Source organism: Moschus berezovskii, chromosome 1, assembly GCF_049115385.1.
Source record: "Moschus berezovskii isolate FMDL1 chromosome 1, NW_MosBer_1.0, whole genome shotgun sequence".
In the NCBI taxonomy this organism is placed as follows: domain Eukaryota; kingdom Metazoa; phylum Chordata; class Mammalia; order Artiodactyla; family Moschidae; genus Moschus; species Moschus berezovskii.
In genome coordinates this window covers 136,902,091-136,974,179 of record NC_142460.1, presented here as the reverse complement: position 1 = coordinate 136,974,179, position 72,089 = coordinate 136,902,091, and the positions used below count along the sequence as shown (strand labels likewise).

At 39.9% G+C, this 72,089-nt stretch overlaps 1 protein-coding gene and 1 non-coding gene across 2 annotated transcripts; both read right to left on the bottom strand.

The window, feature by feature from the left end:
- Positions 1–27,020: 27,020 nt before the first annotated feature.
- Positions 27,021–27,319, bottom strand: LOC148778860 (signal recognition particle RNA). The gene has a single exon (XR_016038475.1).
- Positions 27,320–32,938: 5,619 nt separating this feature from the next.
- Positions 32,939–38,149, bottom strand: LOC129560772 (uncharacterized). Its single transcript, XM_088833565.1, is given in 1 exon segment — positions 32,939–38,149. A coding segment is annotated over 1 exon segment (5,211 nt).
- Positions 38,150–72,089: the final 33,940 nt, after the last annotated feature.

Below are 72,089 nucleotides of genomic sequence, written 5' to 3'. Positions count from 1 at the left end.
AAGGAAAAGTTGGGCGCAAAAACGAAAACCATTTTGATAATATAGTTTAGCTGTTAATAGTCAAAACAATGTAAACACAACATACTGATCTATCCCAAATTATAATGTGACAGTAGCTTGATAGTATATTAAAAAGCAGAGACATTACTTTGCCGACCAAGGTCCGTCTAGTCAAGGCAATGGTTTTTCCCGTGGTCATGTATGGATGTGAGAGTTGGACTGTGAAGAAAGCTGATCGCCGAAGAATCGATGCTTTTGAACTGTGGTGTTGGAGAAGACTCTTGAGAGTCCCTTATACTGCAAGGAGATCCAACCAGTCCATTCTAAAGGAGATCAATCCTGGATGTTCATTGGAGGGACTGATGCTAAAGCTGAAACTCCAATACTTTGGCCACCTCATGAGACGAGTTGACTCACTGGAAAAGACTCTGATGCTGGGAAAGGTTGGGGGCGGGAGGAGAAGGGGACGACGGAGAATGAGATGGCTGGATGGCATCACCGACTCTGTGGACATGAGTTTGAGTGTACTCCGGGAGTTGGTGATGGACAGGGAGGCCTGGCGTGCTGTGATTCATGGGGTCGCGGAGAGTCGGACACGACTGAGCGACTGAACTGAACTGAACTGAACTGAACTGAGAGTGGTTAATGAGAGTGATATCTGCTTATGGTATGGGAAGACCCTGATCAAAAATCTTGCTTTATATTAAAGGAAATCAAGTGGTAAAGCCTCAAACTGAGTCAGGAAGTAGCAATACAAGCATGAAAAGAAATTGCAAAATAATTATTTAAAAGGAGTGAAAGTGGTTGCCAGTGAGGAAAGGAGAATAGTGGAAATGCTTGTTTTATATGTGTATGTGTTTGTTGAATGGTTTTATAATAAAAGATATAGAAGATCTTTAGAAAGCCATAATTATGAGAAATGTCACATTAAAGCTAGTGGATTGGCAACATCATCCTAGGACCATGTTGTTGGTTATCAGACCTTCATATGACTTAAGTTTTTTTATCTCTATTTTACTTACTTATTTTTTCATTTTTATGTTATATTCAGTTCAGTTCAGTTCAGTCGCTCAGTCGTGTCCGACTCTCCACGACCCCATGAATCACAGCACGCCAGGCCTCCCTGCTGCTGCTGCTACTGCTGCTAAGTCACTTCAGTCGTGTCCGACTCTGTGTGACCCCATAGACGGAAGCCCACCAGGCTCCCCCATCCCTGGGATTCTCCAGGCAAGAACACTGGAGTGGGTTCCAGGCCTCCCTGTCCATCACCAACTCCCAGAATTCACTCAAACTCATGTCCACAGAGTCGGTGATGCCATCCGGCCATCTCATTCTCGGTCGTCCCCTTCTCCTCCCGCCCCCAACCTTTCCCAGCATCAGAATCTTTTCCAGTGAGTCAACTCGTCACATGAGGTGGCCAGAGTATTGCAGTTTCAGCTTTAGCATCAGTCCTTCCAATGAACACCCAGGATTGATCTCCTTTAGAATGGACTGGTTGGATCTCCTTGCAGTACAAGGGACGCTTAAGAGTCTTCTCCAACACCACAGTTCAAAAGCATCAATTCTTCGGCAATCAGCTTTCTTCACAGTCCAAATCTCACATTCATACATGACCACGAGAAAAACCATAGCCTTGACTAGACGGACCTTGGTTGGCAAAGTAATGTCTCTGCTTTTTAATGTACTATCAAGGTTGGTCATAACTTTCCTTCCAAGGAGTAAGCGTCTTTTAATTTCATGGCTGCAATCAGCATCCGCAGTGATTTTGGAGCCCCAAAAAATAAAGTCTGACACTGTTTCCACTGTTTTTCCATCTATTTCCCATGAAGTGATGGGACCAGATGCCATGATCTTTGTTTTCTGAATATTGAGCTTCAAGCCAACCTTTTCACTCTCCTCTTTCACTTTTATCAAGAGGCTTTTGAGTTCCTCTTCACTTTCTGCCATAAGGGTAGTGTCATCTGCATATCTGAGGTTATTGATATTAGAGGATAGTTAATTATCAGTGTTGTATTAGTTTCAGGTATAAAGCAAAGTGAATCAGTTATACATTTATCTATTCTTTTTCAAAATCTTTTTTTCATATAGGTTTTTACAGAATGTTGAGTAGAATTCCCTATGCTATTACAGTAGGTCCTTGTTTATTATTTTATATGTAGTATTGTGTATCCTGGAGGAGGGCATGGCAGCCCACTTCAGAATTCTTGCCTAGAGAATCCCATGGACAGCAGAGCCTGGTGGGCCACACTCCATGGGTCACAGAGTTGGACATGACTGAACAACTAAGCACAGCACACATTGTGTGCATGTTAACTACAACATCCTAATATATGCAGAGTACCTCATGAGAAAGGCTGGGCTGAGGAAGCACAAGCTGGAATCAAGATTGCCAGGAGAAATATCAATAACCTCAGATATACAGATGACACCACCCTTATGGCAGAAAGTGAAGAAAACCTAAAGAACTTCTTGATGAAAGTGAAAGAGGAGAGTGAAAAAGTTGGCTTAAAGGTCAATATTCAGAAAAATCAGATCATGGCATCCAGTCCCATCACTTCATGGCAAATAGATGGGGAAACAGTGTAAACAGTGGCTGACTTTTTTTTTCAGGGCTCCAAAATCACTGCAGATGGTGATTACAGCCATGAAATTAAAAGACGTTTACTCCTTGGAAGGAAAGTTATAGCCAACCTAGACAGCATATTAAAAAGCAGAGACATTACTTTGCCAACAAAGGTCCGTCTAGTCAAGGCTATGGTTTTTCCCGTGGTCACGTATGGATGTGAGAGTTGGACTGTAAAGAAAGCTGAGTGCCAAAGAATTGATGCTTTTGAACTGTGGTGTTGGAGAAGACTCTTGAGAGTCCCTTTTACTGCAAGGAGATCCAACCAGTCCATCATAAAGGAGATCAATCCTGGGTGTTCACTGGAAGGACTGATGTTGAAGATGCAACTCCAGTACTTTGCCACCTGATGCAACGAGCTGACTCATTTGAAAAAACCCTGATGCTGGGAAAGATTGAGGGTAGGAGGAGAAGGGGTTGATGGAGCATGAGATGGTTGGATGGCATCACTGACTCAATGGACATGGGTTTGGGTGGACTCCGGGAATTGGTGATGGACAGAGAGGCCTGGCATGCTGCAGTTCATGGGGTCGCAAAGAGTCGGACACGACTGAGTGACTGAACTGAACTGAACTGTATTTATCCATTCCCTCCCCCAACTTTTCACTTCTGGTGACCATAAATTTGTTTTCTAAGTCTGTGAGTCTGTGTTTTGTAAAGAAGTTCACTTGTATCATTTTTTATATTCGACATGTAAGTGACATACAATATTTGTCTTTCTCTGTCTGATTTAGTATGATAATCTCTAGGTCCATCCATGTTGCTGAAAATGGTGTTGTTTCATTCTAATTTATGACTGACTAATATTCCATTCTATATATGTACCACAGCTTCTTTATCCATCTCTCTGCTGATGGACCTTTAGCTTGCGTCCATGTCTTGGCTATTGTAAACAGTGCTGCAGTGATCATGGAGGTACATGTGTCTTTTTGAAATATGGTCTTCTCCAGATATATTCTCAGGAGTGGGATTAATGAATCATATGGTAACTGTTTTCAGTATTTTAAGGTGCCTCCCTACTGTTCTCCATAGTGGTTTATATTCTCACTAACAGTGTAAGAGGATTCTCTTTTCTCTATAGTTTCTCCAGAATTCATTGTAGCCTTTTATTTTTTTTTTTTTTGAATTTCACGTAATTTTATTTTATTTTTTTTGTGACTTTCTCAAAATTTATTTATTTATTTAATTTTTTTATAATTTTTTTTTCTTTACAGTTAAAAGTATTTTTATTAAAAAAGCACAAATGCAAAGAAATGAACAGAGGAAAATTTATGCGTCGAACCTGGACTGGTCACTTATGATAATATACATGCTACAATTCCATTCTCCCCAATCATTCCACCTTCACCCTCTCCCACAGAGTCCCAAAGACTGTTCTAAATGCCTATGTCTCTTTTATGCATAGAAATGAACGAAAATGAAAACACAACAACCCAAAACCTCTGGGACACTGTAAAAGCAGTGCTAAGGGGGAAGTTCATAGCAATACAGGCACACCTCAAGAAACAAGAAAAAAGTCAACTAAATAACCTAACTCTACATCTAAAGCAACTAGAAAAGGAAGAAATGAAGAACCCCAGGGTCAGTAGAAGGAAAGAAATCATAAAAATTAGGGCAGAGATAAATGCAAAAGAAACAAAAGAGACCATAGCAAAAATCAACAAAGCCAAAAGCTGGTTCTTTGAGAAGGTAAATAAAATTGACAAACCACTAGCCAGACTCATCAAGAAACAAAGGGAGAAGAACCAAATCAATAAAATTAGAAATGAAAATGGAGAGATCACAACTGACAACACAGAAATACAAAGGATTATTAGAGAATACTATCAGCAATTATATGGCAATAAAATGAATAACCTGGAAGAAATGGACAAATTCCTAGAAAAGTACAACTTTCCAAAACTGAACCAGGAAGAAATAGAAAATCTGAACAGACCCATCACAAGCACGGAAATTGAAACTGTAATCAAAAATCTCCCAGCAAACAAAAGCCCAGGTCCAGACGGCTTCACAGCTGAATTCTACCAAAAATTTAGAGAAGAGCTAACACCTATTCTACTCAAACTCTTCCAGAAAATAGCTGAGGAAGGGAAACTTCCAAACTCATTCTATGAGGCCACCATCACCCTAATCCCAAAACCTGGTAAAGACCCCACAAAAAAAGAAAACTATAGGCCAATATCACTGATGAACATAGATGCAAAAATCCTTAACAAAATTCTAGCAATCAGAATCCAACAACACATTAAGAAGATCATACATCATGACCAAGTGGGCTTTATCCCAGGAATGCAAGGATTCTTCAATATCCGCAAATCAATCAACGTAATACACCACATTAACAAACTGAAAAATAAAAATCATATGATTATCTCAATAGATGCAGAGAAAGCCTTCGAGAAAAATTCAACATCCATTTTTTATAAAATCCCTCCAGAAAGTGGGAATTGAAGGGACATACCTCAACATAATAAAAGCTATATATGACAAACCCACAGCAAACATTATCCTCAATGGTGAAAAACTGAAAGCATTTCCCCTAAAGTCAGGAACAAGACAAGGGTGCCCACTCTCACCACTACTATTCAACATAGTTCTGGAAGTTTTGGCCACAGCAATCAGAGCAGAAAAAGACATAAAAGGAATACAAATTGGAAAAGAAGAAGTAAAGCTTTCACTGTTCGCTGATGACATGATCCTCTACACAGAAAACCCTAAAGACTCTACCAGAAAACTACTAGAGCTAATCAATGATTACAGTAAAGTTGCAGGATATAAAATCAACACACAGAAATCCCTTGCATTCCTATACACTAATAATGAGAAAATAGAAAGAGAAATTAAGGAAACTATTCCATTCACTGTTGCAACGAAAACAATTAAATACTTAGGAATATATCTACCTAAGGAAACAAAAGACTTGTACATAGAAAACTATAAAACACTAGTGAAAGTAATCAAAGAGGACACTAATAGATGGAGAAATATACCGTGTTCGTGGATTGGAAGAATAAATATTGTAAAAATGAGTATACTACCCAAAGTAATTTATACATTCAATGCAATCCCTATCAAGCTACCAACAATATTTTTCACAGAACTAGAACAAATAATCTCACAATTTGTATGGAAATACAAAAAACCTCGAATAGCTAAAGCAATTTTGAGGAAGAAGAATGGAACTGGGGGAATTAACCTGCCAGACTTCAGGCTCTATTACAAAGCCACAGTCATCAAGACAGTATGGTACTGGCATAAAGACAGAAATATAGATCAATGGAACAAAATAGAAAGCCCAGAGATAAACCCACACTCCTATGGACACCTTATCTTCGACAAAGGAGGCAAGAATATAAAATGGAGAAAAGACAGTCTCTTTAACAAGTGGTGCTGGGAAAACTGGTCAGCCACTTGTAAAAGAATGAAACTAGAACACTTCCTAACACCATACACCAAAATAAACTCAAAATGGATTAAAGATCTAAATGTAAGACCAGAAACTATAAAACTCCTAGAGGAGAACGTAGGCAAAACACTCTCCGACATAAATCACAGCAGGATCCTCCAAGACCCACCTCCCAGAATATTGGAAATAAAAGCAAAAATAAACAAATGGGACCTAATGAAAATCAAAAGCTTCTGCACAGCAAAGGAAACTCTAAGCAAGGTGAAAAGACAGCCTTCAGAATGGGAGAAAATAATAGCAAATGAAGCAACTGATAAAGGATTAATCTCCAAATTATACAAGCAGCTCCTGCAGCTTAATTCCAGAAAACTAAGTGACCCAATCAAAAAATGGGCCAAAGAACTAAACAGACATTTCTCCAAAGAAGACATAAAGATGGCTAACAAACACATGAAAAAATGCTCAACATCCCTCATAATCAGAGAAATGCAAATCAAAACCACAATGAGATACCATTTCACACCAGTCAGAATGGCTGCTATCCAAAAGTCTACATGCAATAAATGCTGGAGAGGGTGTGGAGAGAAGGGAACCCTCTTACACTGTTGGTTGGAATGCAAACTAGTACAGCCACTATGGAGAACAGTGTGGAGATTCCTCAGAAAACTGGAAATAGAACTGCCATATGATCCAGCAATCGCACTCCTGGGCATACACACCGAGGAAACCAGAATTGAAAGAGACACATGTACTCCAATGTTCATTGCAGCACTGTTTATAATAGCCAGGACATGGAAGCAACCTAGATGTCCATCTGCAGATGAATGGATAAGAAAGCTTTGGTACATATACACAATGGAGTATTTCTCAGCCATCAAAAAGAATGCATTTGAATCAGTTTTAATGAGGTGGATGAAATTGGAGCCAATTATACAGAGTGAAGTAAGCCAGAAAGAAGAACATCAATACTGTATATTAACGCATATATATGGAATTTAGAAAAATGGTAACCTGAACATTGTAGCCTTTTAATTAGCACTGTTGAACATCTTTTCTTGTGCCTTTTAGCCATCCATACGTCTTATTTGGAAAAGTGTCTGTTTAGATCATTTTTTGATTGAGTTGTTTGTTTTTCTGACATTGAGCTGCATGAGCTATCTTGGAGATTAATCCCTTGTCAGTCACTTCATTTGCAAATATTTTCTCCCATTCTGTGGGTTGTCTTTTCATTTTGTTTATGGTTTCCTTTGCTGTGCCAAAACTTGGTCCTTAATGAGGACCAATTTGTTTACTTTTATTTTCATTAGTCTGGGAGACAGATCCAAAAAGATCTTGCTGTCTTTTGTGTCAGAGTGATCTGCTTCTGTTTTCATTTTAAGAGTTTCATAGTATCCAGTCTTATATTTAGGTCTTCAATCCATTTTAAGTTTATTCTTGTGTATGGTGTCAGGGAATGTTCTAATTTCATTCTTTTACAAGTAGCTGTCCAGTTTTCCCAGCACCACTCATTGAAGAGATTGTCTTTCCTCCATTGTGTTTCTTGCCCCCTTTGTTGTAGATACATTGGCCATTAGTGTGCGGGTTTATTTCTGGGCTTTCTATCCTATTCCACTGATCTATAAGTCTGTCCTTGTGCCAGTACTATACTTTCTTTGTTACCATAGGTTTATAATATCGTCTAAAGTCAGGGGGCCTCATTAACTGTTTTTGTCTTCTCAAGATTGCTTTCAGGATCTTCTGTGTTTTGATATAAATTTTGGTTTTTTTGTTCTAGGTCTAAAAAAAAAATGCTATTGGCAATTTGATAAGGTCTGCATTGCCTTGAGTAGTATAGACATTTTGACAATATTGATTCTTCCAATCCAAGAACATGGTATATCATTCCATCTGTCTGTGTCATCTTCTGTTTCTTTCATCAGCATCTTACAGTTTTCAGAGTACAGGTCTTTTGCCTCTTTCAGTTCAATTCAGTCGCCCAGTCGTGTCCGACTCCCTGCGACCCCATCAATCACAGCATGCCAGGCCTCCCTGTCCATCACCAACTCCCGGAGTTCACTCAAACTCATGTCCATCGAGTCAGTGATGCCATCCAGCCATCTCATTCTCTGTCATCCCCTTCTCCTCCTGCCCCCCATCCCTCCCAGCATCAGAATCTTTTCCAGTGAGTCAACTCTTTGCCTCCTTACGTTGGTTTATTCCTAGGTATATTATTATTTTTGATGCGATGGTAAATGGGATTGTTTCCTTAATTTCTCTTTCTGATCTTTCATTGTTAGTGTATAGAAATGCAACATATTTCTGTGTATGAGTTTTGTATCCTGCAACTATACTGAATATATTAATAAGCTCTAGTAGTTTTCTGGTAGCATCTTTACGTCCATCTTTCAGTGGATAGTATGTCATCCTCATAAATAGTGACAGTTTTACTTCTTTTCCAATTTGTGTTCCTTTTATTTCTTTTTCTTCTCAGATTGCTGTGGCTCAGCAATCCAAAACTATATTGAATAACAGTGGTGAGAGTGAACATCTTTGTCTTATTCCTGATCTTGGAGGAAATGCTTTCAGCTTTTCACTATTGAGTATGATATTAGCTACGGGTTTGTCATACACGGTTTTTGTTATGTTGAGGTATGTCCCCTCTGTGCCAGTTCTCTGAAGGGCTTTTATCATAAGTGAATGTGTGTTGAATTTTTGTCAAAAGCTTTTTGTACATCTATTGAGATGATTATATGATTTTTATTCTTCAATATGTTAATGTGGTGTATCACACTGGTTAATTTGCATACAGTCAAAAATCCTTGCATCCCTGGGATTAATCTCTCTTGATCATGGTATGTAAGATCCTTTTAATGTATTGTTGGATTTGGTTTGCTAGTATTTTGTTGAGAATTTTTATGTCTATGTTCATCAGCAATATTGGCCCATAATTTTATTTTTTGTGTGTCTTTGTCTGGTTTTGGTATCAGTATGATAGAGAGAGTGAGTTTGGGAGTGTTCCTTCCTCCAGTTTTTTTGAAGAATCCGAAGGATAGGTATTAACTCATCTCTAGATGTTTGACTGTGTGGATCACAATAAACTGTGGAAAATTATGAAAGAGATGGAAATAGCAGACCACCTGACCTGCCTCTTGAGAAACCTATATGCAGGTCAGGAAGCAACAGTTAGAACTGGTCATGGAACAACAGACTGGTTCCAAATAGGAAAAGGAGTACGTCAAGGCTGTATATTGTCACCCTGCTTATTTAACTTATATGCAGACTATATCATGAGAAACGCTGGGCTAGAAGAAGCAGAAGCTGGAATCAAGATTGCCAGGAGAAATATCAATAACCTCAGATATGCAGATGACACCACCCTTATGGCAGAAAATGAAGAAGAACTAAAAAGCCTCTTGGATGAAAGTGAAAGAGCAGAGTGAAAATGTTGGCTTAAAGCTCAACATTCAGAAAACAAAGATCATGGCATCTGGTCCCATCACTTCATGGGAAATAGATGAGGGAACAGTGGAAACAGTGGCTCACTTTATTGTTTTGGGCTCCAAAATCACTGCAGATGGTGACTGCAGCCATGAAATTAAAAGACGCTTACTCCTTGGAAGGAAAGTTATGACTAACCTAGACAGCATATTAAAAAGCAGAGACATTACTTTGCCAACAAAGGTCTGTCTAGTCAAGGCTATGGTTTTTCCCGTGGTCATGTATGGATGTGAGAGTTGGACTGTGAAGAAATCTGAGGGCTGAAGAATTGATGCTTTTGAACTGTGGTGTTGGAGAAGACTCTTGAGAGTCCCTTGGACTGCAGGGAGATCCAACCAGTCCATTCTAAAGGAGATCAGTCTTGGGTGTTCATTGGAAGGACTGATACTAAGGCTGAAAACTCCAATACTTTGGCCACCTCATGTAAAGAGTTGACTCACTGGAAAAGACTCTGATGCTGGGAAGGATTGGGGGCAGGAGGAGAAGGGGACGACAGAGGATGAGATGGCTGGATGGCATCACTGGCTCAATGGACATGCATTTGAGTGAACTCTGGGAGTTGGTGACGGACAGGGAGGCCTGGTGTGCTGTGATTCATGGGGTGGCAAAGAGTCGAACACAACTGAGCAACTGAACTCAACTGAACTGAAATGTTTGAAAGATTTCATCTGTGAAGCCATATGGTCCTGGACCTTTGCTTGCTGGCAGCTTTTCAATCACATTGTCAATTTGAGTACTTGTGACTGGTTTCTTCATATTTTCTGTTTCTTCCTGGTTAATTCTTGAATGATTATACCTTTCTACAAATTTGTCTTTCTTCTAGTTAGTCCATTTTATTGACATATAGTTGCTTGTAGTAATCTCTGTGATCCTTTGCATTTTGTGATGTCTGTTTAACTTCTCCTTTTTCATTTCTAATCTATCTGAACCCTCTCTCATTTTTTCTTGATGAGTCTGGCTGAAGTTTTATCAATTTTGTTCATCCTTTCAAAGAACCTGTTTTTAGTTTCATTAACCTTTTATATTGGTTTTTTAGTCTCTATTTCATTTATTTCTGCTCTTTATGATTTTTTTTCCTTCTAACTTTGGGTTTTGTTTCTTCTTCTTTCTCTAGTTCCTTTAGGTATAAGGTTAGATTGTTTATTTGAGATTTTTCTTATTTCCTGAGATAAGTTTGTATTGCTGTAAATGCTTTATAGAACTTCCTTTGCTGCATCTCATAGATTTTAGATCATTGTATTTTCATTTTCATTTTTTCTAGATTTTTTTAAAATATTCTCTTTGATATCTTCAGTAATCCATTGGTTGTTTGTTAGCATATTATTTAGCCTCCAGATGTTTGTGGTTTTTGCAGTTTTTTTATTGTAGTTGATTTCTAATATCATAGTGTTGTGGTTAGAAAAGATGTTTGATATGATTTCAGTTGTCTTAAAGTTACTGAGGCTTGTTTGTGGCCCAGCATGTATCTATCATGGAGAATGTTCCATGTCTACTTGAAAAGAAAGTGTAGTTTGCTTTTGGATGGAATGCTGTATAGGTATAAATTAAAACCTTCCCATGCCATCACATTGCACTTACGATATGTCCCTAAAGGACCATTCTGCCTCTTCTCGCATTGTTACTTTCCTCATCAGTCATTACTCTCCAGCCACATAGGTTTCTGTACTACTTCTCCAATAGCAGCATGTCTTGTTTGGGGGTACATTGTAAGAAATATCCCTGAAAGTCTCAATAACGTATCTAGTACAAGGATATTGTTAAATGCGTGAATTTAAGGGGCCAATAAATAACCTTCTTCTTCAGATCCAAAGTCTGACCAAATGCAAGAGAATCAGAGACACCTGATGGAAGAAGGTCAACATTTCAGCTCCTTGTTGAGAGGGCTGATGGAGGAAGCTCTGTCTTTGTGGCAAAATGGACCCCTTGAATCTTCACCCATGATTGAGAGAGATTTACCAGCTGAGTCACAGGCAAAGGTAAACAGTAACAATTTACCCCCACCTCTCTGAGGCTGAGCTGCACCCTGAAATTTGTCCTGGAGCTGCAGAATATTCAGACTCCCAGAAGATAGGTTGGTTTCAAATATTATTAGTGAGGAAGGAGCTAAGCTATACATTCTCTTTATTTCAAACTTCTCAGTCAGCTGTATCATTGCTCCTTATGTAGAGAGGGAGTGAAAGAGAAGCTTCTAGTGTAGGTCTCCGACCTTCCTTCCTGAAGAGGGGAGTGGACATTCCTTTCTCCTATAGAAACATGGAAGAAGGGAGGGAGAATCCCCTCCCACTAAAATGTAGGACGCTGTTCACTAGTTTCACACAGTGTCTTCTTTGCAGAGTCTCAAAAGCAAAAATATCTCTTAGATTTCATGCTGAAAATAGCTGTTTAATAGCTGCTGCTGCTGCTGCTGCTAAGTCACTACAGTCGTGTCCTACTCTGTGTGACCCCGTAGACGGCAGCCCACCAGGCTCCCCCATCCCTGGGATTCTCCAGGCAAGAACACTGGAGTGGGTTGCCATTTCCTCTCCAATGTGTGAAAGTGAAAAGTGAAAGTGAAGTCACTCAGTCATGTCTGACTCATAGCAACCCCATGGACTACAGCCTACCAGGCTCCTCTGTCCATGGGATTCTCTAGGCAAGAGTACTGGAGTGGCTTGCCATTGCCTTCTCCGGTTTAATAGCTAGTGTGTTGTTAAAGTTTTTTAGACAATGTGGATTTTATTTCAGATTAGCTGTCAGAAATCAGGGCTGTTGAGCATCTTTTCTTGTGCCAAATCAATGACCCACCTCTAATAACTCAAACAAGACAATGGGTAGGTATGTTGCGTACTAACCATGGCCCAGGATCTATTTTTTCCTACGTTAATTTTCACTTCACCTGAAACTCACATACATTTTTAACAGAATCTTATTCTTATAGTAGTATATGTATCTTTCTGTGTACCTGAAATTATAGGTACCTATATTTACCTAAAATTTGTAGGAACAAAGCTTGGTTATAAGGAATATCCTTTAAATTATCACCATAATTATGATTTTAGTGGATATATAATACTCATTTGACTAGGTTCCTAAACCATTTCTGTATTATTTATTTCTTAGGCTGTTTCCGCTGTGTCACTGTTATATATAAAACTGCAGTCTTCTTTACTCAGATAGCATTTTTTTCTCTTTAGTATTATTTCCCTAAGAAGAGTTCCTATATGTTAAGATGCCGGGGTCAAGGGATATAAACAGTTCTCCAACTTTTATATATTTTTCTGCATTACTATCATAAAGAGTTGTGACAAATTATTACTTCCAGTAATGGATTGTTTTAGCAGTTTCAACAAAACCTTTCCAGGCTTGGGTATAAATGTCAAAATTTTAAACTATTTTAATAAGTGTAAAATGACACTTTTTGTTGGGTAGGAAGATCATTACTGCAAAATTTTGCTCATTAATTATATTTCCAGTTATATCATTGCCTCTTGTTATCTGAGTTTATTACCTAACATAGTGTGTTAGCCAGGGTTCTCAAAAGAAGCAGAACCAATAGGATTTTTGTTTGTCTGTTTACTTATTAATTTATCATGAGGAATTGGCTCATGCAGTCAAAGAGGCTGACAAGTCCCAAGATCTGCAGTTGGCAAGTTGGAGATCCTGGAGAATCAGTGGTATGGTTCCCATCCCAAGATTTTTAGACTTGAGATGAAGGAAGAGCCAATGTTTCAGTTCAAGCCCAAAGGCAGAACAAACCTGATGTCCCAGCTTGAAGGCAGTCAGGTAGGAGGAATTCCCTCTTACTTGTGGGAGTATCAGTCTTTTGTCCCTACTTAGACTTTCAGCTGAAAGAATGGGGCTCACCCCCATTAGGGAGAGCAGTCTGCTTTACTCAGTCTACCAACTCAATTGTTAATCTCATCCAGTAAGAACCCCACAAACACCCAGAATAATGTTTAGTCAATGTCTGGTCACCTCATGATCTGGTCAGCTTGACACATAAAGTTGACTTTGACATAGATATCACACTCTTGATTACACTCTTGCCTTTTACACTTGCTAAAAATGAGAGTGTTTTTAATGAAATTTATTAATTTTTCTCTTCTAATAGTTCTTTTATGTCATAATATATTAAGATTTAATTCCTTACAATAATTGCCATTTAATCAATCATGTTTTGGCAGGTTTACAATTACACACACATTGTATGGCTATTTATATATGCATACATATATGTATAAATATATATATATATATTTATACACATACTTAACTTGTGGCTTAGTGGTAAAAACATCTTCCTGCTGATGTAGGTTACCCGGCTTCAATCCCTGTGTCAGGAAGATCCCCTGGAGAAGGAAATGGCAATGCCCTCCAGTATTCTTGCCTGGAGAATCCCATGGACAGAGGAGGCTGGTGGGCCACAGTCCATAGGGTCACAAAAGAGTTAGACACGACTTAGTGACTAAAACAAAATGAGCATCAATAGCATATGACTTCTTATTCTATGAATCTTGTTGGTACTAGAAACAAATACATTGGAATTAAGTATTTTCTAGATTCTGATTAGAGAAGTGAGAAAGGGCAAGACAGGAGATAGAAGGATAGGAATGTCCTAAAAGTCTTTTGTAAACAAACTGGGTCAACAGTTGTCACATCAAACCATTAGTGTTTAGGGTAGAGAATTTATCCACTTAGTGGGTTTTATGTGCATACAGTGACAGAATACCTATGTTTGTGTGTGAACTCTTGATTAACAGTTTTAAATAATAATTCATACCTGGGAGGAGTTAACGTGGCCATGCCATCAGCCTTCACTCACTCACTCACTCAAGAGTAATACTTTTTATACTAGGTGATTAAGAAAACATTGACTGTGTATATTTTATAGATGTATTTCTATAAAGATACAAAAGCTATTAGTGAATTGGTAGTTTTTTATACTTATTTGAAGATCTTTATTAAAAGAAAAATATCACTGACTTGTTGAATCTATTTTGGAATTGAGTGCTGTCCATTAACATTCCCTCAGGATTCACATTATCCTTGGGACAGTAAAGAAGAACTGAAGAAAGGGTTTATGAATTAAACTTTTGGGCCCTCTATAGCTCTAACTTTATACTCTGTACAGTTTCAGTATGTGCAGTTCATTTATTATGATGAAGCTTAACTTGCTGAATCTGGGACACATGGCTATAACATTAATAGCCATATCAGTCTTTTTATGTCATGAAGATCTCACAGGAGAATAATTTATGTGACTTCTCTCACTCATATTGAAATATCACAAGGTTCTTCAATCTATTACAAAATATTTATTGAATGATTTAGCTGTACTCAGAATTGACTTCAAAGAGTTTGAGTAACCTGAAGTTTAGTATCATTCCTTATCCCCCCCACCCACCCACCCATTACTGGAATTGGCAGTCTTCACTGGGGCTCACATTCTAAACTGAGGACTTAGCCATCCAGACACACCCGACTCCAAAGTGGGCTGGAAATGTAATCCTCCACTGGGCAACCATGTGCAGCTACAATTCTAAAATTGTGTAAGAACTGGGAGGGAAACAGATCTTGTGAACAATTGGCAGCTTCAGTGAGATCACCTAACATGCCAGACTTCATTTACAAAACAGGCAATGGGATAGATTTGGCTCATTGACCATAATTTACTGACCACTCTGAAGGTAGACTGTGGTAAGTTAAAAATCTATACCATAAACCCTAAAGCTACCACTGAAAAAAAGTTATAGCTAATACATAAATTAAAAGGTAAATATAATTATTAAAAATTCAGTTAATCCTAGATAAGACAGAAGAGGAAGTAACAAAGAAAACAGGGAAATGGGAGAACACAAATAAAAACAAAATAAGTATAAATGTAACCATATTAATAATCATATTAATGGAAATGATCTAAACACCCGAATCAAAAGGCATAGATTTTCATATTGAACATAAAAGAAAGAACCAAATATGCTTTTATAAGAAATGCACTTTTAATATAAACTCAAATGGACTAAAAGTAAAAGGATAAAATACAATGCTAAAACTAATATTTAGAAGAAGAGACTACAGCCCAAATAGTCATAAACAGGTGAATGAATACACAGACTGTGCTAAATCCATACAATTAAAAGGAACAAAGTATTCACACATGCTGCAACATAAAAATTTAGATGTCTTTTAAAAAGAATAAATACTTCATGACTCTATTTGAATAAAAATAAAGAATCTAAAACAAATGCAAACTAATTTAGAGTGACAGAAAGCAGATCAATGATCAGGGACACAGATGGAGGTAGTATGGGGGGACAAGAGAGAAAAGTTTCAACTGGAACAAGGATACTTTTGGAGGTGATCGATATGTTCACTGTTTGATTGTGGTGATTATTTCATGGTTGCATACATATGTCAAAAATTACCAAACTAGACAATTTAACTATGTGAAGTATATTGTACTGAAGTTATACCTTAATTAGGTTCTTTTAAAAAAACCCACAGAGAGAGTTCACAGCAGGAATGTAGTTTCCCACCACTGTCAATCTGTCTCACCAGTGTACTTTCATTTCAGCTTTCTTTTTCTTCTCACATCAACCACTGATTTATCTTAAAATATGGCTGAAGTCCAAATTCATCCAAAAATGTTTTATCACCCACTCATACTCCAAAACTGTGTTCTCAGGAAAATAAATATTCAGTAAGTTTGCCTTTCTTGTCTACAGCTTTGTCTTACTGAGGTCAGTCAGATTGTGCCTATATGCTCAAATTCATATCATACTTACATAAAAAATATGATCAGTCTTATTGGCCTTCTTTATTAAAATAGCTCATTAAATATGACAATCAGAATATAAGTACTTGGTTTGACCAAGGCAAGACAAACCAGCTAAATTGGACATTAACACATAATTCTCCTAAGGGCACAACTGTACAATTAAAATCACATTAAGTATTATTTTATGGGGCTAAACGGACCATTTTTTTGGCATTAACTTTATAAGATAATAATTTTCTAACCTATAGAAACTTTGTTTAACAACCAATATGTTATTGAGATCTCAGCAATAATGATAAAAGTAATCATCAGTTCAGTTCAGTCGCTCAGTCATGTCCGACTCTTTGCGACCCCATGAATCACAGCACACCAGGCCTCCCTGTCCATCACCAACTCCCGGAGTTCACTCAAACTCATGTCCATTGAGTCGGTGACACCATCCAGCCATCTCATTCTCTGTTGTCCCCTTCTCCCACCCCCAATCTTTCCCAGCATCAGAGTCTTTTCCAGTGAGTCAACTCGTCGCATGAGGTGGCCAAAGTATTGGAGTTTCAGCTTTAGCATCAGTCCTTCCAATGAATATCCAGGATTGATCTCCTTTAGAATGGACTGGTTGGATCTTCTTGCAGTCCAAGGGACTCTCAAGAGTCTTCTCTAGCACCACGGTTCAAAAGCATCAATTCTTTGGCGATCAGCCTTCTTCACAGTCCAACTCTCACATCCATACATGACCACGGGAAAAACCATAGCCTTGACTAGGCGGACCTTTGTTGGCAAAGTAATGTCTCTGCTTTTTAATATACTATCTAGGTTGGTCATAACTTTCCTTCCAAGGAGTAAGCGTCTTTTAATTTCATGGCTGCAGTCAGCATCCACAGTGATTTTGGAGCCCCCAAAAATAAAGTCTGACACTGTTTCCACTGTTTCCCCATCTATTTCCCAAGTAATACTAATTATAAGTGAAAGTGAAAGTCACACAGTCATGTCCAACTCTTTGTGACCCCATGGACTGTCCATGAATTCTCTAGGCCAGAATACTGGAGTAGGTAGTCTTTCCCTTCTCCAGGGGATCTTCCCAACCCAGGGATCAAACCCAGGTCTCCTGCATTGCAGACAGATTCTTTACCAGCTAAGCCACAAGGGAAGCCCAGTACTAATTATGGTATACATTTTATAGTCTGACAGTTTACAACACACTTTCATAAGTTTTATCACATTAGAAAGTGAATGATGACTCTAAAAATGCTTTGAGCTTTGTGGTAGGCGGCAGCATAATTATTTCTCTGTCAGATACTCATATAAACTGTCTCCATTAAGCAAGTCTTCTATTGTCTAGTTATTCTGAACTTTTTTTGCAAAAAGCCTTAATCAAATAGAAACTGCCAGTCAAAGCTTGCCACATACCTTGTGAATACCTTAGAGAACAAAATATCAAATTTCTTTGTTTTAAAATAAAATTTTTATTTTAGAATAGTTTTAGATTTACAGAATAGTTGCAAATATAATACGAATAGTTATTACATATCTCACACCCAGTTTCCCTGTTGTTAGTATATTAGCATCATACATTTGTCATAGCTAATAAACCAATACCATTATGTTAGTATTCACTCAACTCCATACTTAGTTCAGATTTCATTCATTCTCTGCATATAATCCTTTTCCTTTTTCTGTTACAGGATCCAATCCAGGGTACATAGTACATTTAGTTATCATGTCTTCTTAGTCTCCTCTGGTCTTAAAAGTTTCTCAGGCTTTTCTTGTTTTTTATCTTATTTTGATAGTTTTAAGGAATACTGGTCATGCATTTTGGAGAATGTCGCTTTGGGTGTGTATTATGTTTTCTTTTAGGTTGAGATTGCAGGTTTGTGGGAAGAAGACCGTAGAGGTGACATGCATTTCTTGTCACATCAAGAATGTATGCTATCAGTACATACTATCATTATCACTGATAATGTTGACATTGGTCATTTGACTGAGATAGCATTTGCTTCTCACTATAGTTTTTTTTGCTGTTGTTGTTTTTCTACCCTTTGCGAGTAAGTTGTTAAGCACAGCTCACATTTAAGGTACAGAGTTAAGATTCACCTTCTTGAGGGATTAGTAGCTACATAAATTATTGGACTGGTTCCAAATAGGAAAAGGAGTACGTCAAGGCTATATATTGTCACCCTGCTTATTTAACTTATATGCAGAGTACATCATGAGGAACGCTGGGCTGGAAGAAGCACAAGCTGGAATCAAGATTGCTGGGAGAAATATCAATAACCTCAGATATGCAGATGACACCACCCTTATGGCAGAAAGTGAAGAGGAACTAAGAGCTTCTTGATGAAAGTGAAAGAGGAGAGTGAAAAGGTTGACTTGAAGCTCAACATTCAGAAAACTAAGATCATGGCATCTGGTCCATCACTTCACTGGAAATAGATGGAGAAACAGTGGAAACAGTGTCTGGGGGGCTCCAAAATCACTGCAGATTCTGATTGAAGCCATGAAATTAAAAGATGCGTACTACTTGGAAGGAAAGTTATGACCAACCTAGATAGCTTATTAAAAAGCAGAGACATTACTTTGCCAACAAAGGTCTGTCTAGTCAAGGCTATGGTTTTTCCACTGGTCATGTATAGATGTGAGAGTTGGACTGTGAAGAAAGCTGAGCACTGAAGAACTGATGCTTTTGAACTCTGGTGTTGGAGAAGACTCTTGAGAATCCCTTAGACTGCAAGGAGATCCAACCAGTCCATTCTAAAGGAGATCAGTCCTGGGTGTTCATTGGAAGGACTGATGCTAAAGCTGAAACTCCAATACTTTGGCCACCTCATGCGAAGAGTTGACTCACTGGTAAAGACTCTGATTCTGGGAGGGATTGGGGGCAGGAGGAGAAGGGGACGACAGAGAATGAGATGGCTGGATGGATGTGAGTTTGAGTGAACTCTGGGAGTTGGTGATGGACAGGGAGGCCTGGCATGCTGTGATTCATGGGGTCACGGAGAGTGGGACATGACTGAGAGACTGAACTGAACTGAACTGAGATTACTTGAAATTCTTCTGTGCAAGAAATTCATCTCTTCCTCATTTACTTAATCACTTATTTATATTGGTGTATATTCATGGATGTTTTATACTTTGTGTTATAATCCAATATTGTTGTTTATTTTGTGGCTCAGATTGATCCAACTCTGCCCACTGGGAATTCTTTCAGTTTGGCTCCTATATCTTTTCAGTATACCCCACCCATCTGGTTTTCAGTTTTTGAGTTTTTTTTTTTTTCTTCCTAGATTTTATACTCTCCTTTCTCCAGCCCCAGAATCAGCCATTTTGACAAAACTTGAAGTGGATAATGACTTTCCTAAAATTTAATGATCGATTTTTACATAATTACTGACTAGTCTTTAGTAATCATTTGTCTTTACCCTTTGAAGTCCTTGAGTAGTTTACAATCAAATCAAAATGAATAACAGAAACACTTCTTAATAAATCAGTTGTTAGCTGTAAGTTTCTAAGCTCAGTTTTTTACTCAGCTTTATAACTGAAAGTTCTGTTAACCATGACTGTCCCTCTCGCTTTATTACCTGTCCTCTTGATGCTCTGATATTGGGATTGGTTTTAATCATGGCGTTTGAATATGAAAATATAGAGGCAAAAAGTCTGATGCAATCTCGATGAGAACAGTTTAATTTCAAATGCTTTTAAAAGTACATTGCACTCACAAAAAAAAATAAGTTTGAAAATTCTGCACAGATGTAAATAGTCTCAATGGCCTCTTATTTCATACACTTAAGTGTGAGTTACAGAAAAACTCTAATGGATAATGGGCCCATCAATAGTAGGTAGAAATTTCTGAACATTTATCTTGAGAATGATGTTCTAAAATATCTAGGTATAATTTGAAGTTATATAGCTATCTTAAACAAAAATGTAGCTTTAGCCAACACTGTAGAGTGATGGCTTTTTTAAATGAGCAAAAGTTAAATTACCTTGAGTTCTTTGATCACAGCTTCAAAAGTCAAGCTTCTTTGTGAACAGGGTACACTAGAACCATAATCTGCTGGAGTGGAGAAGGACCTTTTAGACTACATCGACCCATTTTACAAAAGAGGATATCATTGTCAAAACATACACCATTTTTAATTTGTTTAGAGAAAACAATTTGTGAAATGATTATGAAATTGATACCAAATTTTTTTGATGCATAGAGTGATTAGGTCAACTCACTAATTCAGCTAACAGGTAAAATCATATTAAAGAGGTATTCAACTTTTTCCTCAAAATATATATTGTATTTGTTAGAAATATATTGTTTTTAATCACGAAGTCCCGGGTTTGCTTACCTGTTGTACACCAAACAGTTTCTCAATCAATCATCATAAATTAATTATTTGAAATCATATTATCTTTAACTCTATAAACATATAATATACAGATTTTGCAGTAGCACTAGACTGGAAGTCAGTAGGCCTAAATAATAGACTCATTTCTGTCAATAACTCTCATGTGCTTTTGGACAGGTGGTTTAACACAGTTCTGCCTCAATTTCCTTTTCTGTAAAGCAATGGGGTGAGTCTGAAGAGCGCTGGGATCGCTTCCAGCTTTAACATTCTATGATTACATCATTTTTATATTTACTTTCAAGAAATCACTTCACATCATATGTGTTTGCCTATACGCATATTTCTAAATATCTTGTCATCCCTTTTTATGTTTTTCTTCCTGGAATTCTGCTGTTTCTATAGAGAGAGAAGCTGTCGTTTAAAGAAGGAAATGGTCCAAAGTAAAGAACTTACATTCCAGGATATATGATTTTTGTAATCATGCTCTTTGCTTGTTTTCACATTCACATTAAATGGCTGAAGAACAGCCAGCAACAATGCCAGGATAAGAAGAGGAATTTAAAGGAATTAAGGAAATGTACAATAAATTGCATGTCTTAACCTATCAAACTATTTTAAATCTTGAGAAAACTGCTATTTTAAAAAATTTCATGTTGCCTTGTTGCCATATGGTCTGTATCTGGTACTTTGTGATAGCAGGCAGCCCATCTCTTATCATTATTGTTGTGAACAGCAGGATGTAAATGGCACGACCTAAACCAGCTAGGCACGAAGGTGTTAACTCCCTCAGTACTTAACTAGAATGCACACCATATGCATGTATGTAATTAGCCTTATGCTTTTTATGTTCCAACCTTGAGTCTTTTTCTTTTCAAAAAGTTATTGTAATTTAATTTTCTGTTTTTGTAATGATACCATTTTTTTCAATTAAGAAATGTTAGTTACGATTTTTCCCCCCAGTAATCACCCTCTTATCTGAGTTCATCACTAGGAGAGAAAAATTGCTTTACATTATCTTGAGTAACATTTGGATGAGCTATCAGTCATCAGCGGAAATTAACCTGAACATGTCTCCAGTGAGATGAAGAACATTTAGGCATGCCAGCTGGAAGACATTTACAGTTTCATTTTTCCAACTTCCTCAGAAAAATCTTTCCCGTGCACATCTGTGAAGGTTTCATAATGATTCGAGTGATGTGAGCTTTGTGTGGCATTCGGGCACTCAGAGACATTTAAACCACCCTGCAGTATCAGAAATGCACCTAAAATTTAAGAGCAAGAAGCTTTTCAATTCTCACATTGCAGCTCTGCCCTCTGGTTCATGATTGATTAAAGGCTACTGCCAACTTTCTAAAAGGCAGCTCAGAGCACACAAAACCTCTTCAGCATAGTGTTTTTCCCCTCTGATCCCTTCATTCTGAGGATTATTAACCTTAAAACTGGAAGGAACCTGCAGATCATCTGGTCCAACCCAATAAATTTGATAACTGAAGAAACTGGCTCCAGAGAGACCAAGGCATTACCCAAACCTCTACACCCACCTTGTGACGATATGAGGACAAAGCCCAGGGCGATATTGTTTCTATTACATTAGGGTGATTCTCTTATTATTTTGGACTGATGCTAAAGCTGAAACTGCAATACTTTGGCCACCTCATGTGATGAGTTGACTCACTGGAAAAGACTCTGATGCTGGGAAAGATTGGGGGCAGGAAGAGAAGGGGATGATCGAGAATGAGATGGCTGGATGGCATCACCGACTCTGTGGACATGAGTTTGAGTGAACTCCGGGAGTTGGTGATGGACAGGGAGGCCTGGCGTGCTGTGATTCATGGGGTCGCGGAGAGTCAGACACGACTGAGCGACTGAACTGAACTGAACTTGTTATTTCAAAATTATAAGTATATTCATTATGTTTCTAGATTATAGTCACATGTCAAGCTTTCATGAATTATGATTATAAACCAAAGCTGATGTGCAAAGCAGTATAAATATATTTTTAACAATATAGGAAAATTACCCTCACTCATTATGAAAACTTCATTTATCCTTATGGTAGATAGACTTTATGGTTCACATATAGCAAGGTTATTGTAGCAATGATCCAAGATGTCTAATATCTTATAAAGAAAATAAGAAAACTACCTGATAGCTTTAATTATGTTAATATTCAAAATCAGGTTTTTTTTGAAGTTAGCTTCTGTTAGGAAAAAGAGGAGTTTTGTACCACCTGTTAAAATCAGATTGTGAAGATTTCAAAGAGCCTCAAAGACTTTCCCCTGCTTCTAGAAATTCCCGTGTTTAAACAATTTCAGATGTATAAAAGTCTACTGGTTTTAAAGAATTTACTAAGTAGATTTTTTTGGAACCTTTAAAATCTAATGAAACTTTATTACATGGTGGAACTGTCCCTGGATTCAAATCCAGCCTCTGTAATTTACTGGCCATGTGATTTGGGGAAAAGCTCTCTAAGCTTTAATTTTCCTCAGAAAATAGGAAAATATAAAGAGCCAACTCATTGAGTCATAACATGAATTAACTGATAATCCCCTAACTTAGACCCTGCCATACAGGAGGCACTCAAAGAACGGTTCCTCACTTTCCAAAACTTGTGAACCACTCCCTTAAACCTTGAAATATTCAAGGTTCCCATATGTCACCTCTAAGACAGTTCATCACAAGTGGAAGTAAAATCTTTATCGAGTCATAATTACTCACATTTGTTTGGAAAATATGATCACCCTACCTAGAAGAAGAGAGGCTTTTGACAGATTTTTTTAGAGCCTTTCAAAAGTGTTGTTTCCAAAAGTCACTAAAAACAAGAATAAATCAAAAGATGGGCAGTGATGATTTCCTAAAGACCCTGACCTTTGACTTACACCAACCTAGCATCTAATTTTATTTTTTTGGACCAGAGAATTGCCTAACATTTTTTTGTGTGCTAATACTGAAATAAACTATAAATATCTGTACACTCATGAACTCAGTGAAACAAAATGAAGTACACTTTTGAGGCAAGTCAAGCATAGAAAACTTGGCAGGTGGGGGGCAGTTTGGAGCTCATCTACAAGTTTAGGGGTTCTGTCACACAAACCAAGAAGAACAAAGAACAAGAGGACTTGAGCCCATGGGCAACCCCTTTCCTTATTTAAATATAAAGTATTTCTTACCTTCATAATCTAATTGTAGTGTGGGTTGTTCACAAATGAATATATACTTTCAGCCACAAAAGTATAATTTTTTTTTCTTACTTTTCTTTTTTTTTTTCTTCTTAAATTGTCTAATTCGTGTTAATTGTAGTAGTTTTTCCATACATTGACATGAATCCACCATGGGTGTACATGTGTTCCCCATCCTGAAACCCCCTCCCACCTCCCTCCCCATCCCATCCCTCTGGGTCATCCCAGTGCACCAGCCCTGAGCACCCTGTTTCACGCATCAAAACTGGACTGGCAATTCATTTCACATATGATAGTATACATGTTTCAATGCCATTCTCCCAAATCATCCCACCCTTGCCCTCTCCCAAGAGTCTAAAAGACTGTTCTATACATCTGTGTCTCTTTTGCTGTCTCGTATACAGGGTTATCATTACCATCTTTCTAAATTTCATATATATGCTTTGGTATACTATATTGGTGTTTTTCTTCCTGGCTTACTTCACTCTGTATAATAGGCTCCAGTTTTATCCACCTTATTAGAACTGATTCAAATGTATTCTTTTTAATGACTGAGTAATATTCCATTGTGTATATGTACCACAGCTTTCTTATCCATTCGTCTGCTGATGGACATCTAGGTTGCTTCCATGTCTGGCTATTATAAACAGTGCTGAGATGAACATTGGGGTACACGTGTCTCTTTCAATTCTGGTTTCCTTGGTGTGTATGTCCAGCAGTGGGATTGCTGGGTCATATGGCAGTTCTATTTCCAGTTTTGTAAGGAATCTCCACACTGTTCTCCATAGTGGCTGTAATAGTCTGCATTCCCACCAACAGTGTAAGAGGGTTCCCTTTTCTCCACACCCTCTCCAGCATTTATTGCTTGTAGACGTTTGGATGGCAGCCATTCTGACTGGCGTGAAATGGTACCTCATTGTGGTTTTGATTTGCATTACTCTGATAATGAGTGATGATGAGCATCTTTTCATGTGTTTGTTAGCCATATGTATGTCTTCTTTGGAGAAATGTCTGTTTAGTTCTTTGGCCCATTTTTTGATTGGGTCATTTATTTTTCTGGAATTGAGCTGCAGGAGTTGCTTGTGCATTTTTGAGATTAATTCTTTGTCAGTTGCTTCATTTGCTATTATTTTCTCCCACAAATGAATATACACTTTCAGCCACAAAAGTATAATTTTGTATTAGTATTTATAAGTATAGTTACAATGCAGACATCTAATGTGGCATATGGAATTGAAGTTATGAATCATACCTAAGGACATATGATTTTAAAGATACTAGTTCCCAAAAAGTAATATGGTAGAGTTTTTATGTTGTTTTTCTTTGTTTTGTTGTTACTGCATTTATGTGACTCTCTGAATAACAACCTTTGCTTCTATTGTGTGTGTGTGTGTGTGTGTGTGTGTGTATCACTTTAAGTAGGCTAGCAGTGCCATTAGTATTCACACTTACAAAACTCCTATAGCTTTGTCTTTTCAGCAAGTATTTTTCCTTACTATAATGGAGGAGATTTCATTGTGACTTCTGGGCACACATTACCCTTCCCAGACCTGGAAAGACCTGCTTTCTATATCAGTCAATATGGAAGATACAAATAAGTAATTAACACATGCTCAGTACAACTAGTACTCTGCTTAGCACTTTTCATGCGTTATCTAATTTAATGCCCACAGCCCTATGACACAAGTTTTATTCTCAGTGCCACTTTATAGATAAGGAAATTACAGTATAGAAAACTAAGTGTATAAAAGTTAAGTAGCATGTTCATGTGATAATTATCAGAGCCATCCAAGTGTAACCTGACTTCAAAGTCAGTGACAATTAAAATCTTTTATTACACATATTATGTTCCACAGATTTTTTTTAAAAAGTTCTTTTTGCACATGTTCTTCTAAAACAGGAAAAGGCGGGCATAACAGTATCTGAAGTGTGATGATTGCATTTTTGGCCATCTTAATAGCATAAAAATGGAGAAGGAAGTGGCAACCCACTCCAGTATTCCTGCCAGGATAGTCACATGGACAGATGAACCTGGTGGGCTACAGTGCACGAGGTCACAGAGAGTCAGACACAACTTAGCGACTGAACAACGTCTACAGAGAGCATGATGGTAAAATTCAGAGGCATGAAAGAACAGATACTACCAAAAATTTGTCAGAAGTTAAAAAAAAAGAAAATATGTATACTTCAGTAATAATGAGTGGGCAACAAGAAATAAAAGAGATCCATCAAGATGCAAGTTGTTAGGATATTTGGGAAGGTTCTCATGTGAAATGGTTCTTGTTTGGAAAGAAGGTTCATTGTCTTTGAAAATGCATTGTCAGAGAAGGGAGTAGAATGTGTGGATTGATCTACCAACCCTAAAGAGTTTACCATAATTCATAGCTTTTTCAGAGGAAAAATAGAAAAAGCATTTGTTTGCTACCACCTGAGACTCTTAGTGAAGATACAAAGGAGATTTGTCCAGCCTGCTTGAAGATAGGGATGCTCTGTAAGGAAGCCAAAAAGTGCTGCTGGCCCAAATACATCTGGAGAGTAATTAGCTTTAGCAAACCACCAACAGTATCAGCTTGATCACCAGCAAGACCCAGTCATGATAATGAAGCTATCTGTGTTTACTCTAGTATGATCATGACAGGCACAACGTCAGTATGTTTAAATCATTCCAGCAATTTAACATTCCTATAAATTAACTCAAGAGATCAACACCAAGTGTCAACAAAGTGAAAAATGAAATGGACCTGTGACCATGGGTGGGAATTTCTACCACTTACTCTAATGCCTTAGTCAGGGTCTTCATGTCCCAGGGCCTCAATTTTATCAGTAAAGTTAGAATCACTCAGAAAGTCTTTGTGGAACAACTACTAAGCACTTGGTTCTGCATTGTAGGATATTAAAAGTAAAGGAAGACAGAGTCCACCCCTCTCCCAGGATTTAGAATAATATATATTCCTACTCAAGGAAATAGAAACACTGGCTATCAGTAATGTTAGCACTTCACTCTTCTTTTCTTTTTTTTTAGGGAATATATGGAATTCCATATATTTTTAGGGAATGTATGGAACATTTAAGAGGTATGCATGCTCAGTTGCTCAGCTGACTCTGTGACCCCATGGACTGCAGCCTGCTAGGCTCCCAGGTTCAACCCAGGGATAGAACCCGAGTCTCCTGCATCTCCTGTATTGCAAGTGGATTCTTTACCGCTGAGCCACCTGGGAAGCCAGAGGATATGAGATTCCTTTAACAAAAGAGACAAGGTCTTACTATGTTGCCCAGGTTGGACTGCAGTGGCTCTTCACAGGCACCATCCCACTACTAATCAGCACAGGAGTTCTGAGCTGCTCTGTTTCTGACATGGACCAGTTCACCCTTCTTTAGGTAACTTGCTGGTCACCTGTGGCCAGGAGGTCACCATATGAATGCTGAACTTAATTTAGACACCCATCAGCATAACGCACCACAACCTAGAACTCCAGGACTCAATCCATCCTCCTGCCTCTGCCTCCCAAATAACTGGGACGATAGGCACCAGGCACCAAGCCCAGCAGCACTTTACTATTCCTAATCAAGATATCAGACCTCATCAGCTATGGTCACGTGAGTGGAAGAATCTCTATCTGTTCCTCTTATCTTTGTAAAGTTTTGTAAGAATTCAGTTCACTGGTCACATTGCTGCTGGGAAACCCATGGAAAGGCTCTGCTGCTGCTGCTGCTAAGTCACTTCAGTCGTGTCTGACTCTGTGTGACCCCATAGACGGCAGCCCTCCAGGCTCCCCCGTCGCTGGGATTCTCCAGGCAAGAACACTGGAGTGGGTTGCCATTTCCTTCTCCAATGTGTGAAATTGAAAAGTGAAAGTGAAGTCGCTCAGCCATGTCAGACTCGTAGCGACCCCATGGACTGCAGCCCACCAGGCTCTCCCGTCCATGGGATTTTCTAGGCAAGAGTACTGGAGTGGCTTGCCATTGCCTTTGCAGAATTAGAGTTGTATGGAATAATCTAAGTATCACTCCCATATTTCTATTTTCAGTGGTTATTAAGAACAACCCCTGGAATCAGACTACTTGTATGTTCATATTCTAGCTCTGCTACTTACTAACTTGCTCTGGGGTGAATAAGCCTTGGTTTTGTTATCTCTAAAATGAAATTGTGAACATTTTATTGTGAGAATTAAATAATATCCATACATGTAATACACTTTAGAAGCATGACTGACAGGAATTCGTTATTGTCAAAATGATCCTCTCCACACAGATCACTAAGGATGCAGGGTCCAGTAGGTGAAAATATAGCTGCAGGAAGCTGTGGATTTGTCTTTGCAACAAGTATCTAAACCCAGATTAGATTAAGTATTCAAGTTACAATTTATCATTGATGCCAAGCCATAAAAATATATTTCTGACGAGACAAAATGAAGAACAGAGGGCATCGTTATACATGGTTAAATGTTTATAATTAATAGAAATATATTTATGTGTGTGTGTGTCTTCAGGCAAAGACAGAAGGCACACATGCTTAAACCAGATATTAGTGTGTTCCTCTCAACAAAATGTACAGTCCTTTCCTTCAATACTTAGCATCAATAACTTCCAAACTAATGACACGATAATATCAAACATTAATTAAAAGCAATAATATTTACCTGAAATATATATATATACCTATATATATAATATATATATATATATATTATAAGTGCACAGAGAGAAACAAGTTGCAGTTCAGGAAGAAAAAGAAGCCAAGATTATTTGACACTTTTTGGCAGTTTCTCTTGGAATCATTAAATTCTATTTAACCTTTAGTTTTAGCTTCTCATTGAACTTGTCCAGAGAGCAGGAAGGAGTTCTGTTAGTATATTTTATGGGTTCTAAACCCTAACACATTATGTTTCTAATACATGAGCATTCAGAAGCTCAACTCTTTACTTCTAAATAAGAAATTTGTCCTCCAGTTAACGTCCTGACCTGAAGATTTGTACATTTGCTATTACTTTCAAAGAACTGTCTCCAGCGCATAATTAGTTGAATCCATAAAGGATATTAATTCATCCCCATTATAAATCATTTCATTATGTCATTCCTTTTTCCTAAGTTTTTAGAATGAAACTTATATCATGCTTAAGGTTTTTGCTTCTGTGTACAACTAAAACTATGAGTGATGACAAGATGTCAGAATGTGTCCAGTATGATTTTGTCCAAAAGAGATTATGTGTACAGATAAAATCAAAATATGCCACACAACACGTTAAACACCTGGCGCTTTATAATCCCTGTTAACATAATGAAAATTTCTTTAGAGGCAGCTTTAAATTTTTACAGGTTTAACTTTTTACGGGTTCACTGTCTCTCAAACTCTTCAACTATTAAAGCTTTTCTTGAGGCATCTATTAACATTTTATAGAAAACTTGTGTCCAGTAGAACACCCTTTGGAAATTAATGACAAACGTAGAGCAGCTCTTCACATATCCAAAAAAGGTCACCTGTCAGGAACAAAACTAGACCTCGAGGTGCAAGCAGGCCTCTGAAGTAGCTGCAAAAAAATCACAGCTGGCCCATAGCAAATGCGTGTGCTGTGTACTAAATCACTTCAGTCTTGTCCAACTCTTCGTGACCCCATGGACTGTAGCCCGTTAGGCTCCTCTATCCATGGGATAATTGCTGGAGTGGGTTACCATGTGTTCCTCCAGGGGATCTTCCCAACCTAGGGATTGAATCTGAGTCTCTTATGTCTCCTGCATAGGCAGGTGGATTCTTTACCACTAGCGCCACCTAGGAAGCCCCGAGTCTGTAAATGAGCTTTCCCTTGGTTCTTCATTCACACACCCATCTCCTGGAGATGGAGAGAGAGGAAAGCAAACAGCATCATGCAACCATAAAAGCACAGCAAAGTGAGACCATTTACAGACAGAAAAACAGTCCTCTATGTGCCTATAGACTGTGGGGTGTATTATTGTATTAAGGACTCAAAGAATTTATGTTAGTAATGATAACACTGATTTTTCCAGAGGAAGCCATGTTCAATAATCACCCCCAAGTAAAGAAAGCAGAGTGAAGTACCCCTCAGAAAAATTTCTAGGAAAAATTAAAATGTTTCGGTGTTTAAGAAAATTCATCTTTCTGGAACCCTTAATTACAAGTGATAGGAGGAAAGTTCCTGAAAATTGTTGCAGTGCTTATTTTAGCCTGGAAGAATGAATGGTGGGAATCATACTAAATATGTTTAGATTTAGAGCCTGAATGTAATGTAATGTAATTAATTTATAATATACAGTTTAAGAGAGAATTTTACATCCATCTGTACAAAAAATACTTTCGCTTCTAGTGTTATTAAACTAATCTACATTCAACAAGATGACTTGCTCAATGAAAAGTGGCTTGCCCCTCCCCTCATTTCTAATGAGTTAGCTGTAGAATACAGTTGCTAGATTTAGCATAGAAAAGTACTTGATGCCCACTTAAACTTGAATTTCTCTGAAATTCTCTGCAAGCTAAACTTAACTGGGTATCATGTGGTTTTTACCTGGTAACTCTACATATAGAATATAATATGGATTAAAAAAAAACATAGGGAAGTGAGTCTCCAAGTTCACAGGCCATCTGGGAAAGATGAACAACTAAGTGGTTGGACCTTTTAACACAGAAATAGAAGAAATAGATTCTAAAATTGCTAAACCTGAAAGACCTCCACGGAGAGTCTTCCTTCCAGGAGGACCCTTCCCAGGGAACAACGAGACCACTCACGTCCGGATGCAATCAGCAAGAGGTTTATTCGAATACCAGGTACCTGGGGCGACAAAGTCTGTCGGTAGGCTTTGCGCGCCCAACGGTTGGAGTGAGGGGTTTTTATAGGAGCGGCGAAGGCAGGAAGCGTGGGTACAGAAGCGAGAAGCTTGGTTACTGGGTCTCTATTGGCTGATTTAAAAGCGAGGTCCTAATAAGGCGGTTTTTCGGGTGAGGCGGCAGGTTACACAAGCACCTATTTCTGTTCAAAAGATCAAGCTGGCAGAAGCTCACTGGCCAGTTCATACATGCACGGAAGCTCATTGGCCAGCTTATACGCGCGCGGGGTTTTTCTGGGGGGGGTTTCCCTTTTTTTTACTCTGGGGGGGGTTTCCCTTTTTTTTTACTCTGATTGGCTCGACTTTTGGCGCCGGCGGGACTTTTCTTGGGAGGAGTTTCTTAATTCTTGGCGCCGGCGGGATCTTTTTAGGGAGGAGTCTGTGACTCAAGTTTGTGTGTCCCAATCCCCTCCTCCCTCTAGGGGCTTTTTGAGACCTGGCCCAAGATGGTTAAATTATGGATTTCTCATTCCCCCATTTCTCTTGTGAATAAGAATGGAATCTTTCATTCGAGGTTTTTAAGCCATTTCTATTCATATTCACCTTGTCTTACTTGGTGATATTGCTGAGTTAGGACCAAGGCTTGCACAACTGACAGTCTGTCTTTAATGAACTGCATTAGCCGGTTGAAAATGCATGGGCCAAACAATAGTATTAGCAGGATAATTATTAGAGGGCCCATGATGGAGGAGAGTAGGGTTGTGAGCCAGGGGGAGCGATTGAACCAACTTTCAAACCATCCCTGTTCAGTCTCGAATAATTTTTGCCTCTGTTTGAGTCTTTCTCTTAGCTTAGCCATATTGTCTCTCACTAGCCCGGTATGGTCCGCATAGAAGCAGCACTCCTCCTTTAGGGCTGCACAAAGCCCTCCTTCCTGCAAAAATAGGATATCTAGCCCTCTCCTGTTTTGCAGAACTACTTCGGAGAGGGAGGTAAGTGACTTTTCTAGAGCGCTCACAGATTCTTCTAATGCTTTGATGTCAGTGTGCATGGCGGCCTGGAGCTGTCTGAACTGACTAGTTTCTATGAGTGCTGCCGTCCCCGTGCCCAATCCTGCCGCTATTCCTCCCACCATAAATCCTCCAAGCAGCACGGCCAGGGTGATAGAAACAGGCTCTCTCTTATAACGAAACTTTTTTTCAAAATAGTTATAGACATACTCAGAACTATGGTAGGTTATTCTAGGCCATAACTCAACCAAGACACAGTAGTCAGTGGTTCTGTTAAGCACTGCGGCAGAGACACATGGGGTTAGCCCGGTGCTGCAAGCCCAATAGGTCCCAGTAGGGGCTTCTAGATAGTAGGTGCCCCCGGTTAGGGTTTTGGTGGTGTCACATAAGACCCGGTGGGTTTTGGGGATGGTTCCAAGGCAAAGTCCTTTTCCAGAAACCTGGGACAAGGTTAGTTTATGCTGAGTGCCAGAAGCACATCGGCTGGAGACCTGGGTATGATTGGAGTAGTTGCCCCCGACTGCTATACCCTCGTAATAAGGGGGACTAGACACTAGGCACAGCCAGCATTCTTGGGTCCTGTCAGGGTCAGAGGCGTTAAGGGCGAAGTAGGCTCCCTGTACCAGGTTGAATAATCGGTCCCTAGTTTCTGGTGTAGGGGCCTCTGATGGTCCTGGCAGAGGTGTCAACTGACTAGGTGAGGGGGTACTAATTTTGATTACGGGGCGTATCTTAGGGGCTTGAGGGCTCCGAGCCGTCAGGACGGTGTTGGGTCCGACAGCAGCAGTGGGGCCTGGGGTTTCTATGGTTTGGAGGATGGTTAAGATACCCCCGTAATAGGGGCCATGCCAATAGATGGGCCCCATAGTGGTCTGAATTCCCCAGCTGAGCCCTGAAGTCCATCGGAGTCCCTTTGCTGTTTCTTGGTTGAACATTATCTTAACTTGGGCATACCTATCTTTCCCGTCTGGGCCTGGGGAATATGCACCCCAGTCGGGGGCCTTTAGTGCAAACGAGAAGATAATTCCATCCCTGTTTCCAACGTCCCACTTATGTTTGCCATCATTTGAGGTCACGCAGGACCAAGAACTACACCAATAATGTTGTAGGCCCCCGCAAGTTTTCCAGTTTTTCATATACCCTGGGCATGCCCAAAACCCGTTGTCCTGCAGAAGTCCCCCGGCCCAAGTTACTTGTACGAGGTCTTTGAAGTTAAAATACAGAATTGGCCACCAAGTGTTGGGGGGGTGAATCTCGGTGGTCGAGTTGAGTACCTCGCCAGTTAGCCCATCTAGAAGTTTCCAGGTTATTTGTTTTGGGGTATGGGGGTTAGCAGGGGATACAGGTGACAGGGAACCCAAGATTATAAGGATTACAGCTATATAATTTTTGAAAGTCTTATCTTGAGTGGATTTTGAGAGCGCTGGAGCTTCCATCGAGGCGGTCCGTCCGGGCTGTCTTGGCTGATGTCGGCGGAGCTCGATGACGGGGCACGCTTAACGTGCGAAGAGTGGATCCAAGCAGCGATGCCGTCTACCTTCAGGGCGGTTGGGGTAGTCAAGAGGACTGTATAGGGTCCTTTCCACCGGGGCTCGAGGTTTTTAGTCTGATGTCTGCGGACCCAGACAGAGTCTCCAATCTGAAATGGGTGCGGGATCACGGGTTTGTTCAGCTGTTCCTGGTAGGCTGCGGCCAGTGGTCCCCAAACTTCCTTTTGTACGATCTGGAGCGCCTGCAGATGGGCTTTTAAAGAAGGGCTGTTAGCATGTTCAGCAATATGGGGATCGAGGAGAGTGGTGGCCGGCGGTAGGGCCCCATATAGTATTTCAAATGGGGTTAAGCCGTGGGGCCCTGGGGTATTCCGGGCTCGGTATAGGGCCAGGGGCAGTAGGAACACCCAGTCTCTGGAGCCAGTTGCAAGCGTTAATTTGGTTAAGGTCTCCTTGATGGTTCTATTCATTCGTTCTACCTGCCCTGAACTTTGGGGTCTGTAGGCGCAATGTAATTTCCAATTAATCCCCAACAGCTTAGCCACCAGCTGACTTACCTGGGAGACGAAGGCTGGCCCGTTATTGGTCCCTAGTGCCTGGGGCATTCCATACCTGGGAAAAATTTCTTCTAGCAGCTTCTTGGTGACTGTTCGGGCCGTCTCCTGTTTCGTGGGGAAGGCCTCTACCCAGCCAGAGAAAGTGTCCACAAACACCAAGAGATATTTATAGCCATAGTGTCCTGGTTTCACCTCAGTGAAGTCGATTTCCCAATGTATGCCTGGTCGGTGTCCCCGCACCCGGGTTCCGATCCCATATCGGGCTTTGTTTGCATTAACCTGGGCGCAGGCTCTGCAGCTGCCTGCCACTTGCTGTAAAAGACTGTCCCCCTCTAATAAATAATATGGGTTTTCCTTCTCTATGAGGGCCTTCATTTTTCGGGGGCTAAGGTGGGTTAATTTGTGTAGATGGTCAAAGAATTCCTGAGTCTGTTTCTTGGGCATTACTGGCTTTTGTTGATAAGTCCAGCATCCCTCTTCAGGTTTATAGGAGGCTCCCATCTTCCGTAGTAGGCCTATGTCTTCCTCAGTATACTGGAACGGCCAATTTGAGGCATAAGTATTGACAAGTCCCGAGGCCAGAGGGAGGATTTGCGAGGCATCAGGTGGCCCGCTTGAGGCCGCCTCTCGGGCCGCTCTGTCGGCCATCCGATTTCCTCGCGCCACGGGACTGTCTCCTTTTTGGTGTCCTGGGCAATGTACGATACTGAGTTTTCGGGGAAGGAACAGGGCCTTTAGTAAATCTAGAATCTCAGTCTTATTTTTGATGTCTTTTCCCTCAGAGGTAAGGAGCCCTCTGCGTCTATAAATTTCCCCGTGGATGTGGGCTGTGGCGAATGCGTACCGGCTGTCGGTGTACACATTCAACTTCTTACCTTCTGCCATCCGGAGGGCTGTGGTCAGGGCGATGAGTTCGGCTTTCTGGGCTGAGGTCCCCGGCGGAAGGGCTTCTGCCCAGATTACCTCGGTTTCCGTAGTCACAGCTGCCCCCGCCTTCCTTTGTCCGTTGTCCACCAAGCTGCTACCGTCAGTGTACCAGGTGAAGTCCGCGTCCGGCAGTGGTCGGTCTGTCAGGTCTGGCCTGGTCCCATGCGCCTCCGCAAGAATCAAGTGGCAGTCATGCCATTCGGGTTCTTCCGGGATCGGGAGCAGGGTGGCCGGGTTGAGTGCCACGATGGGACCGAAATGCACTCGGTCCGTGTCCAGGAGCATGGCTTGGTAGTGAGTCATCCGGGAATTGGATAGCCAGCGATCTGGTGGCTGTCTGATGAGGGCTTCTACCGCGTGGGGGGCGAAGATGGTCAGAGGTTGTCCCATAGTCAACTTGTGGGCGTCTTTGGTGAGAACTGCGATGGCGGCCACCATGCGTAAGCAGGGTGGCCATCCTGACGCCACAGGGTCTAGTTTCTTGGAGAGGTATGCCACAGGGCGCTTCCAGGGTCCTATGGTCTGGACTAAGACCCCCTTTGCATAACCTTGCTTTTCATCTACGTATAACCCGAAGGGTTTAGTCAGGTCCGGGAGCCCGAGGGCGGGAGAGGTCAATAGGGCCCTCTTAATATTTTCGAAGGCATTGGAATGCTCTTCCCGCCAGTCAAAGTATGCTCCCTGTTTTGTGAGAGGGTAGAGAGGTGCCGCCATTTCGGCAAAACCCGGTATCCAAAGGCGGCAAAACCCCGCTGTCCCCAAGAATTCTCGCAACTGGCGGGGGTTTTTAGGGACTGGAATGTTCATGATGGTCTGTTGGCGGGCTTTAGTCAGCCACCTCTGTCCTTCTTTTATCCGGTAGCCCAGATAGGTGACATGTTGTTGGCATATTTGGGCCTTTTTTGCCGATGCCCGGTATCCTAAAGTCCCCAAAGCCTCGAGGAGGGCAGACGTACCTTTTTTGCAGTCTTCTTCCGTTTTTGCCGCTAGTAGGAGGTCATCTACATATTGCAGCAGGATGAGGGTTGGGTGTTGGACTCTGAAGTCAGCCAAGTCTCGGTGCAGAGCCTCATCGAAAAGGGTCGGACTGTTTTTGAACCCTTGTGGGAGGCGGGTCCAAGTTAACTGTCCGGATATCCCCAGCTCTGGATCCTTCCATTCAAAGGCAAAAAGGGGTTGGCTATCTAGATGCAATCTCAGGCAGAAGAAGGCATCTTTAAGGTCTAGCACCGTATACCAGACATGGGTTGGCGGGAGCCCACTCAATAAATTGTACGGGTTGGGGACTGTAGGGTGTATGTCTTCTACCCTCTTGTTGACTTCTCTCAAATCTTGAACTGGCCTATAGTCTCCCGTGCCTGGCTTTTTTACAGGGAGGAGGGGGGTGTTCCAGGGCGACCGGCAGGGGATTAAGATTCCTTGGTCTAAGAGTCTCTTGATGTGCGGCCGGATTCCTTGGTAGGCTTCTCGGGACATGGGGTATTGCTTGATTGACACCGGGGAGGCGGTAGCTTTTAGAGATATTATTAAGGGCGGCTGTCTAACGGCCAGTCCTATCCCCCCGGTCTCGGCCCATGCTAGCGGGAATTTTTGTAGCCAGAGGTCGCCTTGAGCCTCATTAGGTCTTTCCTCTTCGTAGAGCTTATATTCATCTTCCAATTTTAGGGTCAAAACATGGAGGGGCTCCCCTTGGGGCCCCGTCACACAAGATCCCGCCTCTCTGAAATGCACTTGGGCCCTGAGCTTGGTGAGGAGGTCTCGTCCCAACAGGGGATAGGGGCAATCAGGCACATGTAGAAAGGAATGGATTACCTCTCCGGTGGCCAGGCGTACCCTTCGGTCCGTGGTCCACAGGTATCGCTTACCTCCCGTGGCGCCTTGGACCCACGCTGACTTGTTACTCAAGGGTCCCGCAGGACGAGTCAGCACGGAGTGTTGAGCGCCGGTGTCCACCAGGAAGGTGACAGGTTGCCCCCCAACGTCGAGAGTTACCCTGGGCTCAGGGGGGGGCTCCTGGCCCTGACTCTCCTAGTCTTCCAAAGTTAGCAGGGCCGTCTGGGGCCTCGGTCGGCGGGGCCCCTTTGGTCGCTTTGGGCAGTCTCTAATCCAGTGTCCTTTTTCTTTGCAGTATGCACATTGGTCTTTATCTATTCGGGGCCCCTTCCGTTCTCCCCCTAACTTATCCTGCCGCTGTCCTGAAACTACGGTGGCCAACAGTTTACTAAACTCTTTATTTCTCTTACGATCTCTTGCATTTTCCCTTTCTTCTGCCTCTTTCCTAAGCCTTTCCTCTCTTTCTTCTTGTGTCTCTCTCTTATTGAATATACGTTCTGCCTCCTTTACTAAGTCTTGTAAGGAACTCTCCTTGAGATTTTCTAATCGCTCTAGTTTCTTCCTAATATCTGGGGCGGACTGCCAGATAAAGGACATGGGGAGGTTGCACCCCGGGTCTTCAGGGTTATAAGGAGTGTACATGCGGTAGGCTTCTTTAAGCCGCTCTAGGAAGGCGGAGGGGGACTCCTCAGGACCCTGGATGACTTGTTTTACCTGGGCCAAATTGGTGGGGCGTCTTGCTGCCCCCTGGAGACCCGCTATGAGCAACTGGCGATAGAGACGTAGGTGGTTCCTACCTTCAACCGTGGAGAAATCCCAGTCGGGGCGCCCCAGGGGGAAAGCAGCGTCAATCTCATTAGGTAGTTGGGTGGAACGACCGTTTTCGCCCGGGACATTTTTCCGGGCCTCCAAAAAGACTCGCTGCTTCTCTTCAGTGGTTAGTAGTGCCTGCAGCAGCTGTTGGCAGTCGTCCCACGTGGGTTGGTGAGTAACTAAGATGGACTCAATTAAGGAGATTAGCCTGGAGGGGTCTTGGGAGAAAGAAGGATTGTTATTTTTCCAATTATAGAGATCGGAGGCAGAAAAGGGCCAGTATTGGGGTTGGCCATTTGGCCCCGTTCGCAAAGGAAGGGCCTGCGAGGTGGAGTCTGGGGGTTGCTCTCGGCGGCCCCGCAGTCGTCCGGCCACCGGGGAGGGCGCCGGAGCGGTCGGGGCGCTGGGAGCTGCTTCTGCTGGGGCAGCTTCTCTCCTTGGGGCAGGGCCTTGGTAAGGTGGGGGGTCGTCGGTTAGGAGATCTATGAGGTGGCCTTCCTCCGGCGGTAACACCGGAACTGTCATAGGTGGCCTCTTATCTTTCTGTTCGCTAGAGGCTTTAGTCAGGGTTGGATATAAAGAAGAGTGAGTAGAAAGTCGGGTTGGGGCGGGTGAAGGGAGGAGCGGAGGGGTTGGAGCTGATGGGAGAGAGGGGCCTTTGGGGGTGACGAAGGGTTTGACCCAAGGCGGGGGAATACAGGCCAGGGCTTCCCAAGTTACGATGTAAGCCACTTGGTCAGGATGGCCATGCGGTCCTGGATCCATGATTCTGGATTTCACCTGAGAAATAATGTCGAGGTTAAACGTCCCGTCCTGTGGCCAACCCACGTGGAAGGATGGCCATTCGGACGAGCAGAAGGTGATCCATCTTTTTTTCCGAATTTCCACCGACTGGTTGCGGGCAACGGTTAGGACATCTTTCCAATGCTGCAGAGTAAGACTTAGGGGGGTGGTTACGGATTGACCCATCTCTTCTAGAAGGACAAATCCCACTATGAAACAAACAAACAGTAAACAGACACCACAACACCAAAATCGCACAGTGCGGTCTTTGCGCAAAACCGAAAGCAAAAACTCGGATGGAGACGTAGATGAGGGTCCGGTTCCCTCGTCTCCCTGGAGTACCACGTACCCCTCGGACAGAGGCTGAGCCCCAAAAAGTCCAATTTGGTCCGTGGACTGAGACAGATGAGCACCGAAAAATCGGGCTCCAGGCAGCCGTGGAACGTCTTCCAGGCTTGCGGAAGGAAGTCCGAGCTCGTCAGCTCCTTCCCAGTTCTGCCAGATACAGATTGTTCAGCTGAACTCTAGAGCACATGTACAGTACAGAAGCGTAGAAGCAGAGAAACACAGAAGCATAGGAGCGTAAGAGCGCTGGCCAGCTTACCTCCCGGTGGTGGGTCGGTGGTCCCTGGGTGAGAAAGGGCCTCGATCCCGGACGAGCCCCCAAATGAAAGACCTCCACGGAGAGTCTTCCTTCCAGGAGGACCCTTCCCAGGGAACAACGAGACCACTCACGTCCGGATGCAATCAGCAAGAGGTTTATTCGAATACCAGGTACCTGGGGCGACAAAGTCTGTCGGTAGGCTTTGCGCGCCCAACGGTTGGAGTGAGGGGTTTTTATAGGAGCGGCGAAGGCGGGAAGCGTGGGTACAGAAGCGAGAAGCTTGGTTACTGGGTCTCTATTGGCTGATTTAAAAGCGAGGTCCTAATAAGGCGGTTTTTCGGGTGAGGCGGCAGGTTACACAAGCACCTATTTTCTGTTCAAAAGATCAAGCTGGCAGAAGCTCACTGGCCAGTTCATACATGCACGGAAGCTCATTGGCCAGCGGGGTTTTTCTGGGGGGGGTTTCCCTTTTTTTTACTCTGGGGGGGGTTTCCCTTTTTTTTTACTCTGATTGGCTCGACTTTTGGCGCCGGCGGGACTTTTCTTGGGAGGAGTTTCTTAATTCTTGGCGCCGGCGGGATCTTTTTAGGGAGGAGTCTGTGACTCAAGTTTGTGTGTCCCAATCCCCTCCTCCCTCTAGGGGCTTTTTGAGACCTGGCCCAAGATGGTTAAATTATGGATTTCTCAAACCCTGGTCACAAGCTAAGGCTAGGCAAAAATCTTTTCAGGTGATACCCTAAAGCCGAAATTCACTCTGTCATTTCCTTGCCAGAGATCCAGCATGGCCAAGCTGTGGTCCTGAAGGAATTACTACCCAGCTCCACTTTCCCTTGACAGTCGACTTGGGAGAAGGTATTTCGTTCGGAAAAATCCCTGTCCTGGGTCCTCAGGTGGGGACAAGATGCTGTTTCTTTCTTATTACAATAAATATCCTTCTGCTTTGAAAGACTGGGTGTGTGACCACTTAGTTTATCTACATAGGTGCGTGGAGTTGAGTGGAAACAGCTATATATTCCTGTGATCTTGCGTATATAGAGTCGATGTGAAAACAAGTGATGGTGGTAGATCCCTGTAATGCCCCAAACACCAGGATTCATGCCTAAAACTAGGGACTTGGATAGAATAGTATTCTTGGGCAAATTACCTCTTGTGCCCCAGAATCCTTATCTGTAAAATGGGTATAATAATGGCCTTTACTTCATAAAGTTGTCATGAAGGTTTAAAACGGTCATAGAACAGCACAAGTCCATAACTGGCTTTCAGTAAATGCCACTTGTCTTCACAAGATGATTTTCCTCTTATTCTCTATTCAGCCTGGAGATTTCCCTAGTAAGGAGGCCAAAGCCAAAGCTTCTTTCTTAAAGCAACTAAGTTATTTGTAGTATTGTCCTCACTGATAAGTTTTTTTATTCTCATGGCCTGACATATTTAGTAGCTTCAGAAGCATCTTCACAATGATTTAGGTTTTTCCAAATATTTGAAAAAACTCAGAGATTTATAATTCAGAGTCCTGAGTCAATGATGATTGGGTCTCACATTCAGGCTGGAAGGATCCCCAGTCCAGAAGAGAGTTGCCAAATTAGTCATCAAGTTAAAATCAGGAGGAGAATTACCTGATGAAAGGTTTCTGGCTTGGACTGCCCTGGACTGCCAGGTGACTGAGATGCACAGGCTATAGTGGAGTCAAAGGTGACTGTCTTTGGGTTGACGGTGGGCCTCTACTTCCCACCGTGCGTCACTCTCTGCACACCCACCTCCTCACCCACTGAGGAGCTGAGAAGGCTGAATTAACTCGGCCTGTGTCATGTCCTGAAGAAGATGGATGTTTTACATACTACTACTTAAAGTGGGGCATTTAGGAAGAGCCCTTATGAAGTATCTATTTTCACTTTGTATTTAGTTGGCACTCTTTGGGTTGAAGAAATCATACATACACACAGTGACCTTTATTCATTTCCTATTCCTGAAAAGCCTTTCATTAAACATTTCCAGCATTTTTTTTACAAACTGAGTTTTTACAAAGCTGAATGAGTTAATGGAGATCCCACTGTCTGTTTCTTTCCCTCCCATTTTCTCATTATTCCATAGTCATAGTTCCAAAATTGAGACTTCTGCATTGGAACTCCTCTTTGATGAGGAAGGTCAGGCCCTCACCTGTGCAGTTTCCAGTGCTCTATTATTCATTTGGATTGGCAGGTCTCTTAATTAACACCTTGTCTGTATTTACTGCAAAGGTTCAAAGTTTGGAGCTAAAGCCAAGAATGTTTAATGTGAATTTGCCACATTCAAAACAGAAATGATTTCATCTGAGACATCAGCCCAATAATGTCTTGAAAATGCACTGTAAACTTACATTTTCTGATTATTAATTATTGATCATCCATATTATACTAGGCAGAATGAGTTTATCATTTCTCATTTCTAGTAATTTAGATAAGAAAAAAAAAGGCAAATAAACTAATACACATTCTCTGTTGCTAAAATGAGGAGCTACAAAGGTAAAGTGGATGCTAGTATTGTTTACAGTTATAAGCTCCCTCAATGAATATTCATCAGAGCAGAAATTGTATTGACGTGTTCTTTCAGTTTTAAAGGATACCACTGAGTAATTGTATTATATGCATAGGTGCTTTATCTGAATAACACATTGTTTAAAAGAGATGCAAATAGCAGCCAGGGAGGAAACAATTGGAGAAGCATTTTCTTCTTTGCTGTTGGATTCTGCCCTTGGGATAGCCACACTTCAGTACAGCCTATTCAACTCTAGTATTCATGACATGCTGCTGGTCTCACAGGCATTAGGATATTAATTGCTGTCTGATCCTCCTAACTAGCCTGACTGATTTGTGGAGGCCAGAACAACATTAGAAACCTGACAAGGTTACTTGCAACCTGACATTTTATTTTTTTGTTTATTACCTATTAATTACTGTTAACTGCCATGTCACAGCAATCTATTTCAAGAAAGTAGAATTACCATTAGTACACTCTGCCTGTTAACACAATTTTTGTTTTCTTCTGTAATTTTTTTATTGACTCATATTTAACAAACAGATCTTCAAATCCAATGACAAGAATGTAGCATTCGAGGACATTTAAATATTGTAGAAGAAAAGTATTTCTGGTTTGCAAAAATACTGGTAATGTTGAGTCAAAACAAAATGATGAAAGTGCTACAGAATGGGCTTTGCTTGGTTCTATTTACAAGAAAAGAAAGTTTTTGTAAGTGATTCAAAGTGTGCTGTGTTTACAAACATTTAAATAGATGAGAGAAAGTGTCATCTTCATTCTTTCCAAGAACTAAGGAAAAGTCTTTTATGATTAAGTCTTTTTTACTGATTCATGATTTTACTGAATCAGAAATTGATTTCTACTCTATAATTCAGTTCAGTTCAGTTCAGTCACTCAGTCGTGTCCGACTCTCCGCGACCCCATGAATCACAGCACGCCAGGCCTCCCTGTCCATCACCAACTCCCGGAGTTCAATCAAACTCATGTCCATCGAGTCAGTGATGCCATCCAGCCATCTCATTCTCTGTCGTCCCTGTCTCCTCCCGCCCCCAACCTTTCCCAGCATCAGAGTCTTTTCCAGTGAGTCAACTCGTCGCATGAGGTGGCCAAAGTATTGCAGTTTCAGCTTTAGCATCAGTCCTTCCAATGAACACCCAGGATCGATCTCCTTTAGAATGGACTGGTTGGATCTCCTTGTAGTAAAAGGGACTCTCAAGAGTCTTCTCCAACACCACAGTTCAAAAGCATCAATTCTTCGGCGATCAGCTTTCTTTACAGTCCAACTCTCACATCCATACATGACCACTAAAAAAACCATAGCCTTGACTAGACGGACCTTGGTTGGCAAAGTAATGTCTCTGCTTTTTAATATACTATCAAAGTTGGTCATAACTTTCCTTCCAAGGAGTAAGCGTCTTTTAATTTCATGGCTGCAATCAGCATCTGCAGTGATTTTGGAGCCCCAAAAAATAAAGTCTGACACTGTGTCCACTGTTTTTCCATCTATTTCCCATGAACTGATGGGACCAGATGCCATGATCTTTGTTTTCTGAATGTTGAGCTTCAAGCCAACCTTTTCACTCTCCTCTTTCACTTTCATCAAGAGGCTTTTGAGTTCCTCTTCACTTTCTGCCATAAGGGTGGTGTCATCTGCATATCTGAGGTTATTGATATTTCTCCCAGCAATCTTGATTCCAGCTTGTGCTTCTTCCAGCCCAGCGTTCCTCATGATGTACACTGCATATAAGTTAAATAAGCAAGGTGACAATATACAGCCTTGACGTACACCTTTTCCTATTTGGAACCAGTCTGTTGTTCCATGTACAATTCTGACTGTTGCTTCCTGACCTGCGTACAGGTTTCTCAAGAGGCAGGTCAGGTGGTCTGGTATGCCCATCTCTTTCAGAATGTTCCACAGTTTATTGTGATCCACACAGTCAAAGGCTTTGGCATAGTCAATGAAGCAGAAATAGATGTTTTTCTGGAACTCTCTTGCTTTCTCCAAGATCCAGCGGATGTTTGCAATTTGATCTCTGGTGCCTCTGCCTTTTCTAAAACCTGCTTGAACATCTGCTTGTACTCTATAATTACCTGAGATAATTGTCACGGATCCTCCTCAACTGGGAAAAAAAGGAGCAAATTAACCATGTTTTACTTCACTAATAAGAATAAAAATATGATGATCGAACAATATGATAATCTGAAAAATTAGCCTGATTTTTTAAGTTCTTATGAATTGTTTTTAATTTTTCATATGATGACAGATATTTCTGGTTCCTTGTGGGAGATTAAGTATATAGACACACAATACCCTGATCAGATATTAAAATATAACTCTGACCCTGTTGTAGCCATGCGTTCCAGGAAACAAACTCACTCAGAAGGATAATGCAGATAGTGAAGTGCAGTTTATTACACCAGCGGGCCCAAGGCAGAGTCTCCTCTTAGCCAAGGACCCCGACCAACATTTGTGAAAATCTTTTATAGCCCTTGTATACATGTCTGAACCCACCACTCCAAATTCCTTGAGACTTACATAAACCAAGGAAGATACAACCCCAGTAACCCCATCATTCATGTGCTATGTGCTCAAACAGTCAAACAGTTAGCCAATAATCAATAAGCCCAAGGTTACACTCCGATAGATACAGAAAAATTTATGGCCTGTCTTGAGGAAGGGGTGATTAGTGTATGTTTTCTCTTAGGCGATGAGTAACCTAGATACGATCTTAAAGGTTCCCCTGTCTGGAGGGGGTCTTATCCTTCTGTTGTCATTTTCATAGGCACTAAACACAGAGTTCAGAGTCACCATTGGAAAGGTGGCTGAGCATGATCAGCATGAACAGGCCTAAGATGTAGTCCTTCCTTCTTCAACCCATAACCTTCAGAGGCTAGTCCAGCAAGCCAGACCACAACCTGCTAGCCATCAGACCCAAATGGTCAGGACTTGTTGAAAAACTGAGAGCTTTCCTAATTTTTACTCCTGACTACAAAGGGATAAAGTCAATGGAATCGGATCAATGGGATAAAGCCAAATATGTGACCCTAACCAACCTCATAGGAGGTCCCCCTTCTAGTTGGCTGGCCTCCAGCTTCTCCACATCAATTGTCTTCTTTTAGGGCATATCTGGAGCTCTGCTTTTTTCTGCTATAAAGCTGTCCCACTTCGCTGCCAGTCTTTGAGTTTCTGTCAAATGCAAATTATGATGGCTGACTCTCTTGCTGTAACAGGTTCTGAATAAATAGCCCTTAATGGTTTTTGCTTGAATGGTCTTCATTTATTTCCATATGTAGGAATAGACTACATTTTTCTAAGCCATATTGTTTATGACTCTTTTTTATCAATATATTCTTATATGACTCTTTGGACAACCTCCATAAGTCAACTGGACATTCTTAAAAAACATGATCCCATTTTTTTCCATAATTTTCCAAATATGAGAGTGATATTTTACCCAAAAGTAATTAAGACTCCTATTTTTTTAAAGAGTACCTCTAATTTACTGGTTAAGATATATTAAATAACATTCTAAAATAGAGCCAAGGAGTTATATTACTTACATCTAAAAGAAGAATAGGATTAAAAATAATTTTTCTATCATACCTTGTAATAAACCATAATGGAAAATATGAAAAAGAATATATATGTTCTATATAATATATATAAGAATATATGTATAAATGAATCACTCTGCTGTACACCAGAAACTAACATAACATTGTAAATCAACTATACTTCAATAAAAGAATTAATTACATTAAATAAATAATTTTTTCAGAGAAGTTTATCAAAGGTAGAATCCCATTCTGTACAGTGAGACATATTCTACAGAGAGACTTTTAAGAACTTCATAGCTTTCTTAATCAGGAATAGAGTAGCACGATCAATGTTAAGTCTAGTTTTAAACCATATGTTATTGTTTGTTGATGTTTTTTAATCACTAAGTCATGTCTTACTCTTTGCGACCCCATGGACTATAGCACTCCAGACTCTTCTGTCTATGGATTTTCCAGGCAAAAATACTGGAGTGGGTTGCCATTTCCTTCTCTAGGGGATCTTCTCAACCAAGGGATTGAACTTGCAACTCCTGTGTCAGTAGGCAGATTTTTTACCGCTGAGCCACCAGGGAAGCCCTTTTTAAACCATGTAGAAATTCCCTAATGCGAGATAGATCTAATCTACATGCATAACTGCTTTGGAGTTTGTTTGGTAGCTTAGTATTATGCTGAGCAATTACCACAGTAAAGCTGTGATCACATGACACATTTATAGCCATGAAAGTGTGAAAGTGTTAGTTGCTCCGTTGTGTCCAACTCTTTGTAACCCCATGGACTGTAACTGGTCAGGCTCCTCTGTCCGTGGAATTTTCCAGGAAAGAATACTGGAGAGGGTAGCCATTCTCTTCTCCACAGGATCTTCCCAACCCAGTGATCAAACCCAGGCCTCCTGCATTTCAGGCAGATTCTTTACCATCTGAGCCACCAGGGAAGCAATTACACCCATACTGCACCCAAAACTAAAGATCATAAAACTAACATTATGGAACTCTACCAAGGAAGGCCACAAAAGTCAAAGTTGAAGCCATCTATCAGCCTCAGAAATTCTATGTTTCTACTTGGTTCTGTATTTAAATAAACCATCAAGTATATTAGCATAGAATAGTGGAGTTCAGAAATATACCTAGTTCCTGTCTCACCTATTCATGCTGTGAACATGTCTGGGAACACCAACATTCTCTTAAAACACAATACAAACTAGGATTCATTGCCATCAAATATACTATAAAATTTCCAGTTGATTTTCCAATTGAATTGCCACCAAATTATTTCTTGATTTAATATATTTTAGTTTAATATATTTTTTGTATTTGATTTTCTTATTTGCAGGAAAGCAAAGGCTTAAAATATATTCAGTACTATATTCGAGAATTAACTCAAAGTGCTAAACAAATTTCAACTTGATAAAGTTATTTCTTTTTTAAAAAAGATGCAAAAGTACACAGCCAATTCCATCTGCTCCTGACAAATGTTTGTACAAGGCATCAATGTTAATTCTCTTAAACTTTTTAGTAAAATTATACTGTAGACCATTTTGTCCACCATTATAATGGAATCACAGTGAAGGTCATTCTGGAACTATCAGAAGGTTAAGGGAAGAATAAATCTCCAGTATGCTACTGGAGAAGAGCAGAGAAATAGCTCCAGAAGGAATAAAGAGATGGAGCCAAAGCAAAAACAACGCCCAGCTGTGGATGTGACTGTTGATGGAAGTAAAGTCTGATGCTGTAAAGAACAATATTTCATAAGAACCCGGACTGTTAGGTCCATGAATCAAAGTAAATTGGAAAATTCTTAAAGAGATAGGAATACCAGACCACCTTACCTGCCTCCTGTGAAATCTGTATGCAGGTCAAGAAGCAAGAGTTAAAACTGTACATGGAACACCAGACTGATTCCAAATTGGGAAAGGAGAATGTCAAGGCTGTATGTTGTCAACCTGCTTATTTAACTTCTATGCAAAGTATATCATGCAAAATGCCAGTTGGATGAAGCACAAGCTGGAATCAAGACTTCCGGGAGAAATATCAATAACCTCAGATATGCAGATGACATCACCCTTATGGCAGAAAGTGAAGAAGACGTGAAGAGTCTCTCGATGAAAGTAAAAGAGGAGAGTGAAAAAGCTGGCTTAAGAGGGGGAACACATGTACACCTGGGGCGGATTCATGTCAATGTATGGCAAAACCAACCAATATAATATTGTAAAGTAATTAGCCTCCAATAAAAAAATTAAAAAAAAAAAAAAACCAACATTCAAAAACTGAAGATCATGGCATCTGGTCCCATCACTTCATGGCAAATAGATGGGGAAACAATGGAAACAGTGACAGACTATTTTCTTGGGCTTCAAAATCACTGCAGATGGTGACTGCAGTCATGAAATTAAGACACTTGCTTCTTGGAAGAGAAGCTATGACAAACCTAGACAACATATTAAAAAGCAGAGACATTACTTTGCCAACAAAGGTCCGTCTAGTCAAAGCTATGATTTTTCCAGTAGTCATGTATGGATATGAGAGTTAGACCATAAAGAAAGTTGAGTGCCAAAGAATTGATGCTTTTGAACTGTGGTGTTGAAGAAGACTCTGGAGAGTCCCTTTGACAGCAGGAAGATCAAACCAGTCAATCCTAAAGGAAATCAATCCTGAATATTCATTTGAAGGATTGATGCTGAAGCTGAAGCTTCAATACTTTGGCCACCTGATGCAAAGAGCCAACTCATTGGAAAAGACCCTGATTCTGGGAAAGATTGAAGGCAGGAGGAGAAGGGGACGACAGAGGATGAGATGGTTCGATGGCATCACCAACTCAATGGACATGAGTTTGAGCAAGCTCTGGGAGATGGTGAAGGACAGGGAAGCCTGACTTGCTGCAGTCCATGGCGTTGCAAAGAGTTGGACACAACTGAGCGACTAAACAACAACAGCAATTTAATTCCATTCCAATGTTTTATTATTGAAGTATAGTTCATTTAAAGTGTTGTGTTGTTAATAGTTTCAGGTGTATAGGATAGTGATTCAGTATATTTGCAGATTATAATTCCATTATAGATTATTATATGATAGTGGATAGAATTCCCTTTGCTATACCGTGTATCCTTTTTGCTTATCTATTTTATATATAGTAATTTGTATCTTTTAATTCCATACCCCTGATTTTTTCCTCTCCCTTTCCTTCTCCTGTTTGGTAATTACAAGTTTGTTTTCTACATCTGTGAGACTCTTTCTTTTTGCATATACTTTGATTTGTATTATTTTTTAATTCTACATATAAGTGATATATATAATATAGTATTTTTCTTTGTCTGACATTTCACCAAGCATAATATTCTCTAGGTTCATCCACTTTGCTGCAAATGCAGTATTTCATTCTTTTTATGCCTGAGTACTATCCCATTGTATGCCACGTCTTCCAAACCAAGTTGTCTGTTGATGGACATGTGGATTGCTTCTGTGTCTTGGGTGTTGTAAATAATGCTTCTAGAAAATAAGTACATTATCTTTTTTATTTAATTAGAGGTTTAATTTTTTTTCCTAAAATATATCCAGGAGTGGAATTCCTGGATCATATGGTATTTCTATTAATTTTTTAGGGAACCTTCATACTGTTTCCACAGTGGCTTCACCAATTTCCATTCCCACCAATGGTGTACAAAGGTTCCCTTTTCTCCACATCCTCTTCATCATTTGTCATTTGTAAGCTTTTGAATGAGAGCCATTCTCACAGCTGTGAGGTGATACTACAAAGATTTGTAGCTCAGATTTGTTTTTCTCTAAAAATTAGTGATGTTGAGTATCTTTTCATGTGCCTGTTAGCCACCTGTATGTCTTCTTTGGTAAAATATCCAATTTTTCACCCAGCTTTGCTTGGATTTTTGGATATCAAATTGTCTGAGCTATTGATAAAAGCAAAATCTTTTTAGTTTAATTAGGCTCCATTTGTTTATTTTTGATTTTATTTCTTTTGCCTTAGGAGACTAATTCAAGAAAATACTTCTAAGATTTAAATCAAAAAGTGTTCTTATATTCTCTTCTAGGAGTTTTATGGTTTCAGGTTTTACATTTGTCTTTAAACTACTTTGAATTTATTTTTGTATATAGTGTGAGGGAATGTTCTAATTTCATTGTTTTATATTTGGCTATCTGGTTTCCCCAGTACCACTTATTGAAGAAATATCTTTTCTCCATTATATATTCTTGTCTCCTTTGTAGTAGTGACCATCAGTGGGCAGGTTATTTCTAGGCTGTCTATTCTGTTCCATTAGTTTACGTGTCTCTTTTTGTACCAGTACCATACTATTTTGATTACTGTGACTTTGTACTAAAGTCTGGGAGAGTTACATCTCTGGCTCTGTTCTTTTTTTCTCAGAACTGCTTTGGCAATTTGGCATATTTTGTGCTTTCATATGAATTTTAGGATGGCTTGTTCTAGTTCTATGAAAAACATTAAGTATTTTAATAGGGATTGCATTAAATCTATATACTATTTTGGGATTATGGCCATGTGAAGTGAAAGGCAAAGGAGGGAAGGAAAGATATACCCATTGGAATTCAGAGTTCCAAGAAAAGCAGGGAGAGATAAGAAAGCCTTTCTCAGTGATCAGTGCAAAGAAATAAAGGAAAACAATAGAATGGGAAAGGCTAGACATCCCTTCAAGGAAATCAATGAAACCAAGGGAACATTTCATGCAAAGATGGGCATAATACAGGGCAGAAATGGTATGGACCTAACAGAAGCAGAAGATATTAAGAAGAGGTGGCAAGAATACACAGACTATACAAAAAGATTTTCATGACCCAGATAATCATGATGGTGTGATCACTCACCTAGAGCCAGACATCCTGGAATGTGAAGTCAAGTTTCACTACAAGCAAAGCTAGTGGAGGTAATGGAATTCCAGTTGAGCTATTTCAAATCCTAAGATATGATGCTATGAAAGTACTGCACTCAATATGCCAGGAAATTTGGAAAACTCAACAGTCGCCACAGGACTGGAAAAGGTGTTTTCATCCCAATCTCAAAGAAAGGCAATGCCAAAGAATGCTCAAACTACCACACAGTTGTACTCATCTCACACACTAATAAAGTAATGCTCAAAATTATCCAAGCCAGGCTTCACAGTATGTCAACTGTGAACTTCTGGGTGTTCAAGCTGGATTTAGAAAGGGCAGAGGAACCAGAGATCAAATTTCCAACATCAGTTGGATCATAGAGAAAGCAAGAGTTCCAGAAAAATATCTACTTCTGCATTATTGACTATGGCAAAACCTTTGATTGTGTGGATCACAACCAACTGGAAAATTCTTAAAGATGTGGGAATACCAGACCACTTTACCTACCTCCTGAGAAATCTGTATGCAGCTCAAGAAGCAACAGTTAGAACTAGACATGCAACAACAGACTTGTTCCAAATCAGGAAAGGAGTAAGTCAAGGCTGTTTATTGTCACCCTGCTTATTTAATTTCTATGCAGACTACATCATGAGAAAAGCTGGACTGGATGAAGCACAAGCTGGAATCAAGATTGCCGGGAGAAATATCAATAACCTCAGATATGCACATGACCCCACCTTTATGGCAGAAAGCAAAGAAGAACTAAAGAGCCTCTTGATGAAAGTGAAAGGGGAGAGTGAAAAAGTTGGCTTAAAACTCAACATTCAGAAAACTAAGATCATGGCTTCACTTCATGGGAAATAGATGGGGAAATAATGGAAACATTGACAGACTTTATTTTGGGGGGCTTCAAAATCACTACAGATGGTGACTGCAGCCATGAATTTAAAATACACTTGCCACTTGGAAGAAAAGCTATGACTAACCTTGACAGCATATTAAAAAGCAGAGACATTACTTTGCCAACAAAGGTCCGTCTAGTCAAAGCTATGATTTTTCCAGTAGTCATGTATGGATATGAGAGTTAGACCATAAAGAAAGTTGAGTGCCAAAGAATTGATGCTTTTGAACTGTGGTGTTGAAGAAGACTCTGGAAAGTCCCTTGGACTGCAAAGAGCTCCAACCAGTCAATCCTAAAGGAACTCAGTCCTGAATATTCATTGGAAGGACGGATGCTGAAGCTGAAGCTCCCAATACTTTGGCCACCTGATGCGAAGAATTGACTCATTTGAAAAGACCTTGATTCTGGGAAAGATTGAAGGCAGAAGGAGAAGGGGATGACAGAGGATGAGATGGTTGGATGGCCTCACTGACTCGATGGACATGAGTTTGAGAAAGCTTTGGAGTTGGTGATGGACAGGAAAGCCTGTCATGCTGCAGTCTATGTGGTCACAAAGAACTGGATATGACTGAGGGACTGAACTGAACTGAATTTTGGGGTTATGGCCATTTTAATAATATTAATTCTTCCAGTCCAAGAGCAGAGCATATCCTTCCATTTCTTGGAATCATCTTCAATTTTATTTATCAGTGTTTTATAGTTTTCAGAATATGTGTAAGTCTTTCCCTTCACTGGTTAAGTTTATTTCTAGGTATTTTTTTTATGTGACTTCATACAGCATTGCTTTTGTACTTTCATCACGATGCCTACTCTTCTTGCTTCTATTTTACATAGTATTGAAAGTCCTAGCCACAGCAGTCAGATAAGAAAATTGAGCCCAAATTGAAAGGGAAGAGATAAAGCTGTCACTATTTGCAGATGATTTGATAAACACTGTGAAGAGAACACTTGGACTTCCTCAATGGTTCAGCAGGTAAAGAATCTACCTACAATGCAGGAGACACTGGAGATGAGGGTTCGATCCCTGGGTTGTGATGAGCAACTAAGCACACACATCAAGAATCCTAAAGTTTCTACCCCAAAACTATTGGAACTAATAAATGAATTTAGCAAGGTTGCAGTATATAAGCTTGATAAACAGAAATCTGTTGTATTGCATCTCAGTTTTTACTCATTGTCTTTCTCACATTCCTTTCTAGCATTTCCTCTCCACCTCTAAGAAGGTTTTACTTGAAGAAGTAACTTCAATGTCAGTGGAACATTGTAGTTAACTAGTCTCAGACATTTGTTTAACTGTTTCCTGATTTTATTTTAAAGTAAGAAAAATGGAATAAAAGGTTTTACATAAGTTAATTTAGCTTTTCTCAGCCTTTCTTAGCCACATTCTGATGAATCCAGTTAAAGGTGCGGCTAAAAGCAAACAAAAGTTCCTCACATCATAGTGAACTCTTGGAACTGTGTGTTAAGGAAGAATTTGCATTATCTCCTATGCAGCCTTTCTCTAAAAGCTTCTGGAAATGGGTTTTTATTTATGTAAGGAGTTAGCCAAGAAAGATAAAAGTCATGGGATACAAATAACAGGAGATCCAACTAAAGAAAAGAAGCAAAGGAAATCCCCAGAATCATGCTGAAGGAGACACCAGAATGGCATCTGTGATCAGGTGTAGAGAGGAACCTAGGAGTTCCAGTGAGCAACTTTTCTGGAGGGGAAGAAAGAAGATTGATAGAAATCTGAAGCAACTAAAATCTTGAAGTATGGTTTAGACCAGAGGTCAGCAAACTGCAGCGTGGGGGTCAAATCTACCACAATAGTCTGGAGTAGTTGTGACAAGAGACCACAAAGTCTAAAGCTCTGAAAGTCTGAAAGATTTATGGGTCTTTATAGAAAAACTTTGCCAAAAAGGTTTTAGGTTGAATTAGCAATGAATTCATTAGGAAACTAAGAGAAAGAAGATAAAGAGTGACAACTGACTCCAGAGAAAACAGTTGTATAGAAAAAGAAAATAAGTTTCCTACGTTTGAACTGCATTTTGTACCTTTAATGATATAAATATTGAATATTCATCTAAGCAAAAATTACAGTACTTGAGGAGGGTAGCTAGGGCTAGAGCAGAAGGGAGAGCTGAATCCTCATTATGCATAGTGAAAATTCAATAGAAAATGGCTAAATCTGAAAAATCAAGGAGTAACAATTTTACAAAGCATGTTGTTTAAACACATGACACAAAGAGTCAACTAAAGGAGGTAAAAGTGGTTGCTTCTGGAGAAGAGGAAAGAAGAAGTGTTGATACTATTTTGTAAACAACCTAGTCCAATCCTTGGCTCTTAAATTATATGCATATATCATTTCAGAAAGTTAAAATTGAAAGTAAAATAATTTAAGCCTGGCATAATAATATAAAAACCACTCATAAAACAACAGTCATTTCAGAAAGCTTTTAGCCCTGGTCAGTGTGCTATCCATGTGCATTCAATTCTCCCACTGATCCGAAGTAACAATTATCCAAAATGACTAATTCACATGATCGTTGCATCCTAATGACAAACTTATTATTATATAACAATAGTTAAGTCCTACTGATTCTGTGAGACGTTCGGTATAATAGATATTCTGGGAATCATTTCCCCAAGAAGTCTCAGATAATACTGAAAGTTATTTGTTTGTGTTAACATTATAAGCTAGTATTTCTGAACTTCTCTTCCCACAAAATGAAAAAATAATGAGAGCAAAGTCAGAAACAGTCTAAGGTTATTATTGAGATAAAAGATAAAATTGTTTCATGCTATGTAACAAGAAATTTAAAAATACTGTATAAAAACGATACATACATTATAGACCAAGAAACTACTTGCTGCAGGTATTCTTATTCTCTTCTGACATTTAACAGGTTCATACAGTATTCTACACAACTAGACTGAATGCCAAGCTATAACCAAAGCGTTCTTGTTTTTCTGAAAAAATAGTTTGTAAGTTAGAATAATTTTTCCTGTAATTATTGCAGCTATTTGGCTTATACTTAGTACTTTTAGTTTTTACTTTGATAAGTTAATAATATGTACTCTATTAAGACTGCCTACAAGGAAAAGGGAAGACATTCCTATGTATGAGCGTGGATATTACACAAAATCAAGCTTCTCTTTGGTTTGTGCATGTATAATTCAAACTACCACTGCGTTTCATGTTCTCCAGTTCTTCTAGCAATAATCTGGCCTTTTCATATTGCATCTAAGACTTGATTCATCAACTATGAGATCATTACTATTTGGGTGCCTGCATTCTAGAATGTTAGAGTGATAGAATAAAAAGACAATGAGTCTTGTGTTGAGAAACTTTTACAAGCACCAAGGAATGCATATAATATGAAAGAAGAGATGAGCTCATGCATAAAATGTATTAGTGTGAACTGAGGTATTGAAAATCGGTATGCCTTGATGTCAAATAAAGATCTTTATCTCCCTTGACGCTGAATATAAGGACTACAGGATTGAATGATGTGGTTACAGTCATATGAAATCTAAATTTTTCAACTTTCAATACCTTTTGTTCAAAGTGACTACTGTAATCAAAAGAAAACATAGAAGAATCAGTGAGTGCTTTTTAAAGATGTATTTTGTATTGTTTTCAGTGGATTTTTTGAACTGCATAATATCAGAACATCAGGATGAAAATTGAATTCAGTCAACCAGAAATTTTTGATTACATTACCAAAAATAGAGATGGAGGGTAGCAAAATTAAATCCTAAAGCTTCACAGAAAACTTCTACGTTTTATTTTTTGTCGCTACCCTGTGTACCTCCCTAGGCTCTCATTTAATAGCACTCCACTGAATCTTTTTAACTTTGTACCCTCTCTTTCTTTGGGACTTCAAAGATTTTGAGTGAGAGATTGCATTCCCTTTGTATTCCTTGAGAAAGTTAACAGAAGTCTTGGTCTGCTTGTGTTTATGCTATCTTTCTATTTCCCAAGATTGATTTCACTTCTGAAATTTCTCCTCATATCTTTCCAGTCATAGGACACACCATTTTCTTCCTCCAACACTAGATTAAAAAAGGAAAACCACTTAATATAATTATTGAAACCAACCAGCACCCTTCTTTCAACCAGGGAGGTTTTGTAACTCAACATATGAGTCACCTAACTTGCCCCTGACTTTGGAATTTCTACAATTTTAACTACTTCAACTGAATCATCTAATGTTGAACTTTATTCTCAATATTCCCTTTTCCTTGTTCCTTTCTCTTGACACCTTTATTTGGTTTTCTGTCCCTTACTTTATTTATTTAATCATTTATTTCTTTAATCCTTGGCTCCTTTGTGGTCCTTGTTTCCTCACTGATCAAAATCTTTTTTTTAAGCTTTATTTGAAGTTACAATACACTTAGTTTTATGTGTGTGTATGTGTGTATATATATAATTTTGTTTATTTAATTAGTTATTTTGGGCTGTGCTGGGTCTTTGTTGCTGCACCTGGGCCTTCTTTAGTTGCAGCAAGCGGGAGCCACTCTAGTTGCAGTGCGAGGTGGCCTCATTGTGGTTGCTTCTCTTGTTGTGGAGCACAGCTCTAGGGCACATAGGCTTCAGTAGTTGTAGCTTACAGGCTTAGTTGCCCTGGGCCATGGGAGATCTTCCAGAACCAGCGGTGGAGTAGGCATCCTCTGTATCAAAAGGCAAAGTCTTAACCACTGGACCATCGAGGAAGCCCTGATCATCAGAATCCTTTGTTCATTAAATTGAATTATTTATTCAACACTTATTGATTGACTTGCTTTGTTGAATAAGGTACTGTGCCAAGGACAATGAGGAATTTAGAAAATATAAGACAGAGCTCCAAGGATCTCACACTGTAAGAAAGACAAGGCTTATATACATAAGACTAAAACACAGAGATGAATATAAGAGAGATACAGAAAATGTGAGTTCTGAAGTAAGAGGGATTACTGGGATAGGAGGAAGCTTAGGTCATAGCTGAGAAAAAATTTTCCAGGAAAAAGTGAAGCTGGATAGGACTTGAAAATCCAAGATATGTGCAAGTTGGATGTGAGTGGGAGAGCACAGGAAAGGAGAGCATTCCCAGGAGACAACATGAATTGTATCAGGCACAGAAATCTAATAGGAAATATTTGTTTGAATGTGGCTCAGAGGGTAAAGCGTCTGCCTGCAATGCGGGAGACCTGGGTTTGATCCCTGGGTCGGGAAGATCCCTGGATCGGGAAGATCTCTGGAGAAGAGACTTCACTTGAAGTCACTCAGTCGTGTCCAACTCTTTGGGACCCCATGGACTGTAGCCTACCAGGCTTCTCAGTCCATGGGATTCTCTAGGCAAGAGTTCTGGAGTGGGTTGCCATTTCCTTCTCCAGGGGATCTTCCCGACCCAGGGATTCCCACATTGTAGGCAGACACTTTACCCTCTGAGCCACAAAGAACAGTTTTGTTTTGTTTTTTAAGAGTAGCTCCCTCCATTTTATTGAAAACCGTTTTGTTAAAGCCATTTTACTGGTTTAAAGAGTTAGTAAGAATGTTTATCCATGGAAGATTCAGGGACTTTTGTCATGTGAAATACATAGCAAGAACAGGTATATGACTAGCACTTAAGGACTTCTGTTTTCTCTGTGAGGAAGGTGACAAGGGCATCTACTAAAAGTGAGGGGATAGATATACCGTTAGGTGTTTGGGGACAAGATCATTATCACTTAATATAATTCTTGTAATAATAATGACTCATTAGATGATAGCTATTACTATCATATATACTCTTGACCATTCATAATCAGACCATAGTTCTTAAAAAGCATCTAATTCTTGCTACAGGCTTCCCAGGTGGCATAGTGGTGGTAAAGAATCTGCCTGCCAAACAGGAGATATGGGTTTAATCCCTGGGTCAGGAAGATCCCCTGGAGAAGAAAATGGCAACCCACTCCAGTATTCTTGCCTGAGAAATCCTGTGGACAGAGGAGCCTGACAGGCTGTAGTCCATGGGGTAACAAAGAGTGGGACTCAACTGAGCATACACACAGTTCTTGTTACAAAGTGTGAATTTAGTTTTCTCAAAAATTTTTTCAAAAAATTTTCTTTTGCAAGTCTAGAATTAAAGAACTCTTTCAATTAGTATTAAGCATAATTTCCTTAACCAGATTGATCTTATTGGATTGAATATTAGATCTAAGGTTTTTGTTCTCAAAATTGCACAATATAAGCAACCTTTCTTTGGAAATTTGTCTAGGCTTGTCTTTGCTCAGGTGCTCTGCCAGTTAACTCTTTCTCTTTTTTTATCTCAGTGACTCTGAGAAAAGTGTGTGTGTGTGTGTGTGTATTGTGTGATTTTTTGTTGTTGCACCCTATCTCTTTCCTTTTAAAATTAACTTTAAGATCCTTGAAATGAAGGTGATCCTCTGCATTGTACAGAGTGGAATAAAGGAAACAGAAAAGAAAGTGAGAAATTTAAGGATTCTGTCTTCCTAACAAACATATTAGAATGGAAGAAAAGCCCCAGGGCAGACTTAAAAAATAATTAAGCTGAAATTTAAACTGTACAATTTGTAGGTCATTGGAAAGATCAGAGATGCCACAATCTCACTAAGAGTTGTCTGAGGGCTCAGCAAGCAGTAGCCAAAGAATGAAGCCTTCCAACAGCTGTGGTGTGCATCACCTACGTCAGCGCCTATTCAAGGTCACCAACTTTAACATCCGCTGGCGTCTCTGACTCTCTTTGGATTTTACAGGCTCTGAAATAATGATAAGACATATCATTCTGACATTTTTCAGAAAGAGTACAAATAAAATGAAAATTCACTAATCTATTATGTCATCTATCATCACGTTAGAAAAGAATTTGGTGTTTAAGTTATGTGTTAGACACATTTGGGTGAAAAATAATTTTTGCTTAAGGATAGATACCATTTCTACTAGTTTGAGAGAGACCAGCTTGGGAAAGGAAAATCTTTATATAGCTCTTAATCCTGTAACATTTTACCAGTGCATTCTATAACCTTGTAAGCTAAGATCATTTTTTTTTACAAAATAACGGCTTAGTATTATGAAATCCCATGGACAGAGGAGCCTGGCGGGCTACAGTCCATGGGATTGCAAGAGTCGGACACAACTCAGCGGCTAAACCACCACCACCTTTATCTTCATAATTATAATTCAGAGTAAAATTTAACACTAAGGAGAAAAAATAAGCCTTGTCCTCATAGAACTGAATTATCCACAATGTCCCCTCCAGTTACACCTGTAGGACAAATCTGAGTGCCTAAAGTTATTTTTTCAGAAAGTTATTCTTCATCTCACACGCTAGTGAAGTGATGCTTAAAATTCCCCAAGCCAGGCTTCAGCAATACATGAACCGTGAGCTTCCAGATGTTCAAGCTGGTTTTAGAAAAGGCAGAGGAACCAGAAATCAAATTGACAACATCCGCTGGATCATCGAAAAAGCAAGAGTTCCAGAAAAACATTTATTACTGCTTTATTGACTATGCCAAAGCCCTTGACTGTGTGGATCACAATAAACTGTGGAAAACTCTTAATGAGATGGGAATACCAGACAACCTGAAGTGCCTCTTGAGAAACCTACATGCAGATCAGAAAGCAACAGTTAGAACTAGACATGGAACAACAGACTGGTTCCAAATAGGAAAAGGAGTACGTCAAGTCTGTATATCGTCACCCTGCTTATTTAACTTCTGTGCAAAGTACATCATGAGAAACGCTGGGCTGGAAGAAGCACAAGCTGGAATCAAGATTGCCAGGAGAAATATCAATAACCTCAGATATGCAGATGACATCACCCTTATGGCAGAAAATATAGAGGAACTAATGAGACTCTTGATGAAAGTGAAAGAGGAGAGTGAAAAAGTTGGCTTAAAGCTCAACATTCAGAAAACTAAGATCATGGCATCTGGTCCCGTCACTTCATGGCAAATAGATGGGGAAACAGTGTCAGACTTTATTTTGACACTAAGATGGTGATTACAGCCATGAAATTAAGATGCTTACTCCTTGGAAGAAAAGTTATAACCAACCTAGACAGCATATTAAAAAGCAGAGACATTACTTTGCCAACAAAGGTCCGTCTAGTCAAGGCTATGGTTTTTCCAGTGGTCATGTATGGATATAAGAGTTGGACTATAAAGAAAGCTGAGCACAGAAGAATTGATGCTTTTGAACTGTGGTGTTGGAGAAGACTCTTGAGAGTCCCTTGGATTGCAAGGAGATCCAACCAGTCCATCCTAAAGGAGATCGGTCCTGGGTGATCATTGGAAGGACTGATGTTGAAGCTGAAACTCCAATACTGTGGCCACCTGATGCAAAGAACTGACTCATTTGAAAAGACCCTGATGCTGGGAAAGATTTAGGGCAGGAGGAGAAGGGGACGACAGAGGATGAGATGGTTGGATGGCATTACCGACTCAATGGACATTGGTTTGGGTGGACTCTGGGAGCTGGTGTTGGACAGGGAGGCCTGGCATGCTGCACTTCATGGGATCGCAGAGTCAGACATGACTGATCGACTGAACTGAACTGACTGAAGTGGAAGAAAAGTCATGCTTTAATGGTTCTGGTAGCTATTTTTATAGTTTTCTATATAATTAATCTGATTTACAAATAGAACATATTCTGAAAAGTCAGCTTTCATCTCCATGGTATTACTGCTGCATTTTATAATTGTTCACAATACCAAGTTTACAAACATTTGCTGGTGTAATGATGCAGCAGCAGCTAGGGCGTAGATTTTGTGGAAAGAAATGTCAAGTATGTAAGAGAAATCAAGATGAAAGAGAACTCAAAGAAAATAATCCTAACAGGTGAATGATACAAATTTACCTAGACAGCTAATGGGTCAAGCCATTTGTATTACCAAACATTTCATTTTGTTACACTTTATAGTTATTTTTCATGTAACTACATCTTAATATAATTATATTCTCTCATTCAGTAAGGGTTTATTAGGCCCCTTCCTTGTGGCTGCACAAATGGGAGACATAGTCAGATCAAGATATAACTACAAAACAATGTAGAAGCACAGTGTTCCACTTCAACACCATTCAGCTCTGATCATTGATAGGGCTTGAAGTCAAAGAACTAGCCTTGGTGTGTCTCATAATCTCCTCTGGAAATGGGGATAATGACTCAAACTTGGCCCCTATGATTCAGCTCAAATGCATAACTCATAAGTCTTCAAGCACAATAGTAGGAGGTAGTGTATAGCTTAATGCTATCTATAATATAGCTAAAAAATAAATAGAGAAATGTGGGATCAATGTGATCTGATGCACCAATGCAGTCTAGAAGAGCAGAGGAGCCACAGCAGAGAGAATCCTGCTCAGGGGCACATGGACAAAGCTAGGAGCACTGAAATGTGTGTGGCTTGTTTGTGGGACCTTTTGATTTGCTGAACCAACTCCTTTCTCCTTCCTACCCCTTCCTCTCTACATTTCCTGCCCTTCACTCCAGAAACTCACCTGATCTTGTTAAGGCATCGGTGGGATAAACTTCCATCAGCTGACCTGTGTTTCGATTGCTTTCAGCTGATTATGTAACCTGTCTGATATAAGTTCTCAGGAAAAGAAGTTCGGTTTGCACAACATACAAATGAATCATCCAGCCACTAAGGTTTGGCCTCATGGAGTCTGAGATGTACTAATTTTAATTTTTAACTAACTTTTTAACTTTAATTTTATCTAACTTTTTAACTTTAATTTTAACTAATTTTAACTTTAATCAATCAGTTGGTTCACACAGCTCACAGCCTGTTGATACTCTAGAAGTTCAAGACAGTATTTGTGGGCATGCTTTGTCATTCAGTTGTGTCCGATTTTTTGCGACTGTAGCCCGCCAGGCTCCTCTGTCCATGGGATTCTCCAGGCAAGAATACTGGAGTGGGTTGCCATTTTCTTCTCCAGGGAATCTTCCCAACCCAGGGATCAAACCCAGGTCTCCTGCACTGCAGGCAAACTCTTTACAATCTGAGTCACCAACGATACTCTAGAAGTTCAAGACAATAAATCTCTCTTTAACCTTGCCCGCACTGAACTTAAAATCTCTTGCCTGAAGTTCCACAGACTTTTCCTCCCTCCCTCCCACAACTTTCTTATATGTGCATCCTCCACCCTCAGCTTCCTGCATTCCTACTGCTTCCGTCTCATCTTGACATGCCATGGGCATTTCTCAATCCCCATGTTTGTTTAAAAATGAAGCATGACTCAGAAAAACCTTCCAGATCCTTCTACATCAAGGTGAACCCCACTTCATCAGGGAAGTCTACTCTGAGGATCCCTACACCTTTTTCTCTCTTCCACAGCTTACTGGTTAGGGAGAATGGGCTCCATGTGGTTTCAGACCCTGTCTTGCACTCTATATGGCCTTAGGAAGGTTGGCAACCAATCTGTCTCTATTTCCTCATCTGTAAAATAGAGATGTTTTCACTTACCTTATGAGATCATTGTAAGTACTAATAAGATAAATCAAGTGAAGTGCCAGGAGTCATGCCTAGCATACCTAGTGCATGATAACTGTTCTCTTTCATTAGCAGAAAAAGCAATGACAACAGTCACGATTAATTAAGCACTTACTATCTGCCAGATGCTATGCCCTGCATAACCTTGTGAATCAGATATTATGATCAGTTTACTCATGAGAAAAATAAAGACTTGAATGGTTAGGAGACATACCTAAGGCCACACACTGAGACACAGAGCTAAGACTTGAAGGCAGTTCAACCTAATTTCAAAGCCGATGTCTTGTTTGCTTGTTTTTAATTTCAGCACATTCCCCTCAGTTGTTAAAGTAAAAGAGGAGGGAAATACATTTTTAGAATGTTTTATTGTAAGCAAGCCCTAAACTGGTCTCATTTTTTCCCATTAATTGTGTACTCCTGCCTAAAATCCAGATGGCAGCTGAGGTTGCTCTACCCTTTGAGAAATAAAATTTTATAAAGCTATGTATTTTATACTTTACCAAAAGTCTTACTTCAGGACAGTTTTCTCTTCTGGAAAGTTCTAACTTGGAGCTTCAGTGCCATGACTTGGTTTCAACTTCTGGTTCCTTCTAAAACTTCAGTCTCATTCTTCTCTTTCTATCCTCACCTGTAGGTTCTGTTTCATAGTCACACACATGTGGGGCTCCTTGGAGTCCTCCTAAACAAGTACAAAAGAAGACTGTACTTCAGATTTGGAGCAGTAAAGGGCATTTAAATTATAGAAGCACAAACCACTCAACAATGAATGTTCAATTTCCTTCATCTCAAAGCAGACTCCCTTCCCTGTGAGGGAAGTAAGAAATCACTCACTTTCCCATTTTCTCCCCAAGGTCCATGATCTTGCCATATGGCTGAACTCCCTTCTTCCTCTCAAAACTCTCAATGTCCCCTTTTCTATAGAATACTCTAACTTTTCTGTTTTTTTTTTTTTTTAATTTCCTAAGAGTTTTCTCAGGTAGCACTAGTGGTAAAGAACCTGCCTACCAATGCAGGAGACATAAGAGACATGGATTTGATCTCTGGGTTGGGACGATCCTCTGGACGAAGGTATGGCGACCCACTCCAGTATTCTTGCCTGGAGAATTTCATGAACAGAGGAACCTGGTGGGCTACAGTCCATAGGGTCACAAAGAGTCTGACACGACTGAAGCAACTTAGCATGTGTGCACAATTTAGAGACAGACTTATTGTCCCACTGATAAAAATTTGCCATCACATTCACTGCCAGTATTATTATGATCAGTTTACACGTGAGGAAAATAAAGACCTAAATGGTTAGTAAATGTACCAAAGGCCACATATTGAGTAACAGCCAAGACTTGAATGTAGTTCAGCCAAAGCCAGTGCCTTTTGTTTGTTTGTTTCTAAATTCAGTATATTTCCCTCAGTTGTTAAAGTAAAAGGGGGGGGAAGTACATTTACAGATGGGAGATGTTGTCTAGTCCATTTGGATTTCATGTATTTCCGTATTTTCCCACTATTAATACTTAAGTGTACTCTCAGTTCACACTTTTCATATAACATATGCCTACTTCAATCTTAAACTCTTTCAAAGAGCCTTCTCATACTCCTCTTTCTTTCCCTCTAACTTTATAAAACAGTATATAAAGTTTTGCAGTTTAAAGATGACAATGATAATATTGTATTTGCTAATCTATTGGATATGACAAATATATTGTAGAACCATAGGCAAAGAAATCGCCTTCTCTCTGACATTCTTTTCGTAAATCAGAAACTTCCTCACTGAATGTCACCAGTGAAGCATTATTAAGAACAGACTAAAGAAAAGGAAAATTAAAATGAGAAAGAGAAAAACAATAGAGATGATGGGGGAAAGAGAAGGGTAAGGAGGAGAGAAAAAAAAAGGAATCGTATGAAGGTGGCAGTTTAAACTTGTTAGTTTCCTATCCAACAACCAGTACACTCTTCTTCCTTGTTAATAAAGACTCTAAGTTTGTACAAGGTTGAAGCTCATAAAAATCTGTGGATAATTCCTGATTATTTTAAACCCATCATTGTAATCTCATTACCTTTGCCAGTTAAATATTTTTTGTTATTTTAGTTGCTAAGTCATGCCCAACTCTCTTGAGACCCCATGGACTATAGCCCACCAGGCTCCTCTGACAGATTTCCCAGGGAAGGATACTGGAGTGAGTTGCTGTTTCCTTCACCAAGAGATCTTCTCAACCAGGCATTCGACCCACATCTCCTGCATTACAGGTGGATTCTTTACCACTGAGCCACCTGGGAAGCCAATTAAATATTTGAAGTGAAGTGAATTCGCTGTCGTGTCTGACTCTTTGCGATCCCATGGACTGTAGCCCATCAGGCTCTTTAGTCCATGGAATTTTCCAGGCAAGAGTACTGGAATGGGTTGCCATTTCCTTCTCCAGGGGATCTTCCCAACCCAGGGATCGAACCCAGGTCTCCCGCACTGCAGGCAGACACTTTATCATCTGAGCCACCAGGGAAGCCCTTAAATATTTAGGCAGTCACATTTTATGCCATTCTAACAGCAAAATGTGAGAAAAATTATGCGGGGGATAAAGCTTGGAAAGGTTCCATCCCACTTTAAAAAAAATAAAGAAGCACAATGAAATGTTTAGATGTTGTTATATCTAGAAAACAGCTGGACTGAGACAGCCATCTGTTTTGTGACCATTGGAGGATCCAACGTAAGGACAGTGAAGTGAAAGATGAAAAATAAATAGGTTCCCAGATCCATCACAAAACAATCAAACTGATCCGCCTTGGAACTACTCTATCTCCTCTAAGTTCAGTTCAGTTCAGTCGCTCAGTCGTGTCCGACTCTTTGCGACCCCATGAATCACAGCACGCCAGGCCTCCCTGTTCATCACCAACTCCTGGAGTTCACTCAAACTCATGTCCATCGAGTCGGTGATGCCATCCAGCCATAAACATTATTATTTAAAGCAATTATGTCAGGTTTCTATCTTTAAGTAAGAGTAGATTAACTGAAACATAGGAGTTTTAAGCAAGGTAAAGGTATTAAAGCATACGTGTTTTAATGCAATTACATTAGCTGAACTGTCAGAAGAAGCAAGATCCATTAAGAAATATATCCATTTAGTGAAGTAAAATCAGTGAGGGTGAACATGACAATTCAGTGGGAATGAACTGGATACAAAGTGGATACAAAGAAGGAAATGTCTATAAGTGATACTGAAGAAGAGAAATCCATAGGACTTTGACAACCGGTTAAACATGGGAAAACAAAGAGGAGATAGAATAAGTTAGAATTTTTGAAAATAGCGTGCTCCCAAATAAGGAAGTCAAAATAAAAAAATTATTTCCAGGGTCAAATGACTTGTTTCAGATGTAGGACAGGGATACGTGCATGGCATTTTGAGTGGAGAAATACATCAGGCAGCTGGAAATACTAAAATGGAGATACTAGGCGCAATCAGAACTGATGTTGATGTCCACACAGAGGTGATAGCTGGAGACAGCAGAGTGAAATGTGCTAACCGCACAGAAGATAGGGAGTGGGGGCAGGGAGCAGTGGATATAAAAGACGAGAAAGCGGATTTGGAGGAACACTTATGTTTAAGAGAAAATACAAGAGAAAAAACATCAGTTAAAGATGTGCAGAAAGAGGGAAACCAGGATAAAAAATGTAGCCAAAAGTGAGAGAAGAGAGATTTTCATCGGGAGGGGAAGGATAAAGGGTCAAACACTCCTGAAGGTAAAGAAGATCAGCACGTGATCTGGCAAAGGATTCTAGGATTAGGAGCTGTTGGTTCTTCAGTGAAGATGGTTAAAGTTCATCAGTGACAAGGTGATAAAGAGTTGAGGAGCAAGAGGTATAGAAACTGAAAACAAATCCTGTTTTGAGATGTTTGAATTTTAAAAGGAGAAAATTATAAGAATCAAGGTAGATGAAAAGTTTATTTATGTATAATCTGAACATTTTGGAAGGCAAAGGGTGAGTAGTCAGTGGAGTGGGAAAGATGAAAGATGACACTTGCTTACGCTATTCTGCTGCTGCTGCTGCTGCGTCACTTCAGTCGTGTCCGACTCTGTGTGACCCCATAGACTGCAGCCCATCAGGCTTCCCCGTCCCTGGGATTCTACCAATGTTATAATGCTATTTGTCTGAAATAATTTATCTAAAAGTTATATGTGTGTGAATGTGTACATATATATATATATATGTCCACATATATTTATGTGTGTGAATGTGTATATAATTGCTATATATCTGCAAGCTAAATATATTAATATGTTATATATATTAATATGTATACATATTATAACACACACATAAGCAATTTATTACAGAAGAATGGCAATCATAGATTTTTGCAGCTCTGAGAGCTACTGTAGACTCTCCGCCAACAAGTTTTAGTGTATAAAAATCTAAGTCGTTTCAGCCACCAAATCATAAAGAATGTGGTTTTTAAAAGTCTACAACAATGTGTATCCCTGACATTTATTTTATTACAAAGGACACCAAAGGGCTGACCCATAGTTTTCACTAATAATGGCTGACAAAAGTCTGCTGAACAGTATGAAAAGGCAAAAAGATAGGACACTGAAAGATGAATTCCCAATGTCGGTAGGTGCCTAACATGCTGCTGGAGATCAGTGGAGAAATAACTCCAGAAAGAATGAAGAGATGGAGCCAAAGCAAAAACAACATTCTGATGTGGATGTGACTGGTGTTGGAAGTAAAGTCGATGCTGCAAAGAGCAAGTTGTATAGGAACAAGGAATGTTAGATCCATGAATCAAAACAAATTGAAAGTAGTCAAACAGGAGATGGCAAGAGTGAACACCAACATTGTAGGAATCAGCCAACTAAAATGGACTGGAATGGGTGAATTTAACTCAGAAGACCATTATATCTATGACCATGGGCAAGAATCCCTTAGAAGAAATGAAGTAGCCATCATAGTCAACAAAAGAGTTCAAAATACAGCACTTGGATGCAATCCCAAAAAAGACAGAATGATCTCTGTTCATTTCCAAGGCAAAACATTCAATATCACAGTAATCCAGGTCTCTGCCCTGACAAGTAATGCTGAAGAAGCTGAAGCTGAATGTTTCCATGAAGACCTACAAGATCTTCTAGAACTAACACCAAAAAAAGATGTCTTTTCATTATAGGGCACTGGAATGCAAAAGTAGGAAGTTAAGAGATACCTGGAGTAACAGGCAAATTTGGCCTTGGAGTACAAAACAAAACTGGTCAAAGGCTAATACAGTTTTGCCAAGAGAGCACACTGTTCATACAAAAACCCTCTTCCAACAACACAACAGAAGACTCTACACTTGGACATCACCAATGGTCAATACCAAAATCAGATTGATTATATTCTTTGCAGCCAACAATCGAGAAGCTCTATACAGTCAGCAAAAAGAAGACCAGGAACTGACTGTGGCTCAGATCAAGAACTCCATATTGCCAAATTCAGACTGAAATTGAAGAAAGTAGGGAAAACCACTAGACCATTCAGATATGACCTAAAACAAATCCCTTATAATTATACAGTGGAAGTGAGAAATAGATTTAAGGGACTAGATCTTAAGAGTGCCTGATGAACTATGGATGGAGGTTCGTGACATTGTACAGGAGACAGAGATCAAGACCATCCCCAAGGAAAAGAAATGCCAAAAAGCAAAATGGCTGTCTGAGGAGGCTTAAAATAGCTGTGAAAAGAAGAGAAGCCAAAAGCAAAGGAGAAAAGGAAAGATATAAGCATCTGAATGCTTATATCTGAAGAGTTCCAGAGAATAGCAAGGAGAGATAAGAAAGCCTTCCTCAGCAATCAATGCAAGGAAATGGAAGAAAACAACAGAATGGGAAAGACAAGAGATCTCTTCAAGAAAATTAGAGATACCAAGGGAACATTTCATGCAAAGATGGGCTCGATAAAGGACAGAAATGGTATGGACCTAACAGAAACAGAAGATATTAAGAAGAGGTGGCAAGAATACACAGAAGAACTGTACAAAAAAGATCTTCATGACCCAGATAATCACGATGGTGTGATCACTCAGCAAGAGCCAGACATCCTGGAATGTGAAGTCAAGTGGGCCTTAGAAAGCATCACTTCGAACAAAGCTAGTGGAGGTGATGGAATTCCAGTGGAGCTATTTCAAATCCTGAAAGAATATGCTTTGAAAGTGCTGCACTCAATATTCCAGCAAATTTGGAAAACTCAGCAGTGGCCACAGGACTGGAAAAGTTTTCATTCCAATCCGAAAGAAAGGCAATGCCAAAGAATGCTCAACCTACCGCACAATTGCACTCATTTAACATGCTAGTAAAGTCATGCTCAAAATTCTCCAAGCCATGCTTCAGCAATACGTGAACTGTGAACTTCCAGATGTTCAAGCTGGTTTTAGAAAAGGCAGAGGAACCAGAGATCAAATTGCCAACATCCACTGGATCATGGGAAAAGCAAGAGAGTTTCAGAAAAACATCTACTTCTGCTTTATTGATTATGCTAAAGTCTTTTACTGTGTGGATCACAATAAACTGTGGAAAATTCTTCAGGAGATGGGAATACCAGACCACCTGATCTGCCTCTTGAGAAACCTATATGCAGGTCAGGAAGCAACAGTTAGAAGTGGACATGGAACAATAGACTGGTTCCAAATAGGAAAAGGAGTACGTCAATGCTGCATATTGTCACCCTGCTTATGTAACTTATATGCAGAGTACATCATGAGAAATGCTGGGCTGGAAGAAGCACAAGCTGGAATCAAGATTGCCGGGAGAAATATCAATAACCTCAGACATGCAGATGACACCACCCTTATGGCAGAAAGTGAAGAGGAACTAAAGAGCCTCTTGATGAAAGTGAAAGAGGAGAGTGAAAAAAAGTTGGCTTAAAGCTCAACATTCAGAAATCTAAGATTATGGCATCTGGTCCCATCACTTCATGGAAAATAGATGGGGAAACAGTGGAAACAGTGGCAGACTTTATTTTGGGGGGCTCCAAAATCACTGCAGATGCTGATTGCAGCAATGAAATTAAAAGACGCTTACTCCTTGAAAGGAAAGCTATGACCAACCTAGATAGCATATTAAAAAGCAGAAACATTACTTTGCCAACAAAGGTCCATCTAGTCAAGGCTATGGTTTTTCTAGTGGTCATATATGGATGTGAGAGTTGGACTGTGAAGAAAACTGATCACCGAAGAATTGATGCTTTTGAACTGTGGTGTTGGAAAAGACTCTTGAGAGTCCCTTGGACTGCAAGGAGAACCAACCAGTCCATCCTAAAGGAGATCAATCCTGGGTGTTCATTGGAAGGACTGATGCTGAAGCTGAAACTTCAGTACTTTGGCCACCTCATGCAAACAGTTGACTCACTGGAAAAGACCATGATGCTGGGAGGGATTGGGGGCAGGAGGAGAAGTGGACGATAGAGGATGAGATAGCTGGATGGCATCACCGACAATGGACATGGGTTTGGGTGAACTCCTGGAGTTGGTGATGGACAGGGAGGCCTCGCGTGCTGCAATTCATGGGGTTGCAAAGAGTCGGACACGACTGAGCGACTGAACTGAACTGAACTGAAGTGAGCATGAAGCTGAAATTCTAGAAGTTGATAAAAACTTCTTATTCTTTATTTTAAAATAAACCTTTTATCTGAACTTTCCTCTCTCAATTTCTTCCTCAGGTTTCTCACTCCTTACTACTTCATTTTTATATAAATGTAAATATGAGGGAGAAAGGAAGAAGGGAGAATTAGAAATTCCTTTGCGATGAAGGTAACATGGTCAGGAAAGAGGCATGTTGACTACTTACTACCATTGGTGAGTCTTCATTTTAGCTTTAAGTCTGTCCTCAGAATCAGTGTTTAATATGTTTGTAAATTGCTTTCTTGTTAGGTTAGTCAAAGTGCCATAAGCTGAGCTTTCATATACTGCCTTGGGTGCTTCCCAGCCTCTTGGAATTTACTCTCCTGAAAAAGTGTGATGAATGATCTCAGTCCTACAGGTCATGAAGAGGCCACTATTTGAACCTACGGACATCAGGAAAACATGTTGTCTAGTGATAATTCATTAAAATTGCTGGAGTAAAACTGATGTATTTTCCTGTCTTTGAAATAAATTCCATTCTCTCTGTATACTTTAGTATCTTCGATGAACAAAAAAGACTTGCTCCATAACACACCTCTGTTTCACATACTTATGTTGAGATTTGTTTCTACACTCATTACAGTAAGATTTTTGTTTTTCTTATTCCTGACTGCTTTTAGGAAAGAAACAGAAAATATAATGCTAAGGAATCAAGTAGCTATGTTCTGTTTTTGCTCTTGTGTTCTAAGTAAACACAAGAGCAAAAACAGGGAAACACCCTTGTAAACGGAGCCTGAATACTTAGTCAGTTGGACACTCCATGACTTCATAAATGGAGATCTTTGAGAATGACTCACATTTTCAGGCAGAGATTTCTTGCGAAAAGTCCAATATTTTAAAGGCATCTCCATCAAGTAGAAACATCCTGAGATGAAATTACTAGAGTGCCACGTTGTGGTGAATTCAGAAAAAATGCTATAATAACCTCTGCCTCTTCCAACAAATATGCAAATAAAAAGAGACCCCTCCCCCTTTATCAGAGCAACTGGTGTCTGACACTTAACATATATTTCTGGATATAAAATAAAGTGATTACATATGAGTCTTTTTGCAAATGTTCAAGAGCTTTTTTAAAACTACGTAAGAATTGCATCATCAGATGACACCTAGGACCCTAATCAGTTTTCACTAATGAGCACTGATGGATATGAAAAGGAACATTTAGCTGTTTGATTTTTTGATATATCTTACCACAAAATTTCTCCAGTTAGTCATTTTAGTGATATCAAATTCCATATCAAGTTTCCCTCACCATTGAAAAATTATGAAAAGTATCAGGTTGGCCAAAAGATTCAATCGGGTTTTTCTGTAACATTGTCTGGAAAAACGCAAATGAACCTTTTGACTAACCCAATATTTGCCTTTTCTAATCCATGTCATAGAAGGTGAAGACAGGAAAAACCCAGGGGAGTAATTAAATTGACTATTTTTGAGTTGGCAGTTACATAAACTGCTGGAAGCGACCTAAGGTCATTCCTAGTACCTGGGTTAGTTCCACACTTGAATGTAGGGTTTTTTTTTTTGTTTTTTTTTTTTAGGTAATTAATTTATTTTTTATTGGAGGCAAATTATTTTACAATATTATATTGGTTGGTTTTGCCATACATTGATATGAATTTGCCCCGGGTTTACATAAGTTCCCCCTCCTGAACCCCCCTCCCACCTCCCTCCTCCCTTTATCCTCCCTCTGGGTCATCCCCGCATGCCAGCCCCGAGCATCCTATAACATGCATCGACCCTGAACTAGTGATTCGTTTCATATATGACAACATACGTGTTTCAATGCCATTCTCCCAAATCATCCCACTCTCACCCTCTCCCACAGAGTCCCAAAGACTGTTCTATACATCTGTGTCTCTTTTGCTGTCTCGTATACAGGGTTATGATTTGCATCTTTCTAAATTCCATATATATGTGTTAGTATACTGTATTGGTGTTTTTCTTTCTGGCTTACTTCACTCTGTATAATAGGCTCCAGTTTCATCCACTTCATTAGAACTGATTCAAATGTATTCTTTTTAATGGCTGAATAATACTCCATTGTGTATATGTACCAACATTCGTCTGCAGATGGACATCTAGGTTGCTTCCATGTCCTGGCTATTATAAACAGTGCTGCAATGAACATTGGAGTACACGTGTCTCTTTCAATTCTGGTTTCCTCGGTGTGTATGCCCAGGAGTGCGATTGCTGGATCATATGGCAGTTCTATTTCCAGTTTTTTGAGGAATCTCCACACTGTTCTCCATAGTGGCTGTACTAGTTTGCATTCCCACCAACAGTGTAAGAGGGTTCCTTTCTCTCCACATCCTCTCCAGCATTTATTGCATGTAGACTTTTGGATAGCAGCCATTCTGACTGGTGTGAAATGGTATCTCATTGTGGTTTTGATTTGCATCTCTCTGATTATGAGGGATGTTGAGCATTTTTTCATGTGTTTGTTAGCCATCTGTATGTCTTCTTTGGAGAAATGTCTGTTTAGTTCTTTGGCCCATTTTTTGATTGGGTCATTTATTTTTCTGGAATTGAGCTGCAGGAGCTGCTTGTATAATTTGGAGATTAATCCTTTATCAGTTGCTTCATTTGCTATTATTTTCTCCCATTCTGAAGGCTGTCTTTTCACCTTGCTTAGAGTTTCCTTTGCTGTGCAGAAGCTTTTGATTTTAATTAGGTCCCATTTGTTTATTTTTGCTTTTATTTCCAATATTCTGGGAGGTGGGTCATGGAGGATCCTGCTGTGATTTACGTCGTAGAGTGTTTTGCCTACGTTCTCCTCTAGGAGTTTTATAGTTTCTGGTCTTACATTTAGCTCTCTAATCCATTTTGAGTTTATTTTGGTGTATGGTGTTAGGAAGTGTTCTAGTTTCATTCTTTTACAAGTGGCTGACCAGTTTTCCCAGCACCACTTGTTAAAGAGACTGTCTTTTCTCCATTTTATATTCTTGCCTCCTTTGTCAAAGATGAGGTGTCCATAGATGCGTGGATTTATCTCTGGGCTTTCTATTTTGTTCCATCAATCTATATTTCTGTCTTTATGCCAGTACCATACTGTCTTGATGACTGTGGCTTTGTAGTAGAGCCTGAAGTCCGGCAGGTTAATTCCCCCAGTTCCATTTTTCTTCCTCAAGATTGCTTTGGCTATTCGAGGTTTTTTGTATTTCCATACAAATTGTGAGATTATTTGTTTTAGTTCTGTGAAAAATATCTTTGGTAGCTTGATAGGGATTGCATTGAATGTATAAATTACTTTGGGTAGTATACTCATTTTTACAATATTTATTCTTCCAATCCATGAACATGGTATATTTCTCCATCTATTAGTGTCCTCTTTGATTGCTTTCAGTAGTGTTTTATAGTTTTCTATGTACAAGTCTTTTGTTTCCTTAGGTAGATATATTCCTAAGTATTTAATTCTTTTCGTTGCAACAGTGAATGGAATAGTTTCCTTAATTTCTCTTTCTATTTTCTCATTATTAGTGTATAGGAATGCAAGGGATTTCTCTGTGTTGATTTTATATCCTGCAACGTTACTGTAATCATTGATTAGCTCTAGTAGTTTTCTGGTAGAGTCTCTAGGGTTTTCTGTATAGAGGATCATGTCATCAGCGAACAGTGAAAGTTTTACT